The 72,089-nt window shown below is 41.8% G+C and overlaps 2 protein-coding genes across 3 annotated transcripts in view; both read right to left on the bottom strand.

The window, feature by feature from the left end:
* Positions 1-13,503, bottom strand: part of COQ2 (coenzyme Q2, polyprenyltransferase) — a 19,132-nt gene extending 5,629 nt beyond the window's left edge. The window contains exons 1-4 of the mRNA XM_035004628.1: positions 13,239-13,503; positions 8,649-8,815; positions 1,650-1,771; positions 299-384 (exon numbers count right to left, since the gene is read on the bottom strand). Of these exons, the coding sequence (XP_034860519.1) occupies positions 299-384; positions 1,650-1,771; positions 8,649-8,815; positions 13,239-13,485 (622 nt within the window). The 5' untranslated portion in view covers positions 13,486-13,503. The remainder of the gene's footprint in view (positions 1-298; positions 385-1,649; positions 1,772-8,648; positions 8,816-13,238) is intronic.
* An 11,601-nt stretch (positions 13,504-25,104) lies between these two features.
* Positions 25,105-61,437, bottom strand: HPSE (heparanase). 2 transcript variants are annotated; one of them, XM_035004626.1, is made up of 12 exons: positions 61,130-61,437; positions 47,705-47,850; positions 45,386-45,511; positions 39,645-39,818; positions 37,721-37,889; positions 37,356-37,403; positions 36,318-36,411; positions 35,329-35,435; positions 34,087-34,201; positions 31,622-31,740; positions 30,653-30,799; positions 25,105-25,648 (listed from the first exon to the last, which is right to left on the bottom strand). In XM_035004626.1, the coding sequence occupies exons 1-12, from the start codon at positions 61,345-61,347 to the stop codon at positions 25,489-25,491; spliced, it is 1,623 nt and encodes a 540-aa protein (XP_034860517.1). In that variant the 5' UTR covers positions 61,348-61,437; the 3' UTR covers positions 25,105-25,488. The 2 variants fall into 2 exon arrangements, with proteins under 2 accessions (XP_034860517.1, XP_034860518.1); XM_035004627.1 differs by lacking the exon at positions 30,653-30,799.
* Positions 61,438-72,089: the final 10,652 nt, after the last annotated feature.

The following is a 72,089-nucleotide window of genomic DNA, read 5'->3' as shown; positions in this document are numbered from 1 at the left end:
CGAGCCGAAGGCAGACGCTTAACGACTGAGCCACCCAGGTGCCCCAACATACCTTGATTTTTAAAAGAGCATTTCAGAAAATAATAATGATGAGAATCTTAGTAAGTATGCAAAATTTCTTAGCCAATAAAAATGGCTAATTGCCCTCCCTTAAAATATGAAAATCTATTCTTGGTTTAGAAAATTTCATGACTGACTTGACATTTTCTCTCTGCCACATCATACACATACACACATACACACAAAAGTACAAGTCTGAGGGTACTGAAGGAAATACCTGTAGTTATTTCAAGCTCACCTAGGGCTAGTTGAGGCCAGTATGTAATTCTTTTCATTAGCGGGTAGGTGATGACAAGAAGCAGGGATGCTGCTCCCAGAGCTATACTGAAATCAAGAAAAGCCATTGAAGATTAGTATCACCATCTCTTAGAAATCACTAAAGACAACAATAGTAGTAATACTAACTGGAAAATGACTTATCTTCAGTTATCTTTTTTGTTATATAAAATTATTTTCCCAGACTTTAATTAGGGTAAAAGATGATTAGAAAATATTTTAAGTGTTACAAAACAACCGAACAAAACAATAATACATATACTGCTTCCGTGTATTAGGTGCTGTTCTGCTTTACATAGGTTAACTCATTATAACCTTCACCTCAAACCTAAGAGGTAGACAGTTTTATTCCACTTGCATTTTGCAGATGGGAGGAAACTAAAGCACAAAGAGATGAAGTAATTTGTTGACTGTCATCCAGCCAGTCAGTAGCAGGGCCAGGATTCAAACCTAAGGCAGGATGGCTCTAGAGTCCCACTTAATACCCACCATATGCCACTGCCTCTCTGTTTTTTCCAACATTAAGACAGCTAGTAAATGGAGATGTCCCAACAGGATTAGAGTCAGGATCCCCCCCCCGCCCCGATATGCACATGGGTGTTACTTCCCTAGGAGAGGATAAAGCATCTATAAAAGGATGACAGTGTAAGGTGTTCTTAGGTATCTCACAGCTCACCTAACACCGTCCTTCCAGGAAAAACCTTCTAAATGCATTTTCATGTGATGCTATCAGGCCAAAGTTTGTAATTAAGTCTAGTCTATATAAAATGACACTTTCTTGTCTTTTTTTCCTCATTTATGTATTTTATAAGTAGCCATCTGATGCACAGAAGTTTAACTTTGTCTCTATTGAGATCTAGGAATGAATCCTTCCACTTTTGCCCTCTGTCATCAATTATGAGCGTGACTCTGGGGAAGACCTGGTTAATCTTTTTGCAAAATGAGTATAATCACGTCTATCTAATTTAGAGACACTGTCAGGATAAATAAAATTATACATTAAGGGTATACACACACATCCATGTATGCATCTGGAAAAGCTATCAAAGTGCCATGTGTTTCTTAGGAAACACGTAATGGAAGTATAACGGTGGTTCAGAATAAATTAAATGCTGATCTTCTCATTCCTTTGGCTGAAAGCATTCTTGATTTTACGACATGTGGTGATTTCTTTATACTAGCTAACTTACAGATGCTCCATAAGGAGTCAATAAACAATTTTGTGATAAATTATTTCAATTTTATCTATTCCTACTTTCTCCATTTCAAAAGACAGATTTTATACGTGATTCTGAAAAACACATTTACTATACCTGTAGTAATTCAGACACAGAAGAACACCCAGTGCCAAGGTCAGTTGTCCTCCGAGGAAAATAAAGGATTGAAAAATTGAAATGTCTCCAGCTGCTATTGGGCGATTCACTGTTCTTATAACCTTAATACATAAAAACACATACCTTAGCCTCATGTAATGGTTCAATCATGAATGTAAACATGTAATCAAGAGAATGGCCCAAGGCAGGCACTAAGGCAAAAATATGAATAAAAAGTGAAATCAACATTGGAAACACTGTCAAAAATCAAAACTTCATATTTAAAACAGAGCTTTGAAAGCACTAAAAATTCCCACCACTCATTCCCCTTTCTTTCCATCTCCCATCTCCATCTCCAAACACACAAAATGAAGCAACTTCCTTATCTGGCTAGTTAGCTACCCAGCTTATTAGCAAGTATATGTTTAATTTCTACAGAGAAAAGAGAGACAATAATAATGGTAATTCTCAGGAAAGAGGAAATTGCAGTGAATGTTTTGATTACAGGAAGCACTGCAATCAGCAATCAAATGTAAAGAAAGAAAGAAGACAGATTACCTGGGTTTGAAAACGGGAGTGCTTTTGCCAGGCTATTTAAGGATGGATCTATAATCTAATATTAATTGTACCCAAATATAAAGGGCAGACTCAATGTAAGAATATGAACAGACAGAGCTATTATGTGGACAAATAAGATAAATTAGTTGTTATTTTCCTGTCTAAAGATCATGAAATGTGATTATTCTAAACTGAAGCATAAAAAAGCATAACCAAAATTTTCAACATTGTTAGAAGAACTCAGGATCTGGGATCCAAGAGCCCAGCACGTGAATACAGTTCCATCACCTAGCAGCTGTGTGAATTTTGGCAAATTACTTAACCTCTCTTGGACTTATGTTACTTACCTGTTAAAAGAAAAACAGAAAGAGAGAGGGAGAAGAAGAGAAAGAGGCAACAAGAACACTACCTCATAGAGTAAATGCAGTGTATAAAGCATACAGGTATGCAACATATGTTAAAACTATTAATATAACATATTTCCATTTTGATTTTGATTTATATCAAGGGTTAGCAAACTATGGCCTATGGGCCAAATCTAGCCTACTGCCTATTTTTATATGGCCTGTGAGCTAATAAGAATAGTTTTTACTTTTTTAGGCAATTGAAAATCAGTTTAAAAAAAGGGTATTGTATTATGACACATGAAAATAATATGAAATTCAAGTTTCAGTGTCCATAAATAAAATTCTATTGAAACAGAGATATACCCATTTGTTAATATATTGTATATGGCTGCCCTCATGCTCCAACAGAATCAAATAGTTGCAACAAAGATGGTATGGCCCACAAAGACTAAAATATTTACTATCTGTTCCTATTATAGAAAAAATGTGCTGACCCATTTTATAGCATGCTTCACTGTGCAATAAAACAGTTTGTCAAAAACTATAATGACTCACCTTGGTTAGAGTGCCAGACTTGATCTTTTATTTTTGATTTGGTCCCTATAGTTTTAGTTGGAAATATATTTATGTCCTATATTTGTTTTAGAACATTATGATTATTCCAGCTAGTATGCGAGTGCTTACAATGTGCTACTATTCTAAGAGCTATGTGTGCATCACACCATTGAATCCTCATAACAACCCTGACTTTTAGCCACTCACAAATTCTTGCCATCTGTTTTAGGAGGCTTGGTAACTTTCCAAGGTCATGGACAGTGGGCAGCACAATCTATCTAGTACCCCTGACCACACTACTAATCACAGATTACACCATCCCTTCGGTAGTGATAATTACCTGGCTAAATTCAAAAGCTGAAAATAAACAAGTACTCCATCAAAAGACTAAAAATGGATGATCAAAACATATTCTATGTGGTTTTTAATGAAACCATTTGCTCATAGCTTATAAAACTAAATCACTGGGGCGCCTGGGTGGCTGTCAGTTAAGCATCTGACTCTGGCTCAGGTCATGATCTCAGGGTCCTGGGATGGAGCGCTGCATCAGGCTCCCTGCTCAGTGGGGAGTCTGCTTGTCCCTCTTCCTCTGCCCCTCCCCCGCTCGTTCTCTCTCTCTCTCTCTCTCTCTCTCTCTCTGAAATGTTCTCTCTCTCTCTGAAATAAGTATTTTTAAAAAATAAAATAAAACTAAATCATTAATACCTGTATGTTGAGATTATTTCAATGGTTATGGACCTAATGCTTATCACATGGTTGGGAGATTATACACAACATCAACAGAACACACTTAACTCATATCCGAATAACAATTTACTTATCATTTAATATATTAGCAATTTACTTATTATCTAACATACTAAGCAAAACCCTGAGCCACAAACATATCCTTAGTGATATACAGTCTTTAAGAAACTGTGAGATATGCGTTACAACTTGGCCAAGCTTTTTAACTCATCCTTTAAAATACAAAAACCTGTTCTGTTTCTTTACACTAATAATGAACTATCTGAAAGAGAAATTAAGAAAACAATCTCGGGGCGCCTGGGTGGTTCAGTCGTTAAGCATCTGCCTTCGGCTCAGGTCATGATCCCAGGGTCCTGGGATTGAGCCCCGCATCAGGCCCTTGCTCAGCTGAGAGCCTGCTTTTCCCTCTCCCACTCCCCCTGCTTGTGTTCCTTCTCTAGCTATCTCTCTCTGTGTGTCAAATAAAGAAAATCTTTAAAAAAAAAAAAAATCTCATTTACAACTGCAGTAAAGAATAAAATACCTAGAGACAAATTTAACCAAGGGAGTGAAAGACCTGTATATTGAAAACTATAAGACATTAATGAAAGAAATTAAAGACACAAATATATGGAAAGATATTTCATGCTCATGCATTGGAAGAATTCATATTGCTAAAATGTCCATACCTCTCAAAGCAATATATAGATTCAATGCAATCCCATCAAAACTCCAATGGCATTTTTCACAGAAATAGATGTCCCTAAAATTTGTATGGAACCACAGAAGACTGCAAGTAGCCAAAGCAATCTTGAGAAAGAACAAAGCTGGAGGCATCACACTTCCTGATTTCAAACTATACTACAAAGCTACAGTAATTAAAACAGAATGATTTTGGCATAAAAACAGACATATAGATTAATGAAACATAACAGAGAGCCCAGAAATAAACCCACACATTTACGGTCGACTGATTTATGACAAAGGAGCCAAAACTATAGAATAGTCTCTTCAATAAATGGTGCTGGGAAAACTGGACAGCTATATGAAAAAAGAATAAATCTGGATTCCTATCTTACAGTATACACAAAATTAACTCAAAATGGTTTAAAGACGGGGCGCCTGGGTGGCTCAGTCGTTAAGCGTCTGCCTTCGGCTCAGGTCATGATCCTAGGGTCTTGGGATCGAGCCCCGCATCGGGCTCCCTGCTCGGCAGGAAGCCTGCTTCTCCCTCTCCCACTCCCCCTGCTTGTGTTCCCTCTCTCACTGTGTCTCTCTCTGTCAAATAAATAAATAAAATTAAAAAAAAAAATGGTTTAAAGACTTGCACATAAGACCTAAAGCCATAAAACTCTTAGAAGAAAACATAGCAATAAGCCCCTTAACACAGGTCTTGGCAATGATTTTTTTGGATCAGACACCAAAAGTAAAAGCGACAAAAGCAAAAATAAAGTGGGACTGCATCAATCTAAAAAGCTTCTGCACAGCAATGGGAACCATCAACAAAATGAAAATCAACCTACTGAATGGGGGAAAATATTTGCAAATCATATATCTAATAAGGAGTTAATATCCAAATATATAAAGAACTCATATAACTAAAAAACAAACAGAAAACAAAACCCAAAAATCCGAATAAAAAATGGGCAGAAGACATGAATAGACGTTTTTCCAAGAAGACATATAGATGGCCAACAGATGCAAGAAAAGATGCTCGAGATCACTAATCATCAGAGAAATACAAACAAAACCACAATGAGGTATCATCTCACACCTATTAGAATGGCTATTATCAAAAAGACAAGAAGTACGTTTTGGTGAGGATGTGGAGAAAAGGGAACTCCTGTGCATTATTAGTGGAACATAAATTGTTGCAACCACTGTGGAAAACAGTACAGTGGTTCCTCAAAAAATTAAAGATAGAACTACCGTATGATCCAGAATTCCACATCTGGGTATCTATCCAAGGAAAATGAATATATTAATTCGAAAAGATGTATGTGCCCCCATGTTCAGCATTATTTACAATAGCCAAGATATGGAAACAATCTAAGTGTCCATTGATGGATGAATGGATAAAAAAACAAAAAACAAAACTGTGGTACACACACACATATACACAAAATGGAATAATACTATTCAGGAATAGTACTATTCATACTATTAAAAAAATCTTCCCGTTTTGCAACAACATGGATCAATCTCAAGGGCATTATGCTCAGTGAAATAAGTCAGATAGAAAGACAAATACTGTATGATCTCTCTTACATATGGAATCTAAAACAAACAAAACAAAACAAAAACTCAAGCTTATAAAAAAAAAGAGAACAGGCTGGTGGTTGCCAGAGGCAGGGGCTGGGGAGGAGCTGCGTGGGAGAAATGGGTGAACTGATTTTTTTTTTTCTTCCATTTAAATAAATGGAACAAAAACTAAAAAGAAATTAGATTTTAAAAAGAGAGAGGCACATAACATTTTAAGTCATGTTAGCAAAACCTCCTCAATAGCTATAAAACACTCATTTAAGAGCTTTGTTATATGTGTATATAGAATCTGGACTCTTCTAATCAGAAAAATGTCATAGGGGAGATAAAAGGTATCTAATCAATAACCTTTTACCTAAGGAGAAAAAGAATCACTTAAGGGAAAACTAAAATGGTCAGATTTTGTTAATTAAAAGTTGGTTGGTTTGAATACATTATTATTATTATTATTATTTTTTTTAATATTTATTAGACAGAGAGAGAGACAGCGAGAGAAGGAACACAAGCGGGGGGAGTGGGAGAGGGAGAAGCAGGCCTCCCACGGAACAGGGAGCCCGATGTGGGGCTCGATCCCAGGACCCTGGGATCATGACCTGAGCCGAAGGCAGACGCTTAACGACTGAGCCACCCAGGCGCCCCTATTTTTTTAATTAACCTTTTTCTTTTGAGATAATTGTAGATTCACATGCAGTTTTTAAAAAACATCTTTGCATTTTAAAAAATATAAAGATCCCACGTACCCTTTATCCAGTTCCCCCCAAGAGTAACATCTGCAAAACTTTACAGTTCAATAAAATATTACAACCAGGATTTTGACATCAGCTGCTCTAAACATGTTCAAGAATTATTTTGAAGTGATATATACCAGAAGCCTCAATCATATGATTATGCAGAATTATGAACCCCAAATCAAGAAAGTATGCATCTCCCGGCATGAATCGACTTATCCCAACTGGGTCAGTGGGGTAGAGAGATGTGTTCAGCATCAGTTCCTGCCACCTGCCACAATCCTATCCTACAGCGACACACAAACCACAGCCCTGCGGTTGTTAAGCTTTATACTTTATCTCCCAGCCACGCCTCGTTATCTGCTGTTCCCTCTGCCCAGAGCCACCTTCACTCTCCAGCCCATGCTTTTCTTGCCATCTTATTCTGACACAGTTCATAGGTCACCCCCCTGGAAAGTTCTCTCTGCTCCCTTAGGCTGAGATAGGGGATCTTCAGTAAGTTGCCCTGTGGACACCACTCTCCTAACAGTACTGCTGGAGTGTAACTATAAAACTGTGACGTCAGGAATACTGTCTTTCATCCATGAAATCTCTGAAAGCCTATCACTATGTCTCACACACAGCAAGTATTCAATAAATATTTTTTTTAATTAAAAAAGGCATTATGATGCTGTTCTTATAAACTAAAAATCATTACAGGTGTGTCTTGCTAAAGGAAAATTTAGATCAGTATGAAAGGCAAACAAGGATGATTATTATTCACTTTATATACATGTATATAAGATTATTTATTTTATATAATTCACCATGGGTTTCTTTTAAATTGAAAGTTTACTTGATTATTTACTCAAGCATTTAATGAATGATCTCATACTTTTTTATGGGAGAGTCGCTAGGATAAAAGGCAAACAAGATGGATGCTTCCCTTGAGAAAAATAACTGTCTGTTGAGGAAGAAGTAATTATACACATGCATTAGAATACGCATAGAAAAGGGGCGCCTGGGTGGCTCAGATGGTTAAGCATCTGCCTTCGGCTTGGGTCATGATCCCAGCATCCTGGGATCAAGCCCCACGTCCGGCTCCTGGCTCAGCGGGGAGCCTGATTCTTTCTCTGCCTCTCCCCCTGCTCGTGCTCTCTCTCTCTCTCTGTATCCCTGTGTCTTGAGTGAATAAATAAAATCTTAAAAAAAAAAAAAAAAAAGAATACGCATAGAAAATAATCCAGAGAAACATAATGCATCAAACTGTTAAGTGAAGCTTCTCTGGGGGTTTGGAAGAGGAGATAAGAAAGACTTGCACCTTCCATACTTTCTATTTCTGTACTGTCTGAATTTTTCAGATTAAACAAGTACTATTTTTCTAAGGAGAAAAAAAAAGAACAAAAATTACATTTTTTAAAGAAACAATTATAGCAAATGCTAATAGGGGCTTCCTTGGCTTATTTTAATTAAGATTTGATTTATAGAAGAATAGTTACAACTCCAGTATATATCTCAAAGGAAAGAACGACCGTTCTTTTGGATGCACAAAGGTTCAGGATGAGCTTCTCATTTTGCTCCTAACATCCTTCCCTTGGCCTTCTAAGTTCTAATTCATTCTGTAAGAATGAAGTACACGCCCCACCTGCAGGGTGGGGAAAGGAAAGGAGGAGCGCTGCACAGTGCAATACCAGCTACTCAACTGAAAAACGGCACTTCTCATGCTGGATCTCAGTGAGTCCACTAAATGATCCTTTGCCACCTGTGGACTTCAAAAGTGATGCCACCATGTCACTCTGCTGAATTGAGAGGAGCCTCCCTATTCCTTTTCAGGAAGAAACTACCTTTTTATCATAGTCCCGGTCCCACATGTCATTAATAGTACAGCCTGCTCCGCGCATCAGAACCGCTCCAGTGCCAAAGAGGGATAACATGTACCAATCTGGAAAACAACCTGGTTCAGCTGCTAGCCCAATGCTCCAAGTACACGGCAGATACAGCAGCCAGGTGCCTAAGCAAAAATACAAAGACAAAAAAGGTACACATTCGAGTTAGTTAACTGTCTTCCTTTGTTCAAACACTACATCCCAAAGAAGTAAAGAACACAAAATCAAAAACACATGACAAAACTGGGAAAATAAATGAACAACTCATATCTTTGGCCTAATACGTAGGGTTCCCAGAAACTGAGATCAATAGTCCAACGGAAAAACAGACCAAAAAGATTACAGAAGTTCACACAAAAAGAAATACAAATGACTCTTATTTATATGAAAGATCAACTTTCAGAATAACACATCAAAATTACATTGAGGTAACATTTTTCACATGTCAGACTGAGTCTGACAACACACCCTGGGGAGTCAGATACTCACACACTTCTCATGAGGTTACAAAGCAGTCCACCCCTATGGAGGGCAACCAAACTATTTTTACCATGCATATGCACCCCCAAACACCAAATACATACACTTGAATATCAGTATATTCATAGGCCATGTCAGGGAGGATACAGTAGAAACTGATACTTGCCGCTGGGGACGGGAACTGGGTGGCTGGGAGACAGGGGAGAAAGACTTAGTTTTCACTCTACACCTTTGCACTTTCTGAATTTTGTATCATATGCATATATTACCTGCTAAAAAAAAGTTAGCAAAACTTTCTTCTATTGTTAGTACAATAAAAGAAAAATGGTCTTGCAGGAAGGAGGTCATTAACCTACTGGTTTTTAAATATTTTGCAGCTCCATGCTCAGGTGGCATTAGTTCTTGGTACTTAGCCCCTAAACTAGATGAAATTAAGCTCAAACCAAATAGATTGTAAAGAAAAGAGATTTCACATGTAAACTTTGATATTCTACTTTCAAAAGAAAGTCAACAAGTGTTTGGATATGGTGCCTATTACGATAAATTCTGATCTTTACTTCCCAATTTAGATACATCAGAGAAAAAGGAGATGTGGCTAAATAAAGATGAGATCTTATACAAAAATGGCCAATTGACAAAGTGCGTATAATCATATTTAAACTTTGTAAGTTTAAGCTTTATTCATTTACAGGTATTTTTAAAGCACATACAGGAACTGAGAATACAACAGTGACTAAGGGAGGGAGGCTTATAAATAAAAAGGAAGAAACACGGTTAAACAATAATAAAATAGATCAATTAAAAAACAGGGCAAATACAGGGTCCTACAAAGGCATAAAACAGTGCCACCCAAGTCACTGGGGGAGGGACCACGGAGGACAGAGCAGAAAAGACAAGGAGAGGCTGAAAACAAGAAAGGGCCAGTTCAGGCTTGAATTCAGATTCAGGTTGTCCTGAACAGACTCCTATTTGATGTGTCCCATAGAAAACTAAAGCAACAACAGCTAACATTTACTGAAATGTTAGCTACTATTCTAAATGCTTTACACACACAGACTCATTTAATCCTCCACCATACCCTTACAGAGTGGGCACCAGTATTGTTCCTATTTTACAGATGAGGAAGCAAATGCCCAGAGAGGTTAAGTGTTTAACTACTTCCTTTTTCCTGGGTCTACCAGTATAGCTCAGAGGGACAGAGTGACCCTGCCCTGACAGGAACAAAAGAACACCACTTCAAAGGCATGATTTTCCTGGTGCAATTAGAACTGAAGGGTCTATTTAAAAAAAGAATTCTAGACAGAAAAGATGTGTAGTCACCTACAGCATTTTTGCATTAGCAACAAAATTTCCTTTGCCATCAGTCTACATTACAGGTACTATATTCACTTACCTATAGGAATCTGTACGGCACTCCTATAGATGAGGGGGGCTTCCTATAATGAAGGGGAAAGTCAGACATTCGGTTTGATGTCTGCCACTAAGAAATGGAGTGATGCTAGACACTAAAGTATATTAAACTTTAAGGTTCAGTCTTCTTCACATATAAATGAGGGGAAAGACTATCTACCTCAGAACTGCTATTAGCAAAGGATACTGGTGATGATGCAAAAACAGTAAGAGCAAACATGTACCTGTTACTATGTCCCAGGTGCTGTCACTGAACACTTTTGATTCTCATTACAAATCTACAAGATGGGTAGTTTTTATGATACCCACTTAACAAATACAAAAACTGAAGCACAGAGGAAGTAATTTGCCCAAGATCACAAAGGCAAAAAGTGGCAGAGTTCAAAGTTAAACTCACGTAGCCTGGCTCTCATCTGTCTAAGGCCAATACTATCACTCAGTATACCTAAATTTCTACATACACTTAAGTTCTTATGGCTCCTTTGCGCTCCTGGTTTGCAGCCACAGTTCTTGCCTCTCTTCCCTTTGGTATTTTCATTATTCTCTCTTCCGTGAAGAAGGATGCAGAGGTAACGAGGAAGCAAACAGGTTTCAGAAAGAAATGTCTATTGTAGAAAAAGGAAAAATGCTCTGAGAGATGAAATAAATTGAACAAGTTCTGAGAGGAGGTGGTGGGCAGACCAAAAAACCTGTGAAAATGGAACCTAAGATTCTTTTAATTACATATTATCTTCAAGACAACATAATCACCCATAAATGCAGTAAAACAAAAATTACACCACCAATTTAGTGTAAAGAGTGCCACCTGCTGAAACTTTCTGAAATACCGTAGTCTGTGACACATCTGAAAGAAGTTGTAATCCATTCTGAAAAACAATGAATTCCACTTTGGCTTACAAAAACAAGATCCAACTTCAACAAAGTAAAACAATGAACGTAAAATTGCCCCATGAAAGAGTAATTTAAATAAAGAAATATCAAACCTGCAATTCTACTGTCAATTTATTGTCCCTGGCATATAGTAGGGGCTCAAAAAATGTTTGTTGAATGAATTGTAACATAGTACTATCAGTAAATTGTCTAATAAACCCCGCAATCATCATCTTATTTAGAACTAAAGCAGGCAGGCTGGTATCCTCTTAACATACGTAACTACTAACCCAGTTTTCTTCAATTCCCACTTCTTGAGTACTAATGCCTAACATTTCTTGAGCACTTATTATGGCAGGCACTGTTCTAAGGACTTCACACACATATGTATAAATGAGTTCTCCTGACAACCTTATAAAGTCAGTACTATTAGCATCTTCATTGTATGGATGCGAAATGAAGAGGTCTGGTTCCAGAGCTTTATTCATACCTCTTGGTAGCTAGCCTCTCATTATGTGGTGGGGTGGTTTAGCCACTAATGTAAAAGCCAGAGGTTTGTGGAAATGGGAATAATGGCAGCTGCTCATCTGCCCTGGATGTTTGTAGGCCTATGCTGTTGCTGCGTGACACAGACACCAAACCAGGATTATAGTTACGCTTCAGATGAGAACTGGGCTTGGAAATGTATGCCTATCAACTTTTATCTGGCCCCAAAATGCAAGGGGTCGTGAAGCCAGGACTGCGCTTTTAATTTGCTTTTATACTTTAATAGCTAATTGTTTCAACACTAGTGCTCTGATCCCAAGTAAGTGGTGCATAAACCTAGAATACCATAAGCAAGACCCAATTTGGGGTCTTGGCTGGGCAGAGGTGGAGTGACTGTATCTAGGCATCCAAATGGATTTCCAGGCATTGCCACGGCAAATGCCATCATCTAGGTTCCTGGAGTTCAGGCTCCGCCCCTCCCTTCCCACTGTCCATCCTTCTTCGGTCTTACCCAGCCTTGCCTCTCAGTGTTTTCTACACCCACCGGCCATTCCAGATCAGCTCACATCCTTGGCGTTTCACCTCTCCACCCTTGAGTCTTTGCAAAAACATCTCTCCCACCCCTCAAGATTTCTTCTCTCTTCTACAAAATCTACCTGTTCTTTGAGATCCAATTTGTTCTTGACCAAACTTTCTAGCAATGGAGATCCAAGGTAACTACTCTTTTAACTGTAGCACTTGCCATCTGTACCACTAACATTCGATCTACTTTCCTAGCTCACCCAATAATTTGTCTTTTTCAACTAGACTAGGAGTTCCTTGGAAGCAGGGAGTTTCCAGAGATCTTTCTGTCCCTGAGACTAGGCGATGTGGTAGGAATTCGTCCGATACTACTGCCAGGCTCTACAGTAGGCACTAGATAGAAATGTCCCCTATATGGTTCACCCGGTCTGGCTCTGCTTTCCTCAACGGCATTACAGTTTTAGTTCTTTGCTTTGGGAGCCTTACAGAATTACGGGAAGGATCTAACAATGAATGTGGAAGTGCTTCGATACTGTCAATAAAGGGACACGAGAACGGAATTTCCGCTCGAGGCACTGTTTAAACGAGGACTGTGGGATGAGCCAACTTTTTGCTCGCCGGGAGCACTCCGGATTCAGGGGGATGGAAAGCCGGACGGCCGCTTCGGAGTCCGGGTGTCCGGGTGTCGGAGAGTACCGGGCGCCTTCGTTTCCATTACGCCCGCAGCCTCCCCGACCTGCGGCGCCGCGCGCTCCGGCCCGTCCGCCCGCCCGCACTCACCAATGGGCTTGTCCAACCGCATGAGGCGCAAGTAGGGCTGCAGAGGGCGCGGCGCCGAATTCACCACCGCCGCGGCCGACAGGCTGAGCCGACTCCGGCGCGGCCCCGGCCCCGCAGAAGGCTGCCAGTGCCCCGCGCGGGGCGCGCGACACGCACGCGCCAGGGCCAGGGCGCGGGAGTCCCGCCGCCATGAGTGCGTCAGGACCTGCAGGCCCCGCGCGACGGCCGCGCCGCGAGCGCCCAGCATGGCGCTTGGGAGGGCGTGGCCCCGCACCGGCCTGAGGTCATTCCCTGGCGTCAGGTCGCGGCAGGCTTGCGCAGTGACGTCAGTGAGTGACGGTCCACGTCCACCGGCTGTGAGTGGGGATGCGGTCCGAGCGTTTCTAGTAACGGCGAGGGAGCGTTATCGTGGTCCCTTTAACCTTGGGGGCGGCGTTCCCCGAGATACTTAGCGTTAAGAGGAATTCCTATTATCAGCTTTCCCAATAAATGAACAAGGATAGTGTTTACTCACTTGGAACAGTTATACCAGGAAAAAAAGGAAACCTCGTAAAACCTACCAAAATACTGATTTGCGGGCGGGTGTTTCCTTTTTAAAGCGGAAAGGGCACCAAGCGCCAAATACAAGAATGTAAATTAAAACCGTGCTCAGAGTTAAGGGACATTCATTCATTACACAAGTGAAAACCTTAAATTTGACAGTCAGTTCAGGGGAGTTTGTGTAATCAAGAGGCAGTGAGCTTGTGGGATGGTAAGAGCCTGCAGCTAGAACATCTGGTCGTGCTCTTAATTATAGACAATTCTTGGATAGCGCCGTCCGCCAGGCGCTGTTAACAGGCGCTAAGCATGTATTATCCCATTTAACCACTTAGTAACCGTAGGTAAGTCACTCATCTGCATTGTAGTATTCTAGAGAATTGAGTTAGTCTTTAAGCTCTTTTCCTTAAAACCAGTGATTCTGTGCTATCTTGACTCTCCAGTGGTGGCGAGGAGGGGGCAGTCCTTAATAATTCTACAAAACTAGCTCACCGCTTGTTCGCTGATTGTAGACGGAGGGATCAAGGCATTGGGAAATTTTGCTATATAATTGCCTTGGCCTTTGGAAAGATGGGTTTCTGTATATCAAAGCATATCAAGGATCTAGATTGTGCCCAAAGTGGAATATATCTATATCATGTGATCCTTAGTTATATTTCTTGGAAGCCTTTCAGTGTATATTTATGTAGAGTTGAGGGGAAAATCCCACCTTTTCCTTTCCTTTTTATTTTTTTTAATTTTTTTTTTTAAAGATTTTATTTATTTATTTGAGACAGAGAGAATGAGAGAGACAGAGAGCACATGAGAGCGGGGAGGGTCAGAGGGAGAAGCAGACTCCTCGCTGAGCAAGGAGCCCGATGCGGGACTCGATCCCGGGACTCCAGGATCATGACCTGAGCCGAAGGCAGTCGCTTAACCAACTGAGCCACCCAGGCACCCCTCCTTTTTATTTTTAAAGATTTTATTTATTTATTTCAGAGAAAGAGAGGAAGGGAGAGTGAGCGGGGGGGGGGGGGGGGGGAGAGGGAGAAGCAGACGCCCTACTGAGCAGAGAGCCCTGGGATCATGACCTGAGCTGAAGGCAGACACTTAACTGACTGAGCCACCCAGGTGCCCCTTCCTTTCCTTTTCATCATTTTTAGAAGATTTAAATTTGGAGTGAGAATGCTGTGCATTGTCCTGTCTCTGATGAAAGGAAGTCCGGGGAGGTACAGAGAAAACTGAATCTTTCAGAGCGGACAGCCCTTCCTCTGCAGCTTGGTGCAAAAGTGCTCTTCCCAGACATGATCTGCAATTGTCACCATCAATGAGAGTGTGCCCTTGTCTGGAGCTAGGCTTCTAGCTTCCTTGGTGGGCTCATTACTTTAGAGCAATCATTAGACCTGTCATCAGAGCAGTTTTTGTGTTTGTTGGAGAAAGAGCCCTAGAGCTGGATTGGGGTGAGGAGTGGGGGGAATTGGGGTGGGGGGGAAGGGATGAAGGTGAAAGTTGAGTTTCTGAGTTAAGTATTTTCTTTGATTACACTCTACCACTGAACGTTACATGAGAGAGCAGTAACTTTCCATTACTACTGCCGTGGCATTTGGAGCTGTAGACCTAGTCCTTCAACTATATACAATTTTTCTCTCCTTAAACACTAGTAGAACTTTGCTTTTTTCTGTTTTACAGAATTTAAGTAATTTTCCTTTGTATTATACTAATTTTATGTTCTCATTTTGATTGTAAACTCCTTAGAGTTAGATATTTAACAAAATTTAACAAAATATGTATTGAATTCTTGTTTCATGAAAGCACTGTACTTAGCATAGGGCATGTCAAGGGGGGAAAGTCCTATTGTCAAGGAGCACACAGACTAGAGGGGAAAACAGTGTTCGATACTAGGTGACAGTGCTGTGTTCTCTAGACCCAGGGCACTGTGGGAGCACTCTGGGGGAACATCTTGCTGAGCTTGGCGTGGTGAGGCCAAGAAAGTCTTCCAGAAGAAGTGATGTGTGGTCTGAGATCTGAAGCTCAGGTCCAAGGTAACTAAGCCAAGATAGGATAGGAAGAGGAGAGGGATGGAGGCAGGATGTGCTAGTCTAAAAGCACATACAGAGTTCTGCAGAGTAGGGAAATAGATCTTCCCGAATTTCTCGGTGCTCCTATAAAAAGCACTAACCTCCTGGCATAGAGATGTATATAGTATAACGATAGAGAATGTTTGCCTTCACTTCCCCTAGAAGTATTTTATCTTTTATATACCAAGAAGATCAGATATATCCATTTGTTTAGTGAATTGCTCTGATCCAGAAGGATAATAAAATTTTTTATCTCCCTGAAAGGGACACGTGGTTATAGCCCAAACTAGGCTCCTAGGTTAAGTTCTGTGTTGTTTCCCCAACAATTTCCAGTTCTCCTATTCTCTGAAACCACCTATGTGTCCTACAATTCAATTCAATTCTGTAACTCACTGGACGGAGTTAGTGCAGACCCCATAAGTTAAGTCCCCCAAGACTTAAGCTCGGTCCCCCAAGACTACCTCTACCTCAGATGCCAAGTAACAAATGGAGTCTCCAGTCTAACTGCACTTCTGCCGTATGGATTACAGATTTAGGCATTCCTGTGATCCTCCCTCAGATTTGATAATGATCTAGAATGAGTCCCAGAACTCAAGGAAGCACTACATTTATGATTGCAGTTTATCGTAAAAGATACAAGTTAACAGCCAGATGAAGAGGTACATAGGGCGAGGTTCAGAAGGGTCCAAAACACAGACGGGTCCCTGTGGAGTCAGAGTAAACCATCGCCCTGCCACATCAACATGTTCAACAACCAGGAAGCACTCTGAATCTTGTTGTTCAAGAGTTTTTATCAAGGCTTCATTGTATAGGCACTATTGATTAAATCATTGGCCATTGGTTATTGAACTTCATCTCCAGCCTCCCTGAGTCTCCTGGGGCTCTTTCCTAGGTCTCTAGCTTGCTGGTCTACTCTGCAGATGTTGGACTTGTCAGCCTCCCTACCTATGTGAGCCAATGTCTTAAAATAAATCATATCTATATATTTATATTTATATATAAATTCTCCTATAGAATCTCCTGGTTTTATTTCTCTAGAGAATCCTGCCTGATACAGGAGCATAGTACCTAGTAGATGGTGAATAAATGCATTCACTCCACAAATATTTGTTCAAATGATGAGTCAACCAGAACATTTCACTTGTGGTAATCCTTCCGCCCCACCCCACCCCACCCCAACCCCGCCTCCATGCTTTCACTTTCCATGGTTTCACTTACCCGAGGTCAGTCATCATCCAGAAGCAGATGATCTTCCTTCTGATATATCAACAGAGGTCAATAGGAACCTAATGCTACATCACAATGCCTACATAATTTACTTCACTTCATCTCATCATGCAGGCATTTTATCATCTCATAAGAAGAAGGGTGAGTACAGTACAATAAGATACTTTGAGAGAGAGAGGGAGACCACATTCACATAATTTTTATTATAGTATATTGTTATAATTGTTCTATTTTATTATTAGTTATTATTCTTAACTCTTTATCAGTTATAAACTAAACTTTATCATAGTATGTGTGCATGGAAAAAACATAGCATATTTAGGGCTTGGTACTACCTGTGGTTTTAGGCATCCACTGGGGGTCTCGGCAACTACCTCCTGTGGATAAGAGAAGGCTAATGTAAGTGTATCCTTCAATAGATTTACATATTTTAAGTACTTCTGTACTCATCAAAATATTTGATCCTTAGAACAATTTTTACTTCTCTGCTGTTTCCTCTGATTTGGGGGGTGAGTCCTAAAGAAGGTATTTTAGATTAAAAAAAATCATTTGGGGCACCAAGGTGGCTCAGTCAGTTAAGAATCTGCCTTCGGCTCAGATCATGATCCCAGGGTCCTGGGATAGAGTCCCAGGTTGGGCTTGCTGCTCAGCGGGGAGTTGGCTTCTCCCTCTCCCTCTGCACTTCCCCTCTCTCCTGCTCAAATAAATAAAGTCTTAAAAAAAATTAAAAAATAATTTGACTCCCCACATGGGATGTTAAAGTTGCAAAAGTGGGGCAACCCTGTTGGGACCCCTCTCGCTCTTGAGAGCTTTTTCTGTATCTTCACTTAATAAACTTCTATCTCTTTTACTCACTCTCCGTTGTCCGCAAGATTCATTCTTCAACTTCATGAGACAAGAACCTAGCTCTCCTGCTTCAAAATGAATGAATACTGCTGTGTTTTAATAAAGTATTATGGCCCATAGGCAATAGTCCGCTGACCTCTGAATAAAGTATATATATTTAAGAATAAGATCATTAGTAGTCTATCTCAATTTGGCAACCAAGTGTATACTATTCAAGGTAAGACTCAAAAATTTCTCTCTGAAGGGCGCCTGGGTGGCTCAGATGGTTAAGCATCTGCCTTCAGCCCAGGGTCCTGGGATCGAGCCCTGCATCTGCATCGGGCTCCCTGCTGATCTCCCTCTCCCGCTCCCCCTGCTTGTGCTCTCTCTCTCTGTCAAATAAATAAAATCTAAAAAAAAAATTTCTCTCTGAAGATGATGATGGATAGTTGAAAGAAAGCCAGGCAAGGACAAGGGGGCCCCCACCCTAAGAGGAAACCACCCTTAAAAGCATTTTACACCACCTTGAAAGGAGCCCTCCACCCTTTCCCATGTGATAGGTAGATGACAAAAACCCAGTTGGGTGACAGGCTCAAGGAGGGTTAATCAGATTAAAACAGCCCACCAACAAGCCGGTAAAAACACCTAGACTTAGAAACTCCAATGGAGGGGCGCCTGGGTGGCTCAGTCGTGAAGCGTCTGCCTTTGGCTCAAGTCATGATTCCAGGGTTCTGGGATCGAGTCCCGCATTGGGCTCCCTGCTCCTTGGGAGCCTGCTTCTCCCTCTCCCACTTCCCCTGCTTGTGTTCCCCTCTCTCGCTGTGTCTTTCTCTGTCAAATAAATAAAATCTTTAAAAAAAAAAAAAAAAGAAACTCCAATGGAAACCATCTCAGGTCCCCTCCCTCTTTGGGGGAGCTTTGTACTATAAGCTTCACTATCACTCCATAAACCTCGCTTTGTTGCCCACCATTCTTCCTTAGGTCTACCTCTTCATTCTACCAAGCAGCGTGATCAAGAACCACAGGCACTAAAGAAGAAATCCTGTAACAAAGATACTAATTATCCAAGGGAGAATTACTTATAACTGCTGCTTGTGAGATCCCAAACCATTCTGTCCCCACCTGATCAATCTAAAGTGAAGTTCTACCATGAAAATGTGCATGTAGAGCCTCTGGAGGACTGTCTTGTGTGAAACCAGATTTTCTTCATACACCTGAACCAAACAAAATGTCACAACAAAGTGAATACAAAAGCAGGGCAGAAACATGTTAAGTTCATATAAATGGGGAGCACCTGCTGTGGAAAACATCTCTTTTGACTTCAAAGGAGCATTAAAGCCTCTGTTACTTCACAGTGAAATGATGATTAAAAAAAAGAGAGCGAGCACAACCAGGAGGAGCGGCAGGCAGGGGGAGATGCAGGCTCCCCGCTGAGCAGGGAGCCCAATGCGGGACTCGATCCCAGGACCCTGGGATCATGACCTGGGCCGGGGGGAGATGCTTAACTGACTGAGCCACCCAGGTGAATTCTTTTCACTGCCTGCACCATGCTGCCAAGCTACCAAGCTGCCAAGCTGCCACGGGATCACCGCCCCCATCTGATGGGGAGAGACACCACATTTAGACACCACAGTGGAGAGGGACAGAAAGAAATCTCGTAGTTGTGAGTTTTCAGCAAGCCTTCCATCATGAATCTTTTTTTTTTTTTTTTTTTGGTCCTTACTGTGATATGTCACTGTTAGACAAAACTGTCACCAGCTAGACCTGCCCAACTGCTTCTACTCATGGACCTTTGTCCCACATTTTTCCTTAAGAGATAAGCTGGAAAGTAGAGCTTAACTCAGGCAAATGGAAAGCGAAATCGCCCCTGGAGGGATCTGACTGCTCAGGCAAGACCTCCACCCCGCCCAGACCAGTTTGAGCTTAACTTCTGACTTGCATCTCTACAGACAGACAAAGAAGTGACCTCTAGAATGACTGATGACCACCTAAGGAGACTCAGCCTCATTTACATAACATACAGTGTATGTGCAAGTATAGTAAGCATGTTTACTTAAGGTGCATGTGCAACCTTATCCCCGCCTCTACAGCCCATGACAAGGCTTCCCTATCTAACCCTAAATAAAAGGAACCCATTCACCCTTGAAAAAAAAACTAAAAGTGTGAAAGTGTCTTTCAAGCTTAAATAGTAGAATCATTAACTATAATTGCTTCAGGCATTAAAACAATTTAATTTGAAGTTGATGTTCTTTATAGAAATTGTAATTGACAATTAAGTAACTATAAAATGATAGCTGCTGAGAAATCTGAGAATAATAAAAGAAAAATTCTGGGGCGCCTGGGTGGCTCAGTCGGTTAAGCAGCTGCCTTCAGCTCGGGTCATGATCCCAGGGTCCTGGGATGGAGCCCCGCATCGCGCTCCCTGCTCAGCAGGGAGCCTGCTTCTCCCTCTGCCTCTGCTGTTCCCCCTGCTTGTGTGCTCTCTCTCTCTCTGACAAATAACATTTTTAAAAAGTAATAAAAATAATGAATAAATAAATAAGAGAAAAATCCCATATGCTTCCCAGTCGTACCAGTGGAACTGTGCACTCATTGCATACTGCAGTAAACTCAGCAACAAACCTTAATTTTCTCTCTTCCACTCCACTCTCCTTGATCTCTCACCCCTGCTTCCTGAAATCTCTTTCTGAAAACTACCTGTCCCCAAGTCCCTGTTGCAGACTTTCTTTGGACAATCCCAGCATCTGACACCTAACCATGAGAAGAGATTGAACCCAACACAGTAGTGGTTCTGTATCCTGTTTCTAGACTCTAAAAACCTGATTATTGCCTTACTTGGTATGGTGGATCTGAATAGGTAATTCTGTTAACTGTGGCCAGCAGAGTAAATTTGTAACTTTGGCATAGAGAAATGATATTTTTGTATGAGATGTAGTTATATAGATTTTATTATCATTTTGGGTTTTTTTGAGATGTTTATTTTTTTAAGATTCTTTAAAGATTTTTTTTAGATTTTAGATATTTTTTTAAGATGTTATTCACTTATCTGAAAGAGAGAGTGAAAGAAAGAGAGCATGAGCAGGGTAAGGAGCAGAGGGAGTAGCAGACTCCCTGCTGAGCTGGAAGCCCCACTGGGGGGGGCTCGATCCTGGACTCCGGGATCATGTCCTGAGCTGAAGGGAGCCACTTAACCAACCGATCGCTCCTTAAGATGTTTAAATGTTTAGGGAACTTAAAAAAAAAAATATTTAGGGAACTTGCTTTACTAAGTTTGTGTGTGATTATTAGATGTATAAGAGTTTTTAAGTTGTGTTTAGAAATAAATGCTAAATATGCAAATTGCTTTATTAAGTCTGGAGTGCCAAAAAAAGAACAGGACAAACTAGCCTTGTTGTCCTTTGAAAGGTCTGTGGGAATCTAAATAAGTAAGTTGGATTTAACAAAGTAACCTATCCCCGAAAAAAAAAATAACCTAAAAACCAGTTCAAAAACTGGTGGGCTGTCATCAAAAGTGTGAAAACAAAGAACAAATTTGATTTAAATCAAAGGTGTCATAAAAATCTATAGCATTTAATAGGCATTTAATCTTGTAATAATAATAATGACAATAATAGAAAAGGTTTTTTAAAAACGCTGTTAAATTTTTAAGTATCTAAATTTCTCCAGGGTTTTCCAACCCATGTAGGTAAAATTGAGAATGGAGTAAAATTGGAAAAGGACAAGACCGAGTATCTTATCCTTGACAAAAACCCCAAATCTCTGACCCAGACATGGAGCAGGTATGGGAATTATTATTATTGCTATTATGTTTTTCTAAGGCATACACTGCATGAGCTGGTCTACACATCATCAGTAACGTTTTCTAAAAGATCATTAAAGATATTTACAGTTGAAACTAGTTATTCATTCTGTTATTTATTTTTAAACACTCCTGCTTTGATTTTGTATTGTGCTGTCAGATAAGACAGATGGGTGTTTACATTAATTTCATTGGCAATTAAAATTCTGGTTAGAAGGATAATTAAAAGATTTACCAATCGTGAGGTGATTCAACAGCCTGATGAGACACATCAGAGTTAAAAAAAAAAAAAAAAAAAAAGGAAAGCAAAATGAGTGCCATTACTAACAGACAAGCCCTGAATACACGAGCTTCACAACAGGACCCGGCATTTCCCAATACCAGGGAGATGAAATGACCCACAGGGCCAAAATAAAAGACAAAATAAATTGGAACCAATATGGTAAGTTGTAGGAAATAAATGTATTTGATGAATTAAATACCAGTGGAAGGGTGTGGGCAAGAGCTTTCTCTAAGGAAATTTAAAACCTTAATATTAACTCAGTTAATATTCATTAATATAGGGGTGCCTGGGTGGCCCAGTCGGTTAAGTGGCCGGCCCTTGATTTCGGCTCAGGTCGTGATCTCAGGGTCCTGGGATGGAGCCCTGCGTGGGGCTCCATGCTCAGTGGGGAGTTGGCTTCAGGATTCTCTCCTTCTGCCCCTCCAAAATGAATAAATAAATATTTTAAAAAATATTCATTAATGTATAACTAAGAGCATTCCTTTCTTCATACAACCACGCCCCCTGTTTTTCACATAACCATCTGCCATTAGTAAGAGCTCATTAGTGATAATTTTTAAAAGACTCTTCAAAGGTAATAGACAATACCTTCTCAGGTTGAAATATCATTAACTTTTTCTGTATATTAAAAATCAAAATATCTAAGCTAGTTTCAAATGTGTTCTTTGCTGTCATTAAGGAAACATCTGAGTGCTGCTGTGTGACAGACTATTATATGTGAAGCACGGGGAATACAAAGATGATTTAAGATATTGTACCTCTTTCTTATGAGCCTGGAGTCAAGTTGGAAAGATATATGGAGGGGCGCCTGGGTGGCTCAGTCGGTTAAGCGTCTGCCTTCGGCTCAGGTCATGATCCTGGGGTCCTGGAATCGAGCCCGCATCGGGCTCCTTGCTCTGCGGGAAGCCTGCTTCTCCCTCTCCCTCTGCTGTTCCCCCTGCTTGTGTTCCCTCTCTCTCTCTGTCAAATAAATAAATAAAATCTTTTAAAAAAAGATATATGGATACAATTAAAATGCACCATAAGTGCCATAGTAAATGTACAACTGCTAAAGGAACAGAGTAATGGGACTAAAGCTACTTAAAGGATAGGGGAATTGTGGGAACTGGTGCTTGGGAAGGTCTTAATAAATGTGGAAGTTTGCCACCAAGAGAGGAGACATTTTTTTTTTAAAGATTTTATTTATTTATTTATTTGAGAGAGAGAAACAGCATGAGAGGAGAGAGGGTCAGAGGGAGAAGCAGGCTCCCTGCTGAGCTTGGAGCCCGACGTGGGACTCGATCCCGGGACTCCGGGACCATGACCTGAGCTGAAGGCAGTCGCTTAACCAACTGAGCCACCCAGGCGCCCAGGAGACTTAACATCAGTCTGTGTGGAGAACAGGAGCATCACCAAAGGTACAGGGGGCTGTAGGTTCAGACCCCCAACCAGTGTGTGGGTGGCAGAACAGAATACTTTTTTTTTTAAAGAATTTATTTATTTGACAGAGAGAGAGAGAGCATGAGCTGGGGGGAGGAGCAAGGGTAGAGGGTCCCCGCTGAGCAGGGAGCCTGATGCGGGGCTTGATACCAGGACCCTGGGATCATGACCTGAGCCAAAGGCAGACGCTTAACGACTGAGCCACCCAGGTGCCCAGGAGAACAGAATTCTTCGCAAGAGTAAGAGTTGAAGCTGAAGAAAGAGGCAGGTGCCAGGTTATGGAGCACCTTATTGTGACTGTAAGAGATGGAGAGCCATTTAAGAATTTTAAGCAAAGTCAGGGAGAACAGTTAAGAGATTATTATAATAATACAATGAGAAATTAGGCTTTAAATTTATTAAGTGGCAGAGGGGACAGGGAAAAGAAAAACAGACAGGACAGGACTTTGATCATGATTAAACCTACATGATGAAGGAGGAAATTGTGTTTGTACCTGATGATCTCTTTTCTTCAAGGTCAACTCTTCTCCAGTGGGGGAGGTGGCAAGGACAGATAAAGGTAGCAGGTGTTAGTGCTGAAGGAAAATAAGGCTTCTAAATGTAGGGATCTGCAGGCTTAAGGTTTTGTGTTTTTTTTTTCAGGCTTAAGTTTTATTAAAAGAATAATCATGCAATATTGAGGTTATAAAAATTACTTTATTTTAAATGTGAAAATATAAAAACTACTTATATATAAAATTTAGGGGTATTGAAGCATCCAAACTCTAGGTTCTGTCTTTAGCTCCTTATAAATGTACCTAAGTTTAATTGAGACAATATTCATAGCAGGCATAAATATAAAGAGAATTATATTTCTAAAAATTAAGATACAGGAGAAAATAATACCTTCTGTCACTGGTAAAAACACAAAACTATAGTGGTCAGTGCCATAGACTTGCCAGCACCCTCTCCATTCCAAAAGATTAGGAGGAGACAATTATACGGATCTCATTGGTGTTGGTAGTGACTGGGGAGAGTGGCCATGTGACCCATTCCTGACCAGTAAGACATGAGGAAACTTGAGGAGAGGTTTGCTGAGAGAACCTCTGAGAAAGGGTTCTTCAAGTCTATGAAGGAGAGGCAGAAAAAGTTGCTCATCTTTCTCTAGCTGCTGCCGGGTCTGCATGAATCCATGGAATAACTCCAGACATCATGCCACCAGCTTAGAATGAAGCCAACACTAAATGTGACAGAGCAGGGAGATGCAAAGGACCTGATTCCTTGGTGACATCCTGAGCCCTCCCTACTTGAACTTCTTGTTATGTAGGATTATAAATGTGCTAATGGTTTAAGCCATTTGAATCACAGTTTTCTGCTACTTGCAGCCAAAAGTTTCTCAACGAAAACAAGAACTAAAGGTAGATTAAAAGTAAACATTAACAGGTGGTTATAATGTATTGAATTACATTTTCTCCTCTTGGCAAATCAATTTCATTTACAGTCACTGTAAAATTTCATTTGACGTTTACATAATCCAGTCCCTCTGAATTGTCGTTAATTCTTTTTTTGTACGATCACTTCTAACCGTCTGTTGTCTCTCACAGTATTGTTGACAAAGACAGAACAGAGAGAAGAGAAGGAGCAGTTGAATTTAGCTCTGTTTAGGTGAAAAGGTGAAATGTCTCTCTCATTTATAGACAATTTGAAGATTGTGGCAGTAAACTGCATAGAGACAGCGTATAGAATAAGGAATCCTGCAATCTTTTAATAACTGTTTTTTAAGATAAAAACAACTAAGCACTTAAAATTAATCATATAGCCTTCACTTACTTGCCTTCTGGCTGTATGGGGAGCACCCACATACCTTTTTAATAACCTTAAATAAAAATAGAACATGCAAAGCACTAAGCATAGTGTTTGGCACAAGGTATTATTAGCAGTGGTCTACTTAGAACAAAGGACCGTGCTAAATCTTGCACGGAGAGTGTCCCAGGGTCCCTGAAGCTCCCACTAGTTGATTTGTAATGTATCTGCTTGCCTTCCTATAGCTTGGGTTTTGCTTTCCTCTTATCAATAAATGTACTTGAAAAATTCAATCTCAGGGCTAGTGTATGCCTTTCATTTTCAGAGGCAAGCAGTAACTTTAGCATTTTTTATCACAAAAAATCCATATGAGAACGCTGGCAAGCCCAGAGAACTTCCTGGGCGGAGAGCTTTTTCTGTCAAAGCCGGGAGGGTGTGATCATCCACCATCTTCAGAGTTTGACCATTGAGCTGGACGGATCTGCAAAGGGGGAAGATACATCCGAGTTAGCCCAGTCATGTGTGCCCAACTTCTCTACAAAAGTTGTGATTTTTTTTTTTTTTAAGATTTTATTTATTTATTTGACAGAGAGAGACAGTGAGAGAGGGAACACAAGCAGGGGGAGTGGGAGAGGGAGAAGCAGGCTTCCCGACGAGCAGGGAGCCCAATGCAGGGCTCGATCCCAGGACCCCGGGATCATGACCGGAGCCGAAGGCAGATGCTTAACGACTGAGCCACCCAGGCGCCCCGTGATGTCTTTTTAAGACCAAAAAAATTTGTGACAGCCTATATTATATAACTTGTATTTCACTACTATATCGGGTAAATATTTGACCCAGATGATCTCTAAGCAACACTGGGAGAGCTGAGTCATTGTGACAGAGACCATATGGCCTGCAAAAGCCTGAAATACTTACTAACTGGCCCATTACAGAAAATGGAACACACATAATCTATACTAGGCACTATGATGGAGGTATAAAAAAGATAAACATGACATAACTTCTGGATTTGTGGCAATTGTATCTGTTGGTAAATCATTGGAAAAATTTTTATAAAAGGCAAATAGATATATAGAATGGAATGTAAATTTCACAAATTTAACATTAAAAATGGCAATGAAATTTCCTGCTTATAACTGTGCCCATAAACCCTCTAACTCCCCATTCCTCAGGGTGATGTACATTCATTTGCATATCTTATGTTGTTAAGATATTTTGGAAGAATATATATTGCCAGAGTGAAACAAAAATAATTCTGTTTCATTAAACCACAGATTCCAAAAAAAATGTATGTTTTCTTTGTATTCCACTGTTGGAATTCAAATTCAAAACCGAGTCAAAAAAATTCAAAAAATATTTTAAGGACAAGTGTTATTTTTGTGCATATTTATTATTATTTAAATCAAATTAATACATGCTCACAGCAATAAATCCAATATAAACAAGGGCTTATAAAGAAAACTTTTAGTCTGCTTTTAGTTCCACTGATAGTTAATTCCATAATTCTAAACGATGCTTATATCTCTATGATCTTTTTCTCAAGTGCTTTTTACATTATGAAGTTTTTACAACATGAAAAACAGTTTTATTGTTGAAAATTGGTTAATGTCAGAGTTATATGTATGTCATATACATAATACATGTATTTATGTAGATCACTTACAGGAGTGCCTTGCATATAGTAAGCACGGCAAAAGTAATATCTGTCGTCATCATTATTCTGATAAATAAATATAACAAAATAATCTGCTAATTCATCCTAACCATTTTTAATATTTTGATGTATATTCCTTCATCTCTTTTCATCTCTTTTATGTATACATGTGCATATTTTCATTTAAACAAGAACGAGCATACCGTACATGGTCTCTTAAAACTTGATTCTTTTAGGGGCGCCTGAGTGGCTCAGTCCTTAAGCGTCTGCCTTCGGCTCAGGTCATGATCCCAGGGTCCTGGGATCGAGCCCCACATCAGGCTCCCTGCTCGGCGGGAAGCCTGCTTCTCCCTCTCCCACTTCCCCTGCTTGTGTTCCCTCTCTCGCTGTGTCTCTCTGTTCTATAAATAAATAAATAAAATCTTTAAAAAAAAAAAAACTTGATTCTTTTTCCCTTAACATATCTTAACATTTGCTTACACACATCTGCATCATTTTAACAGCTGTACAGTATTCCATTGTGTGAGCATATTAGCTTAGTAATTGTCTAGTGTTAGACATTTGGTTGTTTCCAGTTTGGGATTATTTTAATTTTCATCTTTAAAGATCTCTCAAACTCTATCCTCACTAAGTGTCCATCAGCAGAAAAACTGGTTTCCATTTAACCTTGGTTAGCTGCCCAGCTCTGGGCTCTGTACCTACAGACTGAAAAAGATAACCATGATTGTGCTAGGGGCTATCAAGCCCGTCCTGCATTTGCACTCGGTCCACACGCGCATGAGTTTTGTTTTAACGCCTATATCACATCCATTTTTAGATGGGATGGGGAAGGCAAGGCCATGACCGTCATCAGGAAACCACCAACAAAAATAGGCCTTGAAAATACCTCCAAATGCCAGTAGTAAGAGCTGTTCTGCATGAATTTGAGACCCATTTTTTCAAGGGTACATAAAGAAGTTTCAGAAATGCTTTTAGGAGAGGCCACAGAGCTTAAAGGGAAATCTCCTCATTGTAAATAAATAGTGCTCTGGGTTCAGATGATGAAATATGGGCAAGATAATACCCAAGACCATCTGGCTACACTGTTCAATCAACTGTAAAAATAGCTAAATGATGCTGTCAGTACACTGAGAATAAGCTTAAAACGTGGATTATTTCTGCATTGGGCTGGGTAAATCAGGGTAAGGTTTTATTCGAGGGTAGTATCTTGTTTCATATTTTGATGTCAGTAACATGATGACAAGAAATAGAAGATAATGCTTATCAAGTTTCAGATGAAACAGAGCTGAAAGGAATTAGCAAGCAAGAGGAATCCGAATTATGGATGCTGGGCAAAATTTATCTAAGATAAGTATAAAATACTGCTTTTAAGTTAAAAATATATTCCCTCAAATATTTCCTAAACGCTTACTACACCGGACCTTCTGTAGACACTATACAAATTGTTCAATTAAAAAGTGATTTTTTTTTTTTTTAAAGATGATCATTGTTTAACCCTCTGAGGTCATTAGAATGAATAAGTGTGCAGACTGAACACTCATCAAACTTCTCTGGGATACTTTTGCAACGTTTTATTTTATTTTTTGCAACATTTTAAAAGAGAGAAAAGCGTAAGTGATGTATACTCATCAAAGAGAACTTAGGGTAATAAAACATTATCCACAATTTCACCAGTTTTCCATTATTAAGCACAAAATGTGTGATCAGAATGCAATGGGGTCTGATAAATACAGGAAAGAGAAGAATCATTGAAGAAATTGGGCATAGTAAGTCTGGAGAGAACAATCTAATTGTCCTGCAGACATTGGAGTTATTCTGGAGAAAATTAGGTATTTGGCATTGTTCCACATTAAGGGTAGCAAACTCAAGTGGCCACAAGAGCCTGTGCAGTAGGACAAGGTCACAGAGATAAGAGGGTCACAGAAGGACTAAGGAGAACCTGTCTAAAGTAAACAACCCCAATTCAACTCCATCTACTTGGGAAAACAAGCCCAGAGTTCCTAGAATATCTATTTACAAAATTTTTTTTTAAAGATTTATTTATTTATTTTAGAAAGAGAGGTGGTGGGAGAGGGATAGAGGGAGAGGGAAAGAGAGAATCCCAAGCAGACTCCCCGCTGAGCGTGGAGCCCGACGCAGGGCTCCATCTCAGGACCCTGACGCAGGGCTCCATCTCAGGACCCTGGGATCACAACCTGAGCCAAAACCAGGAGTCAGATGCTTAACTGACTGAGCTACCCAGATGCCCCTAGAATGTCTGCTTTTAAAGAAAAGCTAGAAATCCAGATATTTTCATAATTGTCAATTTTTAAAATTTAAAAAATTTAAATGTTGACAACTTAGTAAAAATAAAAATTAGCATGGAGTACATGACCATCTCCCCTACCAGAAAAAAGAGGGAAAAAAAGCCCTCTAAACCCACTTGAGCACAGGCATGAGGCATAGTTTCTGACTTCTGCTGTCGAGGACAGAACTAAAAACAGCAGATGAAAGGCAGAGAGAGACGTTCCCCTTGCCAGAGAGGACGGCTGCTGGGAGAGCGGCCACATCCAACCAAGGAGGAATCAGGCAGAGCTGAGTGGCCTAAACTCCCCATCTAAGGATGGACTAAAATATCTCCTAACACTCCTCCAACTCTACAACTATTATTCCGTGACTTCAGAAAAGCTTTTCCCTTGTCAGCATCAGACACAAATATCAGCATCAGACACAAAAATACCCATTTCAAAGTCAGAACCCAAGTAGAAAAAAAGTATCTGTTAACCAAATATGCATTATTTACATTAGGGGAGGAAAAAAGGTTTAAACAGCAGGAAAATGGGTAAGTAAATCATGGTATTTTATAAAACATGCAGCCCATTAAAAATGTCTACACAGGCTGTGTATGGAAGAACATTTGTGGGTGTCCCCTCTTTCCCATTAGAGGCTGTATGGTCACAGATGTAGTAAAATAAAGCATAGGGAAAAAATAAGGAATGGTATCCAATGTTACTGATGTTTGTCTACGGGATATAGGTCTTTGGGGAAAGCAAGCTTACTGTCCCTTCTCAGGTTCTGATGCTAATTATCACTGAAAACATCACTCATATAGCATTTGCAAAGATGGGAGGAGATGGTGAGAATTTTGTAAACTCTTAATTTTTTATGCTCCAATGTGAGAAAATCATGATGAAAAGAGCTCCTTCCAACACACATTGGACAGAATCTTACAATGTTTGTGTGCCTGACTCTTCCAGGCTCATGGTCATTTTGGGTGTTCTGCTGAATACGGTCTTTTATAAGACATATCCAATGACTGGCTTTTAAAACTAAAATGTGTTACAACCAGCTTCAAATAACCCACCTAAAAGCTACACTTCTGGACGTATTTTTTTTTTCTTACTCTAACCAAATGAAAACACTACTTTAACACTGTGGGAGAATCACACTCAGCTCACAGGGTGTAATATGTACAACAACCCCCATGCCCTTAATACCAATTATACATAGGTATGTTTGCTTCAGTGACTATGTTACCAAGAATTATAAGTTTCTGTAGAGCAAATAATCTACATGCCTTGAGGGCATCTTGACATATCAAATTGTTTTGAAATGCAAACTATTCCCTACAATAACTGCTGACTTGTGTTCATGTCCTTCTGCTTTGGACTCTGGGTGAGTTTTACCTATATTGATAAATATTCATATATAAACTTCCTGAATATTAGGAATTGTTAGAACTTGTAATAGTTGACTTTTTTTTTTTTTTGCTCTCTAGCAACACTCTCTTTTCTGATAAATACCAATCAATTTGGCGAAAGTTTGAAATGAAAAAGGAAAATTACTCACTTGGAAAGTAATCCATCAGGCCCTAAAGGTTTTATGAGGTATTTGTCCACTTGTTTGTTAAATAGATGATAGGGCAACCGCAGGCGTTTGGTGACGTTATGGAGGTTTAAGGCGTACAAAGTTAGATCTCCTTCTTTATACCTTGGGCTAAAAGCAAATAGATTAACTCCATAAAAATATTTATCTAATGTAAGCAATTAAAAACTCAATTACAAACATAATCATGGATACTAAGTATTAGTATGTGTAATGATGCTGGGCCTTCTTTTTATCCTCCTTTCGTGATTACAGTAGATAGCTGATGTGGTCCTATTTGAAAAAACTATTGCTCCTCACACTACCATTTTCTGGGTGAGGGCATTCTGAGATTTTTGCTGCTTTGCCAGGCTGAGCTGCTAGGAAGCTGGTCAGCCCAACCCTGTTCAAACATAGGAAGGTTAAATAATAAAAAGCGAATTTTGTGGGTTCCTAGGAATTCAAATTATAAACCATGTAAACAGGAGCTTTTCCTAGCCTTATGAAAAAACTAAAACAAATAAGAAAATTAGATCTATGGACACTTTTCAGAATTTCCATCCAAACCATTCTCCTACTTCCTAGTGGGTGCTCAGTATTTCAAGAGTTCCCACTCACCAGAAATCATGGTTGTCTTTATTTTGACTAGAATTATTATTTTATTATTTTTTTTAAGATTTTATTTATTTATTTATTAGAGAGTGAGCGAGAGAGAAACAGCATGAGAGGGGAGAAGGTCAGAGGGAGAAGCAGGCTCCCCGCTGAGCCGGGAGCCTGATGTGGGGCTTGATCCCAGGACCCTGGGATCATGACCTGAGCCGAAGGCAGTCGCTTAACCAACTGAGCCACCCAGGCGCCCGATTGACTAGAATTATTATTTTAGTATCATCCTATCAGGAAGAGCATATTACTGATTAAACTTGTTGCCTGGGAAAGGGCGTCTCACACACTTACTGGTTGACGTTCGTACAATGAAGGTACACTCGGAGTTTACTTCCGTCTGGACCTTTCACACTTGCCATAAACACACGGGTGCCCACCAATTTCTTGAACAGAAGAGATAGCCAGTAATCCTAGTTGTGGTGGTTGGGGAGAGAAGGAACAAAAATAGATCTTTTTTTTTTAAGATTTTACTTATTTATTTGTCAGAGAGAGGGGTGGAAAGCACAAGCAGGGGGAGCGGCAGGCAGAGGGAGAAGCAGACTCCCCACCGAGCAGGGAGCCCGATGCGGGACTCGATCTCAGGACCCTGGGATCATGACCTGAGCCGAAGGCAGACGCTTAACGACTGAGCCACCCAGGCATCCCCAAAAATAGATCTTCACTTATTTCTTTAACAAAAACAGCAAGAGCAAATAGTCAATCCTACAAAGGCAGTGACTGTTATTCTAGAATATTTAAATGGCCTACATCTTTTGATCCATGTTCCCACCGTGAATCTGAGAGCAATTTCTTGTTTGCTGCTTTTTATTATTGGAGGACTATATTTGCAAAATTCAGAGGGCCATGACCACTAGGAGATATATCTCAAGAATGTAATTCATTGCTGAGAGAGTTTAAATATCCTTTATTGTCTATCATCCAAGAATTCGAAGCAAAGCTCAAAGCAGAACTTTTAGATATGCACATGTACACACTCACACACACACAAAAGCAAGTCTTACAATAAAACTTCTACCAGTTTAAGAGATTAAAATAATTTCTTTTTTTAAAGATTTTTAAAAGTTTTTAAGTAATCTTTACACTTAACAGGGGGCTCGAACCCACAACCACGAGATCGAGAGTCGCCCACTCCACCAACTGAGTCAGCCAGGTGCCCCTAAAATAATTTATTTTAGAACCTTATAACCCCCCTTCCTGAATAAAGTAGTGGATTAGGCAATGGTCATTACTAGCTATCAAGGTAAAAAAAAAAAGAGAGAGAGAGACAACCAGACATTATATGCCTCTTGTTGGAAGCATGTGACATCTCCTATAAATAATTATTGCAAAACAAAACACAAAACAAAAATCTAAATAAGCTTAAGCTTCTAGGTCTAACTGCCAGTTTACAAGAAACAGAGGAACATGCTAAAGGATAGCACAGGAATGAATTTAGCAAAATCCAGAACATGGGAAACACTATAGAACAAATTACCTGCTTTCTTTAATTAATAAATTCCACGGGACAAAAAGGGGGTGGGAGGGGAAACTTCAAGATTAATAGATTTAAGAGATATTTCACCCAAATGCAATATATGGATCTTGCTTGTATTCTGATGTGAACAAGCAAACTATTAAAAACATGTGAGACAATAAGGAAAATGTGGAACACCCACTGACGCAACATCTGATGATATGGAGGAATTACTGTCAGTATTTTACAGTATAATAATATTTAGTGTTTGTATAAAGGAGATACATCCTGACTTACTTACTTAGGTGATACGGTGCTACAGCTGAGATCTGCTTCAAAGGAATCCAGTGGGTGGGAGGTGAGGAGTGGGGAGGACTAGAGAGTAAACAGAAGTGGGGATTTATATGCTTTTCTCTCTACTTTGAAATTTTCCATAATAAAAAGTGTTTTTTTTTTTTCAAAGAGCCCTACTCAGTGTATACCCCAACTCTTCCCTCCTCAGCTGAGGAAATGTAGACCCAACAGGGCAAACACGTTTTGTTTCTCTGTTTACATTCAAATTTTTCACTGGAGAGAAGAGTAGAATCAATTAAGCATTTATAAAGGAGATCTAACTTCAGTGTGGTTTGGTGACTGAGTGGAAAGCATTCAGGCCTCGGAGCCGGGATCTGTATGGGATTCTAGAATAACATGGAACAGCTGTGTGACTTCCCTTACCCAACCTTGTTTCTGTTTGAACGTCCTCATCTGAAAAATGGATCAAAGACACTGCCTTGCCAGCTTCCAGGATGGTTATGCAAATCCAGTAAGAAAAGACCTGTAGGGGTGCTTGGGTGACTCATTCAGTTGGGCTTCCGACTCTTGATTTCAGCTCAGGTCATGATCTGAGGGTCGTGAGATCAAGCCCTGCCTCGGCTCCTCGCTCAGCATGGAGCCTGCCTAAGATTCTCTCTCCCCCTCTCTCTCTGCTCTTCCCTCCCCCACCCCCACGTTCGCTCCCTCTCAAATAAATAAATAAAATCTTTAAGAAAATTAAATTAAATTAAATGTAAAAACCCCATACTACGTTCCAAGTGGCCCACATTGAAAACATTATTCTGCTTCTCAATTTCTTCTCTTGGGACACAAAAATATTAAAATGAATGGTCTCTAAGGTTTCTTCCAATTCATCATTCCACAGATTGGCTGCCTACTGAGAGTACTGAATTTCCTGAGAGGATTGACTCTTCATAGGAGCTTGGTACAAGGGGCACTCAGTATACTCCCGTCTCCTCACAGCAATGGGAAAATAACGATCACTTACAGGTAGAGGTTTGAAGTTTTCATCCACTAAGTGGTAGTTTCCGGCTCCGAAGAGCACTTGCCTCATCACCACTTCTATGCCCATTCTGGCCGACAGGCCCAATTTATCCAGCCACCTGGAATACAGTGAGGCTCAGCTCTCTTCAGGTTTGGAAAACAAAAAAAACTCAATTCTAATTACACACTATTCTGAATGATTCATCTATGTGGGAGGAATTGACAGGAAACCAGAAAAGTGGTATTAATTATAAATAAGCCAATCAAATGAAATGGGGACTATCCTTCCCTTCACATGTTCCCACACTTGAGCATGATAATAAATCATAGAATACTATTAAGATGCCATAGGAGTTCCTTTCAGGGTAAGAAAACTTCTACAAAGCAGAGTAGACAAATTTGCACCCTACAGGCACTCACTCTCCATCTTGCTGGATACCTTCCCCACCTCCCCACCCCCAGGCCCATGTGAGGAAGAAAAGGGTGAAGAAGAAAAGGCAGCTTGTAGTCACCAGTAGTAAAATGTGAAGTAAGTAGAATCACACCTCAACTTTCATGGCTATCTCCCTGCACCCCGTCCATCTTTGGCTAATGGCAAGACAAACATCTTTATTCTTAACTCTCCTCCTCATGCCCCCATGAGCAAAAAGGATTTGTTCTTTATTCTGGATTTACAAGAATGAGGGTAGGAGGGGAAAGAGAATTAAGTCCCAGTGTGAGGATACAGAACTATAGATTAAGAGTGTTAACGGAGTTACGGAATATAAGTAAACCAGTTGCTTAAAGCAATCAAGTTTGTGGTGGCTGGATGATGAGGGTGATTTAGTAAGTCTTTAAACTCATTGGTAGCTCCTCTGATGTGACCTCACGCTCTAAACTCCTTGGGAATCTATGAATAGAGCTTTATGTACACTAAGGATCCTTCTCAGACTCAAACCTCTAGATGCACTCATTTACGATCTCTCTCAGAAGAAGGAATCCTTGGCATATTTATGGGCCAAAACTAAGGAAAAGCACTTCTAAAGCAATTATTCATACAGTGATTAATTTGGAACACTCATTAAAGATGTCCAACAAACTTTAGTAAAACATGTTCTTGCAAAATCTGGCATGCATTTTGGGTCTCAGCCATAGAAACCATCTTTGATCAGCTTTTGGGCTGATGAACTGTCTCAATAGAAGCCGTTTAATAAAAGGACAGGAGAATGTTGCAGCCTGATCCCCAAGGCAATGCTGCTTCACTCACATAAAGCCAGCCGCAAAGGTGTTGGACAGCAAGGGTGCTCCACCCCCATACGCAGAGCTCGTTTCTCCTAACCAAACCTTCTTGTGGGGTCTGGTCTCCTCGACAACCTATGCAACAGGAGAGTCCCTGTTAATTTGCAAACAAGCTGACCAGCTATGGTATTGAAGATTAATGACATTCAAAACCTTGTATTCCCAGACCGATTTGTCCAATATAGTTACAAAATATGTCTGTGGTCATTTAGGTCTTGGGCAATTAACTTTTATTGGAATTCTAAGTGTGGAAGGAACTTAAGTCATCCCCTTCCTATGGCCTTGGAAAGTTAATGCTACCAAAAGGCTATTGGAAGTATTTTGAATTTTTTATCGATACACATGAATAAGACCTGATGCTGAGGGGGACTGAAGTGAGTAAGTGCCTGTTATCTAAAGAAAAACACATAAATGTATAGACATATAGAATTTAGAATTAGCTAGACTGCAAAAATAAAAACTCTGGATTTACAAAAGTCCCTCCTTATCCATGGTTTTGCCTTCTGCAGTACCAGTTACCTGCGGTTAACTGTGGTCTGGAAGCAGATGATTCTCCTTCTGACCTATCTTCATTAGGTCACTAATAGCCTAATGCCACGTCACAACACATATGTCATTCCCCCCACTTCATCTGGTCACATATGCATTATACCATCTCACATCATCACAAGAAGAGTGAGTGCAGTCCAGTAAGGTATTTTGAGAGAGAGACCACATTCACCTAACTATTATTATAGTACACTGTTATAATTGTTCTATTTTATACTATCGTTGTTAATCTCTTTCTGTGCCTAATTTATAAATTAAACTTTATCACAGGAATGTATGTATAGGAAAAAGTATATATATAGGGTTTGATATTATCTGTGGTTCCAAGCATCCACTGAGGGTCTTGGACCATATCCCCTAGAAAGAAAGGGGACCTCTCTCCATTAGGAAAAAAAAAAAGACTATTACCTGAAAAATTTTTTGCACAGATGAAGTAAAAGTGTCCAACACATCAGGGTTTAGGAAATCTTCTTTGGTAGCAATTCGTCCATTCAAGTAGTAGCTAAATTATTCAGAAAATATTCAGAAAAAAATAGCGAACTGTGCTTTCTGCTTTTAAGTTAATTGGCCACCTTGCTCTCCTTTCTACCTCTTCCCACCCCTCTGTTATATTAAAAAAAAAAAAAAAAGGCAGAAGTTCTAGCAAGAAGAGACAAAGATGGAAGAGGATCAGTTATTCTGTCTTCTTTTTTAAAGATTTTATTTATTTATTTGACAGAGAGAGAGAGCCCAAGCAGGGGGAGCGGCAGGCAGAGGCAGAAGCAGGCTCCCTGCTGAGCAGAGAGCCAGCCATGGGACTCACAAGGCCGTGGGACTCAATCCCAGGACCCCGGGATCATGACCTGAGCCGAAGGCAGACGCTTAACTGACTGAGCCTCCCAGGCATCCCTCAGTTACTGTGTCTTGAAAAGACATAGTCAGAAGTGCAGGTACTGGGGCGCCTGGGTGGCTCAGTCGTTAAGTGTCTGCCTTCGGCTCAGGTCATGATCCCAGGGTCCTGGGATCGAGCCCCACATCGAGCCCCACATCGGGCTCCCTGCTCAGCGGGAAGCCTGCTTCTCCCTCTCCCACTCCCCCTGCTTGTGTTCCCTCTCTCGCTGTCTCTCTCTGTCAAAAAATAAATAAAATCTTTAAAAAAAAAAAAAAGTGCAGGTACTTAGAGGTTACCTGGTCTTTGGCAAGCATATTGATTTTAGCTACTTATCTACTCCACGATTTAAATGATAGCGTGCCTTGATCTTATAGAAACTACCACATCATTTAAAATAAAGTTTAAGTGTTTGTTTTATTAATATTAAAAGTCCAGTACACTGCTGCTTGAGATACTATTTGTTTCTTATTTGAACTATGTCAATTAGTAGTTGAATGGAAATGATTTTTTGAAAGCTAAGTAGTAAGGAAAACTAGCACTAGTTTCTTAGTACAAAGAGCAGGAGACATACTTACTGGTGCCATGTAAGTGAATCAATCACTTCACCCCCAGCCTTCAGGAAACTAGAAAAAAAAATCTGTTATGATCTTTACTTAATCCTCATACGCACAATATATGCACGGGAGTTCTATTGCCTAGAAATGGGCTGCTTACTGCCTTAGCATCAGGCAAACACAAACTTCCTAATTCTGATACAAATTATATTGTAGGTTCCATTGGCCCCAGATCCTTGGTATTCTGAACCAGTCAGCATTTGCTCTTTTGGTAAAACATATGCTTAGGTAGCAAATGGTTTAATAACAGGTGGACCATTGAGAATTCTCCACCAGAGAGAAGTATTCTTTTTAAGAAAAGTGGTTCTGCTTTTTCTAGTTCCTACCTTCTCAGTATCTTGAGAGTCTTTCCTCGAGGTTGGCCAACATCAGGACCATAGAGATTCGCAGTTTTGAAAGTGGTTTTTCCTAGAAGTTTATGCAACTTGACAAAATCTTCTCCTAACTGCAATCCATTGATGAAAATACCAGCCTTCTTACGGAAACTGTTAGGTTCTGAAAGACAGCAGTTCTGAAGGTAGTCACGCACCTAGAAATTTTGTATTTGAAAGCAAACTTAAAAGCAGCATATAAAAGCAAGAAAATATTTCCCAGTTACAAAAACTTAGAATTCAGAGGCAAGAAAAGGAAAAGCCCTCACTATGAAGAAGTTATTTCAGTTAAACAGAAATGTAAATGGCGTAACTAAAGTGTAGGGGGTATTACAATGATTTGAAGTTAATAATGGGGATATTAAACTAATGGATATTTGAGGAATAGTCTATATCCAGTATTTAATAAACTGATTTACTTAAAAAGGACAAAAAGTTTGGGTGGGAGGGGAAGACACTGAAAAACCGATTTCTACGATGCCATTAAAAGCCTTATTGAGACTGTTTATTCACAAATTATCTGTGCAGGTGAGCCTGGAAGTAGCCATGCCGAAGACATGGGAGGGAGGCACAGAAGTGTTCAATCTACTTCCCCAAACACCTTGCCCAGGCTCTCCCTTGCTCCCTTCTCCTTCTTTCTGGAAAGCAGACCTCTCCTTTGCAAAAGGGGGCCCGAGGAGGAGGGAAACAGGATGGCATGGCTCTGTTATCTTTCTCCGAAGAGCAGAAGGAGCTGGGGATGGGTACAGCAGAAAAGTAGGGAGGGAGGGATATATAGAGATGGGTAAGAACGGGTTCAGATGATCCATTCTTCATGTGGTTGCCATTAAAGTTGTTCAGCATCGAGCCAAGGTATGGTTCCCTCTGCCCCCATACTGCGCTCTGTGCTTCAATTGCCAGTCACCCTTAGCAACCTCATCCCCAGATCTGCCTCTAGACATTACTGGAATACATGGCACCATATACATGTATCTTATTTCTTCGCTTGCTTTCTTGTCGGTCTGGCTCCCTTCCTCTAGAATGGAACTCCCAAGAAAGCAGGGACCTTGCTCTGGAGTCAGACTACCTGGGTTCAAATCCCAAGTCCTCCACTTGGTAGCCCAGCATCACACAGCTATTTAACTAACTTCTTTGTGCCTCTTTTGTCTTCCTTAGAAGGAAGGTCATAATTGTATCCGCCCCAGTGTGGTTATAAAGAGAAAATAATACTTATGGAATGCTCAGAACAGTGCCTGGAATGTAGTATGTGCCCATCATATTACTACACCTCATTGCCCATTTTAGTTTCGGTTCTATTGGCTCATGTGTGGAAAAAGCTCTATAAATATGCTTAAATGAATGTGGCTAATCATTAGTACTTTAGTTAGAATTTACAAGTTCTTTGCCAAAAAGTGAAGAAGGAAATCATTAGGAGCTGGCCCTGGGTAGTATTCTACACTAAGAACTTCTTGCTTAAGCGTATCGTGATGGTTGGGGGATGGAGTTGCTGAAATTAACCGACAAGTTGAGAAACAGAGAAAGACATGAAAGGGCAAAAGCAAAAGTGCCTGCTTCCCAGTGTTGCTGAGTCCAGCCCGCCAACCGTAATAGGTTTAAGCAATCCTGAAAATGTCAAGTGAGCCCAGGAGCTGTGGAAGTGTCTGGGTCCAACCAGTTGTCTTCAGCTCAAGTGTAACATAAACTAGGATTCACAATAGGTCCTAGGATATACAAAGGAGTGTTCTGACATAAGCAATTCCAAAAGTTGCACTGTTGAGCACTGGTACAAGTATGCTGAGCCAAAAGTATATTTGCTAATATTAAAAAGAATGTCATAAACAGTTACAACTAATGCCAAAGGGGAATCTCCTTACTAATGAAATGTCTCAGGGGCACTTACCATTGCCTAGTTCCCAAGAAATGTTATAATTCTTGGAAGAGCAATAGTCCAGGAGCAACTGAGCGTTAGAACTGTTCCACTGCAAATCTGCTGATCGTAGTAAGGCATTTAGCCCAAAGATCAAGTCCAGTCCTGAGCAATTTGCAAAAGTATACAGCATATCCACAGAGCTTTCTAAAAGAAAAATGTTGCAATTTAATGGCTAGGTCAGCACCACATAATGAAGGCCTCCAGATTTGTTCTCCAACGGATTACTATTTTCGTTGTTAAACTGAAGGAATTACAGTCCTAATGAGTGACTATAATTAGACAGGCAAATTAAAACATTAAAACATTAAAAATTAATAGGACTTCATTTACTTCAGCTGTTGATTCAGCTTTCCACGCTGAACCACGTAAAGAACGAGAAGCTTTGGTCTGGCACTCTGGTTTCGTTCAAATGGCCTCAGGGGAATTCACGCCCAGGTCACACTGTCATTAGTCAACAGAAGCCACACTCTTCATAATTGAAACATCTCTGCTCACAAACTCAGTCACAGAATATTTTTGGTAAATTTCATTCTATTTAAAACAATTTTTGGGAAAATTCACGTATAGGGTTTGTTAATTTTAAATAAGTAAAATTTGACATTAAAAAATTGGCCTAAGGCTATAGATCTGTGGTTTCCAAACTACGTGCCAAGACATCCTGGCAAGCCTCAAGAAATTCGCCACCTTGTTGTGAGATTTAGCAAAGGAAAATATAGACAACTAGTTAAGTTTGGACTTCAGATAAATGAGGAATAATTTTTTATTGCATGTCTATGCAATATTTGAGAAATACTTACAGTAAAAAAAAATTAGTTTATCTGAAATTCAAACTCAGCCAAGCAACCCTATTCACACAGGCACTACAGGATCCTTTAGATTTGCAAGGGAAATATCAACTCTGTTGGACGTGACAAGAACTATTACTAGTAAGTTTTTGGACTTAACTTAATAATTGAAACTCTTAGGTATTTACTTGGGGCTAGGTAAGATAAATTTAAAATTAAAACAATTGGGGCGCGTGGGTGGCTCAGTCGTTAAGCGTCAGCCTTCGGCTCAGGTCATGGTCCCAGGGTCCTGGGATCGAGCCCCACATCGGGCTCCCTGCTCGGCGGGAAGCCTGCTTCTCCCTCTCCTGCTCCCCCTGCTTGTGTTCCCTCTCTCGCTGTGTCTCTCTCTGTGTCAAATAAATAAACAAAATCTTCAAAAAAAAAAAAAAATTAAAACAATTTAAACAATTACTGAGTCACTTAAGTGCCATAAAGGTCTGGGAACTTTTGAACTCAGCTTCTCTAACCATCAGCTAGTCCAAAATCACTTCTTGAGAGTAGCGACAATGTCAGTGTGAATATCATCTTCAAGTCAGGTATCGAATGCATAATGTCTGTAATTTTCATATATATTTAGAGTGGTTGAATAGAAATTCACTCTTGAACTTTCCTAGTTTAAAAAATTCTAAGTGAGGGCGCCTGGGTGGCTCATTTGGTTAAGCGACTGCCTTCGGCTCAGGTCATGATCCTGGAGTCCCTGGATCGAGTCCCGCATCGGGCTCCCTGCTCGGCAGGGAGTCTGCTTCTCCCTCTGACCCTCCCCCCTCTCATGTGCTCTCTCTCATTCTCTCTCTCTCAAATAAATAAATAAAATCTTTAAAAAAAAAAAATGGGGGCACCTGGGTGGCTCAGTTGGTTAAGCGACTGCCTTCAGCTCAGGTCATGATCCTGGAGTCCCGGGATCGAGTCCCGCGTCGGGCTCCCTGCTCGGCGGGGAGTCTGCTTCTCCCTCTGACCTTCCCGCCTCTCATGTGCTCTCTCTCTCAAATAAATAAATAAAATCTTTAAAAAAAAAAATTCTAAGTGAATTACTGGGTGAGCATAGCAGAGAAACCCTCAATTTAATATTGTCGGTAAAGGCTGAGGGGCAGGAACGTCTCTCGGGAGTTGTTTGAGGTGTTTTGGGCATTGGCTGTGTCATGCACGGCTGCAGAGCTGCCATCTATCATCAGGGAGTTATGGGCAGCAGGGGTGGAAAAGCTCTCTGGAAAAGCCCAGCATTCCACTGGATCCTGAGCCACAGTTTGGGATGGCATAGAGCCTTGGGGATTGTTGAGTTCTCCCCAAACCTCCACCCTCATGTTTCCATGAGGAAGCTGACACCCAAGGAAATGAAGTGCTTTGGCCAGTACGGCATAGCTACTTGGTGACAGTGCCATTACTAGGGCCTGTTGTTAAAGGGGTGACTCCAATGTCTTAGTCACAGCTCCATGTTAGACATACATATTGGAAAACCACGCTGTAGAAAGTTTCCTGGATCAGAAATCCTAAGACCTGAGCTCCAGGACCCAGTCTCCCACTTATAGACTGTGAGTGAGGTGACCGCTTTACCTGGCATGAGCCTCAGCTATGGATCCACGATCCTAGAATTTGCACCATCATGTGCCTACTCACAAAACCGAGGTTGAAATGACATACGTGAAAACCCTTTGTAAACCATAAAAAGCCTTTATAGGTATCAGGCACTGCCACCACCTCGTCCCTCAATGGCATTTTCAAAAAAACCTAGAACGCTTGCATTTCAGAGTATTTATTCAACTCATACTTGATTCTTTGTCTGTTTCATTTTTCCAAATGCACTTGGAATTTATATAGCTTAACATTCTATTATATGTTTCCTACAACATAATAGTAACATCTCCTAGAATAAGGGCTGTATATTACTGAGTTAGAATCTACTCTTAAAAAAAAAAAAAAAAAAAAAACCCAGTCAGCCTACTCTGTCCTCAAAATAAGAACAATAAGAAAACTCACAGCTAAGGGGTGCCTGGGTGGCTCAGTCGGTTAAGCGTCTGCTTTCGGTTCAGGTCATGATCTCAGGGTCCTGAGATCGAGTCCCGCATCAGGCCCTTGCTCAGTGGGGACCCTACTTCTCCCTCTGCCTGTCACTCCCCCTGCTTGTGCTTGCTCTCTCCCTCTCTCTGACAAATAAATAAAATTAAAAAGAAAACAAAAGAAAGGGGCGCCTGGGGGTCTCAGTCGTTAAGCGTCTGCCTTTGGCTCAGGTCATGATCCCAGGGTCCTGGGATCGAGCCCTGCATCCGGCTCCCTGCTTGGCGGGAAGCCTGCTTCTCCCTCTCCCACTCCCCCTGCTTGTGTTCCCTCTCTCGCTGTGTCTCTCTCTGTCAAATAAATAAATAAAATCTTTAAAAAAAAAAAAAAAGAAAACTCACAGCTAAGTATCCAATTCCCAATCAATACCCTTATTCTACGAGAGGGTGGAAAGATCCCCAGGGCCAGATAATCTAAATGACACACTAGAATCAGCACTGATTCTTTCTCTGGCCTTATGCCATGTCTGTTTACATAAGGGTGTCCATTTCCAGTGTGGGACTGGGTGATGGAGGGGGAGGACTCAGGTGATGAGGAAGAGAGGTGGAGAAGGACGGAGAGCAAAGAATTAGCTCATTAAGTAGAACTATTTGCATAAGGAAGTTCTTTTTGCAGTCACACCCGGAATTATATCTGTAACATTGCTTCCTCTACCTGCCTAAACAGGCTTACAGTTTGTAGTCTCATGACAAATGTTTTTGTCATCTTCTACTTAAGCGAAACCCACCATCCAATGGGTCCTGTAATTGGAAAACTTGCCTGTATCTTCTAGGACACCTGTGTTAAGGGTGTGGGCCACTGACTAAGCAATCAGTCGGTGCCATGATAGACACATTAAAGGACTGTCCTTGCCACCATAGACTTTTGCTATCTCTTCCCTTGGCCAATGCCAGCCCAAGTTCCTCAGGCATCACCAACCTCAGCCATCAGTGCAGAACAATGTGTGGAAACACCTATAGGCTTCTGAGATACTTCCTACTATAATGAGTTGGTGCCCAGACTAAACGCAGTGCATTCCTATCTGTATGTTTCTAAGACATGCATGTTAAAACAAAGAATTTCAAACCAGGAGTCAAATGTTTCCAGATGCAAATAAACTATCCGTATTTGTTAAATATTTTAGCCAATAGGGTGGCTGCAGTTACAATGACCTAGTTACATAGTTAGTGAAGGAACTTTCTTCTGGTGGAGGAACTATGAAGGTCCTAGTCCCAGAGGCAGGGAAAGATGGTGGAAACCTACCATCTTGATTCCAGAAAGATTGTGTGAGGTAGGAAACTGGTATAAACTGGTATAATGTTTAATATGAGGCAAAATAAAGTAGAAATCAATAGATTACCTAATACCATGGAGTCTTCTCTTAGCAGACCTATATCATATTGATTTATTATAGGTGAGACCTACTGCTATGGGTCTCTTGTACTCTTGTCATTCCCTTCCTGGGATTGAGATGGCCCTGCGTTATGTCAAATTCCATTCAACCATAGATCATGTTATTAAAGTGTCAGAGTTGTTCCCCTACCCCCTTTAAAATGCAGTAAATAATTTAGAGGACTGCATTATCTATTAACATGTAAACTATTTTCTGATTTCTTATGTGTCACATCTTTTCTGTACCTTAGAAATAAAAAATATAAAAATAAAAATCCATTGGATACATTGACATCCAGATAATATCCAGTAAAATCTTTCAAAGATAAGTGATCTACTTCTAGTAATGTTCTCTTAGAAATGCCGAGTGACCCAAATTAACTACAAGATAATTTATTTTTCAAAAATCAAAAGACAGTTGTAGAGTATCTGAGCAGGTTATTCCCTTAACTGAGATCTGGGGCAACATCATCCCTTAGTTGGGTCTAAAACATCAACTTTCTTTTTTTTTTTTAGATTTTATTTATTTATTTGACACAGAGAGAGAGAGCACAAGTAGGCAGAGCAGCAGGCAGAGGGAGAGGGAGAAGCAGGCTCTCCGCTGAGCAGGGAGCCCGATGTGGGGCTCGATCCCAGGACCCTGGGATCACGACCCGAGCTGAAGGCAGCCGCTTAACCGACTGAGCCACCCAGGCGCTCCTAAAACATCAACTTTCAGATAAAAATATTTTTCATAGTTAAATGAGGACGGCTTGTTTCAGTTGTTTTAAAGCCCTGCATGACAACATCTTCCCATTTTGAAGACTGGATAACTGTTTCAGTGAATGGAAATAAATTCCTGGTTCGTCGAGCTAGTTCTATGTCTGCAAAGCCACAGAGGAAAGAAAAAGAGAGAGCTGCTTGATGGCCAACACTGTCTGGCATGACTCAGGCTTCCACTGCCTAATGGTACACCAACTCATAATTTAGGGGTTGCTTCTGGGAGGAGAGATGGAATGGATGACGAGGTGTGAATGGTTTTCACATCTTGCTCTTTTTTTTCCCCTAAAGATTTATTTTTAAGTAATCTGTACACCTAGCATGGGGCTCGAACCCTCAACCCCGAGATCAAGAGTCGTAGGCTCTACTGACTGAACTAGTCAAGCGCCCCCATTGTTTACTCTTCATACTTTTGTACTTCACTTTTACACAAGGACTGTATCTGTGTCTTCCTTGACTTCCTAGTTCTTCAGAGCAGTAAAGGTCATTATTAGCTCGTGAATGATTTCTAGATTTCACTTCATGGCTAGTAGGCAAAGTCAGGTGAAGAAATGAGAAAAAAAAAAAAAAACAAAACCAGAAGTTTTAGGTTCCATTAACTCTTAACACAACTGCTATAGGGCTTACATGGTTCAAGCCCAAGTTCAAGCTATCCATGTATTTTGGGGGCTGGGACACCAGCAGGTGCCTTTCATCTCTTACTTGAGTAAGTGCTGTTCTTGAACTTTTTCTGATACTGTTCTCTGAGCAGCAATTGTTCCTGGAAGGGCCATTCCAACTGTAACCTCTTCTCTACATCAGAAGGGATGGATCCAGATTTGCACATATCTGCAAATGGAAGAAATAATTTAGAGGATCTATTTTCACAGTGGTAAGGTTGAAATCCCATACATTTATTTCATTACCTATTTATGTGCCTAAAGCAGTATAATTACATTTCTGGTATGAGATCAGAGAAAGATATATTCTGTTACACACGTCAAATTTGTTGGCTAACCAATCACCACACAAAAAACCACCAAAGGGCAGGTTTCCTAAGAAATACTGGACATACCCTGGACACAGATACATTGGACATGACTTCAGTTTATTTAACAATTCAGAAGGCTCCTCAGAAACTTCAAATTGCTAGAGAACCCCACCGAAGAAAACATAGTTCAATTCTCTTAAGATTCACTTTCAAAATACACAGGAGTTTGTTTCGCTGGACTCTATCTGCTTTGGGTTGATTTCCTCTTGCCATAATGATGGGACAGGAAATGTTGACTTTTTTTTTTTCCTTCAAATACGATATCCTCAAAGCTTCTGAGACCACCACATGGGCAATTGGAAAAGTCAACCACTATGCTGTCAGGCAGACCAGACTTCTTTATCACAAGGGCAGCAGAGTTGTTGGGCGCTGGCTGCCAGGGCGTGCTGACCCGCTAACAACTTCCTTTCTGGGAAGCTGCACATTCTGGCTTTCTGGCAGCCGGTGCCTCATCCATCCCTGTGCTCAAAAAGGATGTTTGAGAGGCACTTGACACCTCCTATCTCCCACCACATATACACACAGGATGAGGAAAACTGATGAGCAAAGGAGAGTTTCTGGTCTGAACTTAAGAGACCTTTCAAACACACATGACCGATGGGAATGGTCAAGTCTAAGCATAAATGATTCCAATATGTCACTTTAAGAGAATTCTCCTGCTTTTTTCCATTTTTTTCTAATTACTCTTCTATCAATTTTGGCCCAATTACTGATTAACTGTTCTGGACACTTCCTACCTGAAGAAAATAGAAGGAAAATATGTAATATATGAAATAATGAAATATTATTCACTAATATATGCATGATGCATACATTATTATAATTCAACTATATATACACCGTATTTTTCATAATTGTTAGAATAATGATTTAACTTCCATTTGATGTCTGTAAAGTACTTATGAAAGACATAGGGCAAATCCTCGTCACTCCCTAAGGCAGGTTTCTCAGGGGGAGCCAACAGACTTCCAAATATCAGAATCACCTGAGGAGCTTGCTAAGCTCGTAATCTAAGGTTGGAACACAGAATCCAAATATTCAAACTCACCCCAGGTGACTACGGGTAGTCAATAAAGTTTGACAGTCACTGCCCAATAAATCAAATCTTAAAATCCAGTCTAAGAAGCAGAGCATATCTCCACACCCTCTTGGTGTACCTTCTATTCACATTCTATTTTCAGAATAAATGGGTTGCAATCCATTGCTTGTGTCTTCGGCTGGAAATACTCTTTTCAGTTTGACACATTTCTGCCCACACGCTCCCACTAAGCAGCTGTGTCCTTCAGCTACAATCATTGTTCTATTTACAGCACAATTAACTCTCAGTTACGCCCAGCACAATTTTTTGTGTGAGGTCTCACATTCCTGAAAACATTGGGAGGAGGACACCTGCCCCCTACTTCCTCCTTTTGTGAGAGTGCCTCCATCGGGCAGCCGGGAGCCCTCGGTTTCTTACTGTTAGATGGCAGCCAGAACACTTCTCTGAGAATGCTCAAGACTGACTCAAGTGAATTAAAACATATTGTGAATCTTTAAAAAGTGCACCCTGGGGCGCCTGGGTGGCTCAGTTGGTTAAGCGACTGCCTTCGGCTCGGGTCATGATCCTGGAGTCCCGGGATCGAGTCCCATGTCGGGCTCCCTGCTCAGCGGGGGGTCTGCTTCTCCCTCTGACCCTCCCCCCTCTCATGCTCTCTTTCTCTCTCTCTCATTCTCTCTCTCACAAATAAAAAAAAAAATTAATTTGACAATCCTAGTGATGATTAAAAGAAAGGAACCCAGGGGCGCCTGGGTGGCTCAGTTGCTTAAGCGACTGCCTTCGGCTCAGGTCATGATCCTGGAGTCCCGGGATCGAGTCCCACGTCGGGCTCCCTGCTCGGCGGGGGGTCTGCTTCTCCCTCTGACCCTCCCCCCTCTCATGTACTCTCTCTCTCTCATTCTCTCTCTCAAATAAATTAAAAAATAATAATAATAATAATCTTTAAAAAGTTCACCCTGGTTGCCTTGAGACTGCCAGTAACTCCTCTCTTCAAAGGTCGGTTCTTTTTGGGGATCGAAAATGAGAAAGTCCGTCTTGGTGCCACCAAATCGTAGGTGTGCCGGAGACAAACCTTTAGCCAAAGTGCGAAGCTTTGGAGAACTGTTAGAAGACAAGCAAGAAATTAAAAGTATGTTTTCCAGGACACTCCAGTCTAACATGTTTACTCTTGAGGTGGACCTATTTCTTAATATGTAGCGGTACGGGGCTTGGAGGGAGAAGTCCTATTGCTATAACGGGGAAGTCTTCTCAGTCGGAATCTTTCTAAGTGCGAGATTGCACATCTAGGCGCCTGCAGGCAACTTGGAGCTCTGACTCTGGCAAGAACTTATATTTTAATTTGACAAGTAGGACAGTGTTCAGTACTTTCAAAAGACTCATAACCTTTTATGATTGATGGAGGAAAAGAGGTTAAGAGAGTGGGCACTATAGGAAAGATGACTCTGTTTCTTTGAAAAATAGATTGTCTTCAAAAATGTATGTTCTCGGGGCCCCTGGGTGGTTCAGTAAGTTAAGCATCGGACTCTTGATTTTGACTTGGTCATGATCTCGGGGTCTTGGCATGGCCCCACGTCAGGCTCCACACTCATCAGGGAGTCTGCTGCTTGGGATTCTCTCCCTCTGCTCCCCACACTTGTGCTCATGCTCTCTCTAAAATAAATAAATCTTGGGGCACCTGGGTGGCTCAGTCAGTTAAATGTCTGCCTTTGGCTCAGGTCATGGTCCCAGGGTCCTGGGATGGAGCCCTGCATCGTCAGGCTCCTTGCTCAGCAGGGAGTCTGCTTCTCCCTCTCCTCCCTGCTCATGTTCTCTCTCTCTCAAATAAATAAATAATCTAAAAAAATTATAAAATAAATCTTTTTAAAAATGTAAAAAAAAAGTTTATGTTCTCAGATAAGTTTATAAATGAGTTAGGATTCTTCCTCTTCTCCCTAACTCTGGCTTTCAAGGAAAACCATCCTTCTAAATTTAAGCCAAATGAATTAGAATTAGATAAGATTCTAATTCCTATCATCAACAACTCTAATTTGAGCAATTCTAAATGCATATCTCATCAAGTCAAAAATGCTGCTGGTAGGTGCCTATTATTGCTCAGAATGGCACCAAATGCTCTAGAATGGAATCAGAATGCTTTACAATCCCTTCCTTAAAAAGATGAAGATGTCATGAATATTTTAATGAACAAAATGAAGATATCAGAAGACACAGGTAATGGGGACACCTGCCATACATTTCTGAAGTCTCATACATGTGATCCTGGCCACACTATTCTCTGAATTCTCTTAAAACACGTAAAACCAATGCCGTATAGTTCTTTGGAATGGTCCAATTAATTAGCTTCCATGTGGGTTCTTTCACATTGGAAAATCATTCCAGGAGGACTAACTGGCAATATGTCTTAACATCTGAGGAATTAGAGACCTGACCTAAAATTTAAAATTTTTAAATTTTTAAATCTAAAATTTTAGGATACTGCTGAACTATATATACTGCTATGTAAAATGTTCTAAAGATGACTTTATTTATACTTACGAAAGAGAACTTAAAAGATGGAAATAGACCAAAGGATAAGTCTTCTGCCTTAAAAAACTCCAGCAATTCCTCCTCACCATTCTTTTGTTTGTTTGTAACTTACTGTACTACCTAGGCATTTTTGCCTTCATGATCCTCTTCTTCCATTAAAAAAATATATATATATATTTAAATTTATATGTCATGATGATATTTCTATAAAGACAAACATGTGAATATTATATATTAAAACATTTTCTTTGACCTAAAAGTTCATTTTCTTTGGATCTTACAAGAAGTTAGAAGATTTTAGAAGTTAGAAGATTTTCATGGGCCCCTAAGTGCGGAAACACAGCACAAAGTGAGGCTTCAGAAACATTATCGGCCTGGGATTCAGCGTTAACTGAAGCACCGGGCAACACCAAAGAACGCCAGGAAGGACGGTCTGTGCTGCGAAATCCTCACAACCACTTGAAAATAAAGGGAGATGCTAACGGGAACTAAGTAAGGATTCAGAAGAAAGCCATTTCCACTTTGCTACAAACCCAAACAAAAATAAGCGGTAGGGAGGGCAAGAGAGCGCTGTTGTTTGATGGGCACAGAGTTTCCTTTTGGGAAGATGAGAAAGTTCCAAGATGGGTGGTGGTGATGGTTGCAGTGTGAGTATACTTAATGCCACCGAACTACACTACACACTTGAAACAGTTAAATGGTAAGTTTTATGTTTGGTGTCTTTTACCACAATTAAAAGAAGCTGCAGACAGGAGCGCCTGGGTGGCTCAGTCGGTTAAGCTGCTGCCTTCGGCTCAGGTCATGATCCCGGGGGTCCTGGGATCGAGCCCCGCATCGGGCTCCCTGCTCGGCGGGAAGCCTGATTCTCCCTCTCCCTCTGCCTGCCTCTCTGCCTACTTGTTCTCTCTCTCTCTCTGTCAAATAAATGAATAAAATCTTTAAAAAAAAAAAAAAGAAGCTGCAGACAAGTGTGATTTCAACAATGAAAATAATATATATACAAGGTGATAACAGGGGTCATTCTATGTACTGAGATGGATGGTAGACTCTCTTCTGTATTTTATAAGTGTTCCATAATGAGCATATGACATTTTAATTTATACAAGGTGGTTTTATTTTTTAAGGATAAGCAAAGAAACCAAAATTTAGGAAGGGAGACATAGCCATCCGTTAATCAATAAATATTCACGGCAGGCCCACTCTGCCAGGCATTATGCTAGTTGCAGGGGATACAATAGGAAACAAGACAGAGAGAGCTGCTGTTCTCATATAATTTACAATCTTGCATATATATATATTTATACATACATATTTAAGGATTTATTATTTATTTATTTGAGGGAGAGAGAGAGACAGACAGCTTGCACAAGCGGGGAAGGGGCAGAAGGAGAGAGAAGCCCAAGCAGACTCCCTGCTCAGCACGGGGCCTGGATTGGGGAGGGAGGAGTGTTCGATCCCATGACCCTGAGATCATGACCTGAGCTGAAATCAAGAGTTGGACACTCAACTGACAGAGCCACCCAGGTGCCCCAAGTGCATACACATGTATTTAAACAGGTATATAGGCAATTCCAAAACAGTGCTATGAGAACACACAATGGGGATCCTAACCCAAACTCTGGGCTGGGGGTAGGGTGTGGTTAGAGGGTTTTGGGGGAAGTAGCTTCACCGTTTGACATTCAAAAGGAATAAATCTTATCCAGGTCAAAGATACTGAGGTGGGATTGAAGGAAGCGTTCTAGGTGTAGGGAAATGTCCGCAAAGGCAGAGGTAGGAGAGAATATGGCACCAATGAAGAGCTAACAGATGTGGTTAGAGCCTACAGACTGGGGGCAGGGAGAGGGTGGACTATAGAGGCTAATGGCCGCACCATGGAGGGACTGGGAGCCACCATGTCCTGGAATCCAACTTTGTATGAGGGCAGTTTAGAGCTATGGAAGGATTTAGGAGTGAGAAGGCCTCACCAGACTTCTATTTTAGAAGAGAATCTCAGGCTGCAGTGTAAATAACTGAATACAAGGACCAAGACTGTGGTCACATTAACATAAACAAGAAGTGATAGGCTGAGATAGGGTAACAGCCCTAGGAATGGAGAGAGGTGGGTAAATTCAAGACACCTGTGGAGGTAGAAATCCTGGATTTTGTGTTTAATTGGATATTACAGAAGAGTCAAGGATTACCCCCAGGGAAGCATCTTGGAAGATGGTAATATTTGCTGAGATGAAGAATAGGTGATAGACTGGAGATGGGGATGAGGGCAGGGGGAGAGGCTCAGTTTTGTAGAGTTGGAAATGTTAAAGCAACACCAAAAAACATATTTACATTTGGCCCTTGGCCATGTGTAATGGACAAGCTGAGGGACACATCCAGGTGAGATGCAGAATGGAGAGTCCTCGGTTTAAACGTCAGTGACTGGTAACCCCCAGGCCACGGGTGCAGATACACGGTCCCACAACTAATACAAGGAGCTTCCTCAGAGTCACTTCAGGCTGGCTCTGTCCCCCTGCCTTCAGTCAGGCATTGATTCCAGCCCTTGGCATTTTGACTGTGTTTGATGATAGAGGAAGCTCCTTTAGATTTTTTGTGTAGCTGGTACCAGAGACTGGTGCTCTCTGAGAAACAGAAGGAAAACTAGCACCATGTAGAAGGAGCTCAAGATACCTCAAGATACATATCTGCGCACAGCCTGGGTCAGATGCCTGAGTCCCGAGCCTACCTCCCAGAGATAGTGACTATACTACCTCAGGTCACTCTCAGTCACATTACCCTGCTTTGACTTTCTTCAAATCCTTCACCATTCTCTGAAATTAGCTTCCGTCTTGGTTTACTGTCTATCTCCCTTCCATGCCATGTAAGCTCTCACCTGTCTGGCTCATCAGAATCTCCTCAGCACCTAGACAAGCGCCGGGCACACAGCTGGTGCTCAATAAATATTGGTTAAGTGAATGAACAAGTGAGTCCACCCTGATGAAAGGGCAGGTGGGGCCAGAGAAAGATTGTTTTCTGAACGCAATTAAAATCCAATGCTATGGCTCTTGCCAAGTAAAGGAAATCCCGTGTTTCAAAAGTATCCGTAGCAAAGATCGTTTTATTTGTCTCCTTTGCCAGGGAACACTTTCTTATTTTGAGAATACAATATTGATGCCCTCTGACAAAAATTAGATTTTAAACAGCTGCAAAACACGTCATAAAAATAAAACTGATCAAAGGTATACTATTTTTATCATATACGGGGGAGGGGAAAAAAAAGGTGGTGGTTGGGGGGATCTACCACCACCACAGTGATATGGAAATAAACCAAAAAGCCCCACGTCAAAGCAGCTGCAGATATTTCACTTCCGGAGCAGTTTGTGAGGGGAAAGCAAAGTCTGCAGGTATTTTTATTTTACCTTCCGTGTAAAAATAAGCTGCTTATCTCTGCCACCAAATCGGAGGTGTACGGGAGCCAGCTTGTACTGGCTCCTATCAGCTGTGAGAGCCAGTTGTTATATTTTGAGAACAAGTTGTTAAACCGTTGGCAGTTTGAAATCAGCCGCGGTGGGAATATTTATACCACAGAAATCAGAAAAGAAAAAAAAAAGAAAAAAAACCCACAAAAAACCAACAGCCCATAAATCACATAGGGCATGAATTCAAGCCATGGAAGCCAGTGAGACCACTCAGGAGATTATGTGAAAAGAAGGCCCAAGTCAGAAGTCTGAGGAACATCAAAACATTAAGACAAGCTAAAGAAAGAGGAGAAGTGTTAAAGAGGTGGGGGAACCCGCAGAAACGGAAGCAACATAGACCTGAAAGGATGAGAAGGTTTCATTGTCAACCTCGCCAAATGCTTCCAAGAGACTCCAGAATCAAAGTACCACAGACCAGTGCCTTAAACATGGAAATTTACTCTCTTCTGGGTGTGGAGGCTAGAAATCTGAAATCAAGGGGTCCGGCAAGGCCGTGCTCCCTCTGCAGTGACCGGGGAAGGATCCGTTCCAGGTTCCCTCCCAGCTTCTGGTGGTTCCCTGCAGCCCAGGAACCACCGCTGCAACTCCAGTCTCCACACAGCCTTCTCCCTGTGTGCATATCCGTCTCCACATTTCCTCTTTCTGTAAGGACATCAGTCAGAATGGATTAGGCCCCCTCCATTCCACTACAACTAGTTCTTTTTTTTTTTAAGACTTTATGTATTTATTTGACAGAGAGAGACACCGCGAGAGAGAGAACACAAGTAGAGGGAGTGGGAGAGGGAGAGGCAGGCTTCCCGCGGAGCAGGGAGCCCGATGTGGGACTCGATCCCAAGGATCCTGGGACCATGACCTGAGCCGAAGGCAGACGCTTAACGACTGAGCCACCCAGGTGCCCCTCACTCCAACTAGTCGTTAACTAATTGTATCTGCAATGGCACTATTTCCAAATAAGCTCACACGCTGAGGTATAGGGGTTACAACTTCAGTGTATGAATTGTGGGGGCAATACCCAGGAATTCAACCCATGATGGACACCAAATAAGATACAAACACAAAGGTGTTCATTGGATTTTGTAATAAAAGGTCACTGGTGATGTTGGAGAGATGGATTTTATGACACAACGATAGGGACATCGTGAGGGTGGATCAAGGAAGAAGTGGGCAGTAAGGAAGGCCGCCAAGGGGAGGAGAGAGAGAGGGCAGAGCACGTTTGAGACGGGAAAGACCTGAGGACGTTTCCACACTGTGAGGAAGGACCCAGTCAAAAGGGAGGTTAAAGACAAGGGAGAGAAGAGATGACTGACAGAGCAAAGTCCTTGGGGAGGCAGCAGGAGACAGAGAGGAGAGAGGCACTATGGCCTGAGGAGAGAGAAAGGAAGAAAGCTAGACATGGCCATGGTATGTGTGCAGGTTTGGTGGCTAGAAGAAAAGGAAGTTGTCCAGTGACTTCATTTTCTTTGGGAAAAGAACCGTGGTCATAGCCTCAGAGTGGTGAGGTGGAGGTAGGATCGGAGCTTTAAGGAAGTGGAAGATGAGAGAGGCAGGGAGCTGAAGAGGTAAGGGGTGGAACTAGGGCCCAGTAAGTCTGGAGGCCAAGAATGGATAGCGCAACCCATGTGCTGGGCCCTTCCCCTGAGCCCCAAGTGCTCACAGCCCGCTCTTCAGGGCAACCACTGAGACGGGAGGTAGAGGCAGATACATGAAAGTGGCTTATTAATACACACTACGATTCATAATTAGGTAATAGTTCTCGTTCCCAGACTTTATGGCCACCTTACAGATTCCGAAGAGGGAAACTACAGCTGGACTGAGCTAGGTTTGGGTTTAGCAGGAAGAACAGCAGGGCAGGAGTTTGGGGGATGTGATCACAAGAATGACTTGTGTGGTAAACCAAGAAGCCTAAGTGAGCCGTGGAAGAAGCAGAGACAGGAAAAGGCTGTTCAGTGGAGGGACCTAACAGATGGCTGTGGCAGATCCACAGAGTGAAAGTTTAAGGGGGTAAGGAGTGTCGTCCAAGAACGGGAGACTTTCACTTAAGATTTCAGATGTTAAAAGGTTCTTAGTGATAGAAAGAGTCAAGGCATGGCCATGGTATTAGGTGGCTGGAATGGGGTGAAGCCGTGTGTGCTAGTAACTGGCTCCCTAAAAACAAGTGCCCTGTTTTTTCACATTTGCCAATGTCCCTGGTGCAAACACCCACGGGGGCTGAGTTCAAGATGGCGGTATTGATGTCAGTGAATGCGGGGCTGGGAAGAGATGCACACAGTTCATAAGATGGTACAACCCAGTTCCAATTGAACACCAAGAGAAGAGGATTGTACAGTGTGGATGTGAAGAAATTGAGAGACAGTTTATTCAAGAGGACCTGAAGTCATCTAGGATGATGGTGGGACATGGGAATGGAGAGAAAACTGTGAGATCAACACCAATCTTTATTTTTTCATTTTTTAAGATTTTATTTATTTGTCAGAGAGAGAGAGGGAGAGAGGGAGAGCACAAGCAGGGGGCGCAGCAGGCAGAGGGAGAAACAGGCTCCTGGCTGAGCAAGGAGCCCAATGCAAGACTAGATCCCAGGACCCACAGACCATGACCTGAGCCGAAGGCAGATGCTTAACCGACTGAGCCATCCAGGTATCCCTAACACCAATCTTTAATCAATAAGGAGAAGTGAGTAAGAGCAAAGCACAGTGCAGGGATGGGGAGCATAGGATGAGGGGCCAGACATGGAGACAGTGAACCTCATACTGGAGTCATGACAGTCATCTCTAGCATGTGTTGGGTTCGTGCAAACTCAAGTGTTTTAGACACTTTGCATACATTATTTCACTCAATCCCAAAACAACCCAGTGAGGTAGGTTATTATCCTCTTTTTACAGACAAGGAACCTGAACAAAAGGAGGCTATTGCCCAAGGTAACAAGCCAGCAGGGATTTGAACTACATTCAGAGTGGTGGGAGATCACTTAGAGGCTGTGTTGGCAATGGGAAAAGGGCTGCAGTATTGTAGAAAGCACAGCTTCTACTCCAAAGGGCTCCCTCAGGGAGGCAGCCATGTCCACTTCTGCACTTGGGTGTTCAGAGAAGAGCCAAGTTTTAGGGAGGGTGGGCCATGCAAAGGGCTCCAGGGAGCACTGTGAAAGATTTGGGAGGGAAGGGAACGAGGAGCACTTAATCAGGGAGACAGTGCTTCTCAGGGGTCAAAGCATGTGAGTCTATGGCTCGTAATTGTTCTCAGTTCTCTGTTTCTCTGGCTGTAGTTATTCTCTCAGCAATAGGCACGTAGAGGGCCTGAGGTTATTTCCAATATTGGTTTTCAAAACGTGCACTTGACATTGATTAGAAGTGATTTTCTGAATATGAAAAGCAATTTCGTCCATGACGATGCAGGGATCTGATTATGGAAAGTCATTATTAATAACTATTTATCAAATTGGCAAAAAGGAATGAACGTTGCTGAAAAAAAATAAGCAAACCCTTAAGAAAAGTAAGCATGGGTTACCCGGGTGGCTCAGTCGGTTAAACATCTGCCTTCGGCTCAGGTCATGATCCCGGGGTCCTGGGATGGAGCCCCACATCGGGCTCCTTGCTCAGCGGGGAGCCTGCTTCTCCCTCTGCCTCTGCAGCTCCCCCTGCTTGTGCGCTCTCTCTCTCAAATAAATAAATAAAATCCAAAAGAAAAGAAAAGAAAGCACAACTGCAGAATTACTGCTGTTGCTTTTTAGTACCGGCTTGTCTGCTCTGGAGTACTTAGGGTCTCCAGCACTGACTTTGCACTCTACTTTTTTTACCTTGTATTAGAGAATCCTGCTTGTGTGTGTGTCTTTTTTTTTTTTTTAAGATTTTATTTATTTATTTGAGAGAGAGCACGGGTGCACAAGAGCACGACGAGCGGGGGATACAGGGGTGGGGAGAGGCAGAGGGAGAAGCAGACTCCCCGCTGAGCAGGGAGCCTGACGTGGGGCTCCATCCCAGGACCCTGGGATCATGACCTGAGCCGAAGGCAGACACTTAACCAACTGAGCCACCCAGGCGCCCCTTTGCGTGTGTGTCTTGTTTGAAGTGTGGACCTCACTGCAGAGAAGGTAACCACTAGCCACATGTGGCTAGGACTGGAAATGTGGCTAGACTGAATTGAGATGTGCTATGAGTATAAAATATACACCAGATTTTGAAGACCTGGTTTGAAAAAAATGTAAAATATCTCATTAATATTTTTATATTGATTACATGTTGAAATGATAATACTTCGGATATTTTGTGTTAAATGAAATATATTATTAAAATCAACTTCACTTGTTTCTTTTACTTTCTTTTTTTTTTTTTTAAGAGAGAGCATGAGCAGGGGGTGGGGGCAAGAGGGAGAGGGAAAGAGAGAATCTTAAGTAGGCTCCATGCCCAGTGCGGAGCCAGAGGCAGCTCCATGGCATGACCCTGAGATGATGACCGGAGCCAAAATCAAGAGTCACATGCTCATGGGATGCCTGGGTGGCTCAGTCGTTAAGCGTCTGCCTTCGACTCAGGTCATGATCACAGGGTCCTGGGATCGAGCCCCGCATCGGGCTCTCTGCTCTGCGGGGAGCCTGCTTCTCCCTCTCCCACTCCCCCTGCTTGTGTTCCCTCTCTCACTGTGTCTCTCTCTGTCAAATAAATAAATAAAACCTTAAAAAAAAAAAAAAGAAGAGTCAGGATGCTTAACTGATTGAACCACACAGGCGCACCTCTTTTACCATTTTTTAACATGGCTACTAGGAAATTTTAAATTGCATATGTAGCTGGCACATGACCCATCTTTGAGGGTCAGTGCCTCTTCGGAGCTCTGCACATAGTCAGGCATAGGAAATTTTTTTTTTAAGATTTTATTTATTTATTTGAGAGAGAGATAATGAGAGAGAGCACATGAGAGGGGGGAGGGTCAGAGGGAGAAGCAGACTCCCCGCCGAGCAGGGAGCCCGACGCAGGACTCGATCCCGGGACTCCAGGATCATGACCTGAGCCGAAGGCAGTCGCTTAACCAACTGAGCCACCCAGGCGCCCAGGCATAGGAAATTTTTGATTGGGTTGTTGATTAGTTACCTCTGGGAAGAAGACACGCTGAAAAGATGCTTCTTTCCAATTCTAGAATGTTCTATCATTGGCATTTAAGTTCTGTGTACTCTACGTTCTCTAATTACAAATGTGAAAAAAAGAAAAACCACATCTGTTTGCCATCGTGGGAAACCAGAACAATGCCACCTGATTAAATGTGCTCAGGCCTCTGTTGAAGCTCTGAGGTCTGGGCCCTGATTCTCCCACTCTCAGGTCAGTCCTTCTTTTCATTACATCAGTCTTCTCAATTTGTTTCTGGGCATTCTTTTTCCTCTATACCCTACCCTACTGCCTTTAAAAGATATAAACTGCTTTTAAGAAACAAAACAGATGAACATAGGGGAAGGGAAGGAAAAATAAAATAAGATGAAAATAGGGAAGCACATCATAAAAGACACTGAACTCTAGGAAACAAACTGAGGGTTGCTGGAGGGGAGGTGCATGGGGGGATGGGGTAACTGGGTGATGGGCAGCATGGTGTAATGAGCACTGGGTGTTGTATGCAACTGATGAATCACTGAATTCTACCCCTGAAACTAATAATACACTGTATGTTAACTAAATTGAATTTAAATAAAGAATCTATATCTATATACTGCTTACTTTATTTTTGTGCACTCTTGTACCTGCAATTAGTATCTGGGCTCAGACTCTGCAACTTCATGAACAGCTGGTTGACTAGGGGTCATTTACTGAGTCTCCCTAAACCTCACTCTTCATTTTTTAAATTAAAATTTTTTTATTTTTTTAAAGATTTTATTTATTTGTCAGAGAGAGAGAGAAAGCACAAGCAGGGGAGTGGCAGACAGAGGGAGAGGCAGGATCCCCGCTGAGCCAGGATCCCGATGCGGGACTCAATCCCAGGATCCCAGGATCATGACCTGAGCCGAAGGCAGACGCTTAACCTACTGAGCCACCCAGGCATCCCTCTTCATTTTTTTTTTTAAATGGAGATAATAATAGTCCTGCCCTCATAGTCTTGTAGTAAGGACTAAATGGATCAAAACCTAGGAGATGCTAGGAAGAGGACATGACATGCCGAAGGCTCAGATAGCACCAGCTATTTCTGTTACCCTCTCCCTGTTCCTTCAGCTTTCATCTGCTCAGCTCTTGCCATCTTTGCCTTAGCATCTTCACTTTTGAGGAAATGGAAGAGAACAACACCCATCTCACAGGTATTAAGCTTAGTGTTGCTATCTGAGATGGGCAGATCCCTTGGGGCACTGTGCTAACTGTCCTGGGGAGGTGGACTCTCAAAGACCCTAAATCAGAAGCCAGGTCTTAGCAGACAGTGAGAGGAAGCTCCTGCCTATTCGAGCGTCAGTCTTTTAAGTTGCAGCTGGGAATAGCTGGAAGTGCTGCAGAAGCCCCTGGGGAGCAGGCATTGAAGACAGCCAAGGGAGTGGACTGGAGTGGTCAGGAGCCAGCCCAGGAGAGAAACCCATATGAAGAGGGATACACTGAGTTCTGTAAACCAAAGAAATACTTTTATCTATTGCACACTATACTCTTTTGGTTTCATTATCCTCCCGCCTTTAACCAAAAGGTGGGGGCCAGGGGGAAGAAAGAGATACGGGAAATGAAGAGACAAAGTATCACCCCTGCTGAATTGCAGACCCGAAGTTCTGTGTGTGTTGGGGGTGGGGAGGATGAGGGTGGTGCTAGTCAACTGGTTAGCTCCACCGCAGGGTGTTCAGGCCTGGATCCCCAAAGTTGTGCTGTAGGTTTTTTCTTTTGGTTCTGTTTCTCCAGGAAGAATCCCCAGATGCCTTCCTTGGGGAAGGGCGGGGCACATGGTAGCCTCAGCATCAGAAAAGGCCTGGCGTTCTCACATTTCAGTAAGTGGTTCAGTTAGTGCCTCTGTTTTCAGCAGGGCACCTCACACTGTCTCTTCCCCTCCCATGCCCCCACCCCACCTCCCAAGCTAGGCCCGGGGTCCTCAGATACTGAGCCCACAGTTCAGAGTTTCTCCAGAGTCATCTTTCCGTCTCTCCCAACCACCTGCTGTGTGATATCAGCTTCCTAGCCCCAAGAGGAAGGGCAAAAAGTGGGGCTGGGCTTCCTCTGCACCAGGCAATTCTCCCTCCCCTGCCAAAGAGAAAGATGGAGGCTAGCTATGATCAAAAGAGACACCCAGAGAACTGGTGAACGGTTAGTAAATACTCATCATTTTCCAGGAAGAAGCAATGAGCTTAAATTTTGAACACTCTGTGTCAAACCCTTGCTCCCTACTTATTTATTATCTCATGAAATCCTCATAACAGTCCTACAAACTGTTTAGAAGTTCTATGCTACAGGTGAAGGAATGGAGGCTTGGAGTTGCCAAGCCTCCTATAACAACCAAGCCAGCCATCTTTGGCGGAGCTGGGAATCAAGCCAGGGTGGTCTGACTGCCAGTCTCTTCACCATTAGGCTACCTGCTTTTCTTTACAGAATACATGACCAAAATTAGCAATGGCAGCTGACAGCATGGGCGTAGGCTGGAGAACATGTAGGTGTCTGGGAATGAGGAGATTCCCAGCTGTTTGGACTGGTTGAGGTGTGGCCATTTCTGGAGGCTCTCATGACCTAGATAAGTGGCCTAGATGACCCGGGACTGTCCCTGCAGCTCCCTGTCCTGGGATCAGCCTGCACTCATGGGGCAACGGCCAGTGAACAAGCACCAGTTTGTCTCTCTCAGGCGAGAAAAAAAATTACGGCTGATTTTGCAGCCTCGTGTTGGAAAAATATCTTTTTATTCAGGCTCTGTAAGTCACTGCAATGGTCTCCTAAGTCTCATTTATTTAATATTTAGATTTTTAAAAAAACAGTCTAATACTGGAAATCTCTACCTTGTGCTTAACTTTGCTGTGAACCTAAAACTGCTCTTTAAAAGTTTATTTTAAAATATATAAAATTATATTTTATACCCACACACATTTATTTTCCTTTGAGGTCTTTTCTAACTTTTTTTTTTAACCTTCCTAACAGAGTTTAAGAGCGGTAAGCCTGGTCCACGATCTTACCGTTCTATACTGTGCTGCGAATTCAAGGGCTCATAGCCCTCCAGGCGCACTTGCCTGGGTCCCCTCCTCCAGGCATGTTTCTGGGGTCGGTGGGAAATTTCTTTTCCAAATTTCCCCGTAATACCTGGCCCTTAGTTGGCGCTCAGGCCACACTTGCTGAATGAATGAAGGCGGGAAAGAGCGGTTTGGGGGCGGCTGCCTCGGGAGAGGGAAGGAGGGCAAGAGACAGAGACCGGGAGACGGAGGGAGATAAAGGTCCCCCCCGGGCGTGGATGTCAGGAAGGCAGGACACAGGGACAGGCCGGCCGGCGCTTACCCCAGGAAGGTGAGGAACCGCGGGTCGGTGGCCAGGTTGGCGTCGATGGTGAAGGACAGGAACGCGGGACTCACCAGGTGCACCGGCCGCTCGGTGGAGAAGCGCAGCTCCACGGCGTCCTCGGCCTGCGCGGGTCCCGCCCGGGCGCCGGGGGAGAAGGGACCGAGCGGCCCCAGGAGCAGCAGCAGCGGCAGCCCCGGCTTCCAGCGCAGCGGCATGTCGGGCTCACCTGGCCGGCCCACCCGCCAGCCGCCTCGCAGCCGGAGCTGAGAACTCGCGCACTTCCTCCCGCCCCGTCACAGCGCCCTTTTCTCCCTCGCGCCTCCCCCCTCCCACTGCGCCCTGCATCCCTCCCACTCCTGCCCTGCAGCCCTCCCACTGCTCCCTCTTCCCGCCGCCCCGCCTCCCCCGCTCGCTCCCACTTCCTTGCACGCTTTCCCCCCCGCCGGGGCCGGTCACGCCCCCTTACGGAATCACCCACACCCACCCGGAGGGTGCGGACCTGGCCAGGAGCCAAGTGCCCAGGAGCCCTGGAGAGGGAGCGCCCGCGGACCGGCCCTGGGCATCCCGACCCCAGAGCACAAGGTCCTTGAGCACGGTTCCCACTCCAGGCCTCATGTGGGTGGCGCCGGGTCTTCTGACGCTCAACTGGAACCTCCAGCTGGGCATTCATCGCTCCCCGCCTCATCTGGCTTATAAGCGCTTGCTTGTCTCTTGATTAACCGTGTGTCCTCTGACCAGAGAGCTGTTTCCCAGACGTCTTACTTTTACCTGAGAAGTCGGACCTGGGCGTTGGCTCACCCACAGCTAGAAAGAGATCAACCTTCAAAAATTCCTACCAGCTTATCATGAAAACAACACTTGGCAGAGCCTTAAAGTATCAGGTGCTTCAGCACCTGAAATTCAGGACGCCAAGCCTGAGTTTGGGGTGGTGACTATCTCTCCAATTTGGAGTCTTTGCCAAATTTCTCCTCTGTAAATTTATCTTTAGCTGTTGGGCAATCTCCTTCAGTTTTCCCTTGATGCCTTACATTGATAGATAATTGTGAAAAGCACCATGCACTTACGGCTCACTCTATATGCCTGATGCCCTAGGAGATGCTTTCCTTGTATTCTCTCATATTTCCACCTCCCTGCCAAGTGTGTATTATGCTCAGTTTACACAGGAGGACTCAGGCTCTAAGACATTAACATGTCCAAGTGTCACAGTTGGGATGTGAAGACAGTTACACAACCCCGGGCAGATGGTAGCCTGTCTCAGCTGAAATATAACTTCCTCAAAGAAGCTGTGCTTGGAACGCCAGGCAGCTGAGAGTCTCCATGACGTGTTCTCACTGCATCCTGACCTGGCTAGAACTTGGCACATCTGCTAGTATTGTGATTATTGCTCCCACGTTGGCCTCACCTGCTAGACTACAAACTCCATGAATGCAGAGATGGCCTTTGTCTCGTGTAGTGCACTCATTAAAGTTCATGGCATCCTGCTTGGCACTTAGTGGCCATCCAATAAGTATTTGTTGACTAAACAAATGACACCAAGACCCTTAGGATTTTCTACTGAGATTGCACCACCTATAAAACAATACATAAAAATGGACGAGGGATGGGGCACCTGGGTGGCTCAGTTGGTTAAGCGACTGCCTTCGGCTCAGGTCATGATCCTGGAGTCCCGGGATCGAGTCCCACATCGGGCTCCCTGCTCAGCGGGGGGTCTGCTTCTCCCTCTGACCCTCTTCCCTCTCGTGCTGTCTCTCATTCTGTCTCTCAAATAAATAAATAAATAAATAAATAAATAAATAAATAAATGGACTGGGGACACGTGGTTGGCTCAGTCCGTAGAGCATGGGACTCAATCTCAAGGTCATGAGTTCAAGCCCCACATTGGGTGTAAAGCTTACTTAAAAAAATAGGTAAATAAGATGAACCATGAGAGACTATGGACTCTGAGAAACAAACTGAGGGTTCTAGAGGGGAGGGGGTGGGGGATGGGTTAGCCTGGTGATGGGTATTAAAGAGGGCACTATTGAATGAAGCACTGGGTGTTATATGCAAACAATGAATCATGGGACACTACATCAAAAACTAATGATGTACGGTATGGTGATTAACATAACAATAAAAAATAGGTAAATAAGAATAGATTGTTGGGGTGCCTGGGTGGCTCAGTCAGTTAAGTGTCTGCCTTCAGCTCAGGTCATGATCTCAGGGTCCTGGGATCGAGCCCCGCATCGGGCTCCCTGCTCAGAGGGAAGCCTGCTTCTCCCTTTCCCACTCCCCTTGCTTGTGTTCCCTCTCTCGCTGTCTCTTTCTGTCAAAAAAAAAAAGAATGGATTGTTTTGAAATGTATATCTAATTTGCATAGATCTGTCTATTCTCAGGCAACTTAAAAGTTAACTGTATAGCTAGCTGAAGAAGGTGACAGTTTGGAGTTTGTGTGTGTGTATCAGTTACTATTTTGCAACCTGAATCAAGTTGATATCCGGAAACAATACATAAGAAAAAAAATCATACATAAACACCAAGTCACCAGGAGACTATATGGTGGTAGACACGGAGGTGGAAAAGCAGACGCCTAGGCTCTTTCTCTGCCTTTGCCATGACATTGACCCAAATGCAACCTCAAAGAGCAAAACTCACAATTTCTTTGGAATATTTGGGTGATTTGAAAAGTGGATCTTTGCAAGTTTTCTAAACAGTGAGTCCTCGTGACATCCTGAGATGTGGGCAGTGCAGTCCACATATAAGTTACTGATATGGAAACTGGGAAAACATAAATGAGGAAGCGAAGAAAAGCAACTTGCACACGTGATGGTCTGTGGTTGAGATTAGATGAGTTTCTGGCTCCTGGATCTAAGTTGGTTTGATCCATTCTGCCAGAGAAGCGATATTAATAGAAATGATCCTTTCTTTCAGAGACACTTTGCAGTTAGACACCCTACATTCTTATGGCAAGTTCCAGCTTACATACATCCTAGCGAGAGCCCTTTACATGCATCCTAGCACCGCATCTTGAAAGGTTGTGGAAAGTTGGCCACTTTTTCCACCTCCCAGAGCCCCCATTTCCTCGTCTGTAATGTGGCAATAATGCTGCATATTTCACAATGGTTTTTTTGAGAACTTACTTAATATATGTAACACATATAGCTCCATATACAATATGAAGTAGGTGTTCAATAGATGTTTTTATTAGTAGTAGTACTTCATTTAATCTTCACAATAACCTTGTCAAGCAGATTTAGACCTGGCCTTCTGATTCCAAGTCCAGAGTTTTCCCACTGTGTCACACAGATTTGGCGACTCACAAATTATGTGATGATAATGAATTAGAAATAAAAATTTTCAGGGGTGCTCGGGTGGTGCAGTTGGTTAAGCATCTGACTCTTGGTTTCGGCTCAGATCATGATCTCATGGTAGTGATCTCACAGTTGTGAGATTGAGCCCATGTCCTGCTCCACACTCGGCACAGAGTCTGAGATTCTCTCTCCCTCTCCCTTTGCCCCTCCCACTTGTGCTCTCTCTCTAAAATAAATAAATAAATAAATCTTTTTTTAAAAAAAGATTCTCTCTCTCCCTCTCCCTCTGCCCCTCCCCCATCAAATAAATAAATAAATAGATGAATAAATAAATAAAATCTTTAAAAAATAGATAATAATCTTCAAATTAGGACAGTTCATGGGGACCATTTAATAATTATAAAGTGGTATCATTTCCATGTGGTCTTTGGGTTGATTTTCTCTAATGGCACTGGGCTTTTAGGGACTCACACGAGGTCAACAACTGGTCAACAACTAGAAACACTCATAAGACAACAGGCTGATTTCAGGGCATCTTCAGAAAATAATAATCTTTTTACTCAACTGTATAGAAAATTAAGATTTTCTTAACATAGAAATCCCTTAGTGGGGGTAATTTCTTAAGCATTTTTTGTTCCCTTTAGGCTGTGTAAATAGTTCACATAAACTATATTGTTTTGAGATATTGGGTTAGACTTACTAAATTTAAATTTTAGTTTAAATTTTTTGGTTCTCAAGCTATAGTCTAAAACAAGGAAAAACTAAAAGCAAATATGTGCTAGAGTCTGGAAAGAAGGGCTTTAACCTGTATTGTACATGCTGTTCTTCAAGATGCTTTCACATATTTGTCTATTTGTCTAGTCATTCAAATATTTATTGGGTGCCTACCATGGGCCAAGCATTCGGCTAAGCAGCAGTAAGCTTACATTCTCTTCTATTAAGTTTATGTCTAGGGGTGCTTGCGTGGCTCAGTAGGTTAAGCACCTGACTCTTGGTTTCAACTCAGGTTATGATCTCAGGGTTGTGGGATCGAGCCCCACATCGGGCTCTGGGCTCAGTGCCAGAGTCTGCTTCTCTTCCTCTCTTTCTGCCTCTCCACCCACTCACTCTCTCTAAAATAAATAAATCTTGAGAAAAAAAAGTTTATGGGGTGCCTGGGTGGCTCAGTCAGTTAAATGTCTGCCTTCAGCTCCTGTAGTGATCTCAGGGTCCTGGGATCGAGTCCCAGGTCGAGCTTCCCTGCCCAGTGGGGAGCCTGCTTTTCCCTCTCCCTCTGCCCCTCCACCCTGCTCGTGCTCTCTCTCTCTCAAATAAATATAAAATCTTAAAAAAAAGTTTATTTTTATATATACCCTATAAATATGTATTTCTCTGAGTTTGTAGGAAAGTGGCTACTTGGAGCCAGTAAGTGAGCCAGAGGGTGTCAGAGAAAGCAGGAAATGTCCTTAGAATAAGGACTCATAAGTTCCAGCAGTCACACACACACACACACACACACACACACACACACACACACACACACTAACCAGGTGGGTTATTAGGGTGTAGGATGAAGGATTATCCAGAAGTCCTCAGGGGAGAGCTGACTGCCCTATTTTGGTCACCTGTCTCTGGAATGATGAAAGCCCTGGAGACCCTATTAATTATACTCATGACAAAAAGGCACAATAAAGTGAATTCAGTGGGACATTATTTATTGTTACCCCCAGGCTCTGTAAACAGTGTAAACAATATAAACATGGGACAGAAAAGGAAGAGTTCCAGGAAATGCATTGGAAATAGGGAAGTGGTTGGGGTGGGGAGACAGGTAGGAGGAATCCTATCTTAATGTTATGTGTTACATAATACACTTATTATGTATTACATTATTACACATATTACATAATACATATGTAGGCAAGACTCTTTACTCTGTTCTTGACTTCTGACCAGGCATCAGGTAGTTTTGGGCTCTCTCAAGAAATAAGTGCTATGCTACTGGGTATTTACCCAAAGAATACGAAAACACTAATTCAGAAGGATATGTGCACCCCAATAAACAAAAAATATGTTTATTGCTGCATTATTTAAAATAGCCATATTATGAAAGCGCCCAAGGGTCCATTGATAAATGAATGGATAAAGAAGAAGTGGTATACACACACACACACACACAAACACACACACAATGGAATATTACTCAGCCATAAAAAAGAATGAAATCTTGCCATTTGCAACAACATGGACGGAGCTACAGAGTATAATGATAAGCGAAATAAGTCAGTCAGAGAAAGACAAATACTACATAATTTCACTCAGATGTAGAATTTAAGAAACAAAACAAACAAATAAAGGAAAAGAAGAGAGAGAGACAAACCAAGAAACAGACTCTTAACTTAGTAGAGAACAAACACATGGTACCAGAGGGGAGGTGGGTTGGGGGATGGGTGAAATACATGAAGGGGATTAAGAGTACACTAATCTTGATGAGCATCGAGTAATGTATAGGATTGTTGAATCACTATATTGTGCACCTGAAACTAATATGATACTGTCTGTTATCTATACTGGAATTAAAATTAAAAACATAAAAAAGAAAAAGAAAGAAGAGCTATGAAGTGGGATGAAAGTATTTCCTGCTTTTTTGGCTCCAGATAAGGAGTTAATAAGGAAGGTGGGGTATGTAGGAAATAGTCCGTGCAGTGGAAGTGATTTAGTGGGAGGGACTGAGGCCTTATAATGGCTGCTGTTTGCATCGAGACCACAGCTGAAGTGCCTGTTGACTGGTCAATGAGTTGGGAAGGCAATAGCTTCTACAACTTTTATTGAATAGTTGGTTCAGGCATGATTGTGCGATTATTGAATATTGCATTAGACTTTGTCATAATAGGAATAGGAATAGAAAACAGAAAATACTATGGGTGAGAAACATGGGTCTCATTAAGTCCCTTCATTTGTGAGCAGGTGGGAAATTGTTAGGTGTGCTAATAGAGACAAATCTTTATCTTTGATCTGATGTTCTTCAGATGTAAGCAGCCCAAATGTGTATTTATTTCTGAAGGAAAAACTCATATTAAAGAATCTATTCAAAAATGTTAGAAATAACCTTATTATAATTCCACTCGGACAAATAAACTTTATTTAAAAATTATGAAGGAATTGGGGAAATATGGATATCCCCTGGATAGTTAATGGTATCAAACCAGTTACTGTTAACTTTCTTAAGGCAGGATAATGGCATTGTGGCTATTTTTCAAGATTCCTTATCTTTTAGAGCTACAGGCTGAAGTGTTCGTGGGTGCACTGATATGGTGTTTGGGATTTGCTTCAACATAAACTCAGTACAGGTATGGGCGAAGTAAGACTGTCCATGAGTAAAGATTTTTGCAGCAGAGCAATAGGTAAGTGATGCTCATGGCATCTCTGTTACCTGTGTGTCATGAGGAAGCATGTGTTGTCTTTTCCCAAAATGGAAATGGCTTTGTCTTATTTCTGCTTGTAAAATGAATTCGTGTGCTTTGTTAAAAGTTAGTGTATCTAGAAGCAACTCAAATGTCCATCGATGGGTGAACATAAAATGAACATATGTAGTATATACTTACAATGGAATATTGTTGAGTCTTAAAAAGGAAGGAAATCCCATCACATGTGAACCTTGCAAGACAAGTGAAATAAGCTGTATGATCCCACTTACGTGAGGTTCCTACATGAGTCAAATTTATAGAGATAGGAAGTAGAATGGTCGTTGCCAGGGGCTGGGGCAAATGGAGGATGGGGAGTGGTTTAATGGGTCAGCTCCAGACTTGCAAGATGGAAAAGTTCCAGGGGCGCCAGGGTGGCTCAGTCGTTAAGCGTCTGCCTTTGGCTCGGGTTGTGGTTCCTGGGGTCCTGGGATCGAGCCCCGCCTTGAGCCCCGCCTTGGGCTCCCTGCTCCGCGGGAAGCCTGCTTCTCCCTCTCTCACTCCCCCTGCTTGTGTTCCTTCTCTTGCTGTGTCTCTCTCTGTCAAATAAATAAATAAAATCTTTAAAAAAAAAAAAAGAAGGTGGAAAAGGTCTGGAAATCGAGTTCACAACAATGTGAATATACTTAGCACCACTGGACTGTACACTTGAAGACAGTTGAAATGGTGAATTTTACGTGATCTTTTTTACCACACTAAAAAAATTTTAGCTACTACATATAGAAAAGGAATAGAGAAGAAAAGAAATATCTCCACAATCTTACCACCTAGAAACAGTTAGCATTAACTGATATGCATCCTTCCATACAGTTTACTTATGGGTACACACACACACACACAATTTTAATTAAATATGGGATCATACCCATTTAGTAAATATGTTTTCATGCACCATTTCAATGGCTGCAGAGTTTTTCACCGTAATAGATGTATGGCAAAATAAAACTTTGGCGGTCGTTCTCAAAGTTTTTGGTCTCAGGACCCCTTTATGCAATTTTTGACAGAGACAGTGAGAGAGGGACCACAAGCCGGGGGAGTGGGAGAGGGAGAAGCAGGCCTCCCGCTGAGCAGGGAGCCCGATGTGGGGCTTGATCCCAGGACCCCGGGACCATGACCCCAGCCAAAGACAGACACTTAACAACTGAGCCACCCAGGCACCCCCCTTTATGCAATTAAAAATTACCGAGATTACCAAAGAACTTTTTGTGCATTATATCTGTGATACTTAATGTACTAGATATTAAAACTGATAAATTAGGGCAGCTGGGTGGTTCAGTAGGTTAAGTGTCTGTCTTTGGCTCAGGTCATGATCTCAGGGTCGTGAGATGGAGCCCCACATCGGGCTCTGCTCAGCCTGCTGCTCCCTCTGCCCACCCCCCTGCTCATGTGCTCTCTCTCTCAAATAAATAAAATCGTTAAAAAACCTGATAAATTATTTATTATTTATTTATATTTATTTATTAATTCATTTAAAAATAACTATAATGAACTCATTTCATATTAATATAAATACAATTTTTATGAAAAATAGCTACATTTTCTTTCCTTTTTTTTTTTAGAAAGAGAGAATGAGCACGGAGGAGAGAGGGAGAGGGAGAATCCCAAGCAGGCTCCACACCCAGGGCAGAGCCTGATGTGGGGCTCGCTCTCACGACCCTGAGATCATGACCTGAGCAGAAACCAAGAATTGGATGCCCAACTGACTGAACTAGAAAACTAATATGAAGTGTGGCATTGTTTTATATTTCTGTAAATCTCTTTTATATCTAACTTAATAGAAAACAGCTAGATTCTCATATCAACTTCTGTAATCAATCCGTTATGACATTACATATGTAGCTTCTAGAAAACTGCTCTGTACTCTAATGAGAGAATGAAAATGGAAATTATTATGTATTATTATGGACAGAATTTTGACCTTGCAAGGATGTCTGGACTTTTCATGGACTGTGGACCACATTTTAAGAACCATTGTTTTATAGATATTGCTCTATGTCCTTAAAAACTTGTTTTTAATTTCAGCATGATTGAGGTATAGTGATAAATAAAATTGTAAGATGTTTAAGATGTACAATGTGATTTTTTGATATATGTATACATTGTGAAAAAATTTCCCCATCTAGTTAATTAACACATCCATCACCTCACATATTTATCTTTGTGTGCATGTGTGTGAACATTTAAAGTCTACTTTCTAAGCAAATTCCAATTTTACAACACAGCATTATTGACTATAGTCACCATGTTTCACATCTTATAGCTGCAAAGTTGCATCCTTTTACCAACCTCTCTGTGTTCTTTTTTTCTTTCTAGTCTTCCCTTTTTTTTTTTTTTAAAGATTTTCTTTATTTGACAGAGAGAGAGATAGCGAGAGCAGGAACACAAGCAGGCGAGTGGGAGAGGGAGAAGCAGGCTTCCTGCCGAGCAGGGAGCCCGATGTGGGACTCGATCCCGGGACCCCGGGATCATGACCTGAGCCAAAAGCAGACGCTTAACGACCGAGCCACCCAGGCGCCCTAGTCTTCCCTTTTGAACAAGTAGTCAGCCAGGCTCATTGCCAGGGATGCGGGTGGGGGTGAAAAGTCAGGGGAAAGAAAAAAAAGCTTTCATTTCCAAAAGCCTAAAGCTAAATCCATGAAGGAGATTGTATGAGGTGCATGAGAGGTAACATTCATCCTAGTGCAGTTTCCCAACCTTCTGCGCATCTTGACATACATAAACAACTACAGCATTTGCAGGGCACTCTGGGGGAAGCTAGTGCTTTGGAAGAAATCTATATACAGCCTTGGTGAAAAATGCTTTCCATTTTATATGTTATATAATTATGATAAGAAAAATAAATACGGAGCATATGTTTGCTAAATAACTTCCAAATATTGTCTCTTCCATTTTTTTAACAAAAGACTGGAGTCTGATTTCATGAACAAAACTTTTTAATATCCACGGTTGTGTTTCAAATGGCTCATCACCGTCTTGATCAAAAATTTTAGATGATAATCTCTTCAAACTCTTTTTTTTAAATTGAAATATAGTTGACACTCAATGTTCCATTAGTTTCAGATGTACAACATGGTGATTCGACAACACTGTATGTTATGCTGGGCTCACCGCAAGTGTAGCTACCCATCTGTCACCACACAACTCTATTACAGATATTCCCTCTGCTGAACTTTTTATCCCTGTGACTTATTCATTCCCTACCTGGAAGCCTGTACCTCCCACTCCCCTTTACCCATTTTGCCCATCCCTCTATCCCCAAATTCTTGATCAGATTTTGCTCACACAAGTAGATCATAAGCAATTTTCAATTTTTTTAAAGATTTATTTATTTATTTTGGTGGGGGAGGGGCAGAGGGAGAGAGAATCTTCAAGCAGATTCTCAGCTGAGCGTGGAGTCCATCGAGGAGCTTGATTCCAGGACCCTGAGATCATGACCTAAGCTGGAATCAAGAGTCGTCTGCCTAACTGACTGAGCCTCCCAGGTGCTCCAGCAATTTTCTATTTTTTTAAACAGTTGTAATTGTATTCAAAGAATCTCACAGGATGTGAGGGCGATCTGGCTGCGACATCTGTCACCCCATTGATCGCCAGGGTTGATTCGGCTGATCTGGCTGGCTAGGCAGGTGTCCCCTTCCTCCCTCACCGCTCCATGTGCGTCCCTCCCGAAGCTGCGCGCTCGGTCGAAGGGACGACCTTCCCCGATAGAGGAGGACCGTTCTTCGGTCAAGGGTATACGAGTAGCTGCGCTCCCCTGCTAGAACCTCCAAACAAGCTCTCTCAAAGAATCTCACAGCAATTCTTTTTCTCTAGTGGCAAAGATAATGCTGGAATTTCCTGATAAAGTGAAGGGACTTTTAGATATAATAAACTTTTTCACAATAAGTATTTCAAAATAATGAAGCTACGATTGGCAGAAAGAGCTTGCAGATAGCCAACGGGCAGATGGACCAATAGATGTTCCAGCTGATATCAGGGTGGGCAGATGCCTGGAGGACCAGTCCTGCCCATCCCCTGCCTGCTCCCTACATGCACCCCAGAACTCAGATCTAACCATATAGATGAGGGAAAAGTCTTAATTGACTGAGATTGCATCTATCCCTTCTATGGAATGGGCTCAAAATAAAAATTGTTGTAGAAAATGTGAAGTTTTACATGTAGTACACACCTTAATTTGTGCTTTGAGATTCATTTCTGTCACAGTGTCTATTTAGTTCGTTTACAAATGTT

The sequence above is a fragment of the Mirounga leonina genome, unplaced genomic scaffold (assembly GCF_011800145.1).
Source record: "Mirounga leonina isolate KUSES-001 unplaced genomic scaffold, KU_Mleo_1.0 Mir_129, whole genome shotgun sequence".
Taxonomy (NCBI): Eukaryota; Metazoa; Chordata; class Mammalia; order Carnivora; family Phocidae; genus Mirounga; species Mirounga leonina.
Note: the sequence above shows the minus strand (reverse complement) of the source record. Positions and strands in the feature narration are given on the sequence as shown.

Coding starts and splice junctions, on each gene's coding strand:
- HPSE (XM_035004626.1), bottom strand. CDS start 61,347: ATGCCGCTGCGCTGGAAGCCGGGGCTGCCGCTGCTGCTGCTCCTGGGG. Junction 47,851..61,129: donor CGGTTCCTCACCTTCCTGGG/GTAAGCGCCGGC, acceptor GTCTTCTAACAG/TTCTCCAAAGCTTCGCACTT. Junction 30,800..31,621: donor CATTGTACGAACGTCAACCA/GTAAGTGTGTGA, acceptor ATTTGCTTTTAG/CCCAAGGTATAAAGAAGGAG.